At 47.5% G+C, this 72,089-nt stretch overlaps 1 long non-coding RNA gene across 1 annotated transcript; it reads right to left on the bottom strand.

Moving 5' to 3' along the window:
- Positions 1–56,752: 56,752 nt before the first annotated feature.
- Positions 56,753–60,330, bottom strand: LOC123069489 (uncharacterized). The gene is made up of 2 exons (XR_006432590.1): positions 59,706–60,330; positions 56,753–58,955 (listed from the first exon to the last, which is right to left on the bottom strand). It is a non-coding gene; the product is annotated as an uncharacterized lncRNA (long non-coding RNA).
- Positions 60,331–72,089: the final 11,759 nt, after the last annotated feature.

Raw genomic sequence — 72,089 nt, 5'->3', positions numbered from 1 at the left:
AACATAACACCGGTATGACGGAAACTAGGGCGGCAAGAGTGGAAAAAAACACCAGGCATAAGGCCGAGCCTTCCACCCTTTACCAAGTATATAGATGCATTAATACTATAAGAGATATTGTGATATCCCAACATAACCCTGTCCACCATGGAGCAATCTTCAACTTCACCTGCAACTAGCAACGCTATAAGAGGGGCTGAGCAAAACGGTAACATAGCAAAACAACGGTTTGCATAGGAAAGGTGTCAAAGGTTAGAGGTTCATGGCAATATGGGATGGCTTGAAGAGCAAAAGATAGGTAACGCAGCATAGCGATAGAACGAAGCAACTAGCATAGCAATGATAGTAGTGAGATCCAGGGTAGAGGTCATCTTGCCTGAAATCCCTCTAGGAAGAAGAACGAGTCCATGAAGAAGATGAGGCCACGAAGACGAACCACACGTAGACGAACGCATCCTCACGATCGCAACAAAACGGGAACTATCGAGAAGAAGCACACAACATGGTAAACACACCACACATAACAAGACATGATGCACAACAAGCATGATGCATGACAAAGCTACATGAAGCTACTCATGGCAAGAGATGATGCAAACAAGAACAACACATCAAGGCAAGTTTAAATGAGGCCGGGAACAACATATAACAATTCCGGTAAGTCCTCATATGCAAATTTCGAAATTGGTCCAGAACTGAATAAACCTTATATTCAAGTTGTTAAACAGCAAGTTAAGATGCACCACGATGAACTACACGAAATTCTAGTCAAGTTACATATAAAGTTCATTAGATTCGGAGCTACGGTCTAGAAGATATGAGCAAAACAAGTTAAACATGGCATTGATGCAAAATGCATGCAAACATCAAGCAAACACACCAAAACAAGGATGCAACATGATAATATGAAACTACATGCAAAAACAAGCAAGTTTCATATAGAGCACACTCAAAACGGAGCAACGGTTCAACACATACACCCTATACAAGGCATAACAACAATCTGTCCATAACAGCAACTAGGCATCTTGCAAGCATCAAAACAATAAGCTACAGCACCCCAACATAATAACAAAAGGCATGGGCATGAAGTACAGGTAAAGCATAACAAAACATGAACAGTGAGCTATCTCCAGAAACAACTAGAACATGCTCAAAAAGACATGGAAAGATTGCAAATAATAACAGTTTCAGACTTTAGCAGAAATAACATCAGGTTGCAATGTTTAGAGCAAGAAAACAACATGTTACAAGAACTTATCATGGCAAACAAAGGAATGGCATGAACCTACTAATAGCATAGATCAAAAGTCCCTTACTGACCATGAGCCAACAAGGATCAGAAGATATGATGGCACCCATGTAAACATGGCAAGTTATATTACAGATTATACATGGCAGGAACAACAATAAGTAGGCATGTTGGTGAGCTTGAACCACTCACTACAGAGCAATACATGGCATGGAAAGGCAACCAACAGTAAGAAGACATGTTTGTGAAGCTACAAATGGCAAGAGCAAGGTCATAGGGTGCATGGAACACTAGCAAAACACATGGGAACAAGTGAACTTAATGTTAACAGGCTGACAGCAACATTATGAAGCAACTTTAGAGCAAGATATGAACATGTTCCAGCAGGCTATAATTGCAACCAAGGGCATGAATGGATAGGGCAAGACATGTATAACAAAACATGTTTATAGAACATCTCCAGAATAATGCACGAAATGACTAGTAGAAGCGTGTTAACATAGCAACAAAATATAACAGAATCTCTCAGGAAAACAACAACAGCAAGTATCCTCCTTAACAAGCTTGATGCAATCAGCACACAACTCACAAAAATACATGGTTGGCACCACTGGAAAGATGGCATAGCATAGATCAAAACACATGAAGACATCAACCTCATAGGATGCACACATCAATCATGGAAAAAATGACAAATGAGCAAGTTATAACAGTTTCAGCACATTAACAGCAACATGCACTCTTCCAACAGCATTTCGGGCATCAATATGAGCTCAAATGAAAATGGTGCAATGTAATGAAATTAAGTACTCGTTGATACGAACAATTTGACATATTACACGCACGAAACGGAGCTACGGATGCAGAGATACAGCATGATGAACATGGCATGATTATGTCAGGGATTCGAGGACTTGGTGGATTTTACCCCGCGAAAAAACTGGACAAGGAGGTCCGGGATGTAGTGGATCGGGACAGGGATGCAGCGTTTGGATCGGGGGAGTGGTGGATCTCGTCCCACTCCCTAGATCCGGCGACGGGGTGGCGGTTCCGGCGAGCGGCGCGGCGGCCGGAGGCGACGACGGCGGAGGGAGGCGGCGACGAGGGGGCCGGCGGGCGGCCGGGCGGTGCCGGACGGGGTAGCCGGCGCGGCGCCGGTCGGGGCAGCCGGAGCGCAGGCGAGGTCAGGGTTGCCGGAGGCGACGGCGGGGCGAGGTTGCCGGCGCGGAGGGCGGCGGAGGCGCAACGGCGAGGCGGGGAGTCGCCGGAGTGGCACGGCGGCGGGGTCCAGCGGGGCGAAACCGGCGGCGAGGCGGCGAAGGGCGGCGACGGCCAGGCGCGGCGGCGGGAGGGCGCGGGCGAGCGGGCGCGCTGCGGGCCGGGCGGCCGCGGCGCACGGGCCCCGCGGGCCTGCAGCGGGCCGGCGGGGGGTCGGGCGCGAGAGAGGACACGTGGCGGCGGTGGATTGGCTGGAGGGCGGCGGCGGACACGTCCGGCGGCTGGACGGACATGTCCGGCGGCGGGAGGAGTTGGGCTAGGGTTTGGACTGCGCGAAAATTCGGGGAGGGGCACATATATATAGGTAGAGGGAGCTAGGAGAGTCCAAATGAGGAGCGGTTTTTGGCCACGCGACCGTGATCGAACGACCGAGAGCCTGGAGGGGAGTTTGCTGGGTTTTGGGCCACTTTGTAAGGGGTGTTGCGCTGCACACAAAAGAGGCCTTTACGGTTACCCGGTTAACCGTTGGAGTATCAAACGACCTCCGAATGGCACGAAACTTGACAGGCGGTCTACCGGTGCTATACCAAGGCCGCTTGGCAAACCTCGGGCCATTCCGAGAAAGTTTAACACCCGCTCACAACGAGAGACAAAAGGGGACGCCGGAGGACATAGGAGTGCCGGATTGCAAAACGGACAACGGGGAAAAAGCTCAGATGCATGAGACGAACACGTATGCAAAATGAAATGCACATGATGACATGATATGAAATGCATATGATGACATGGCAAAGTGCAACACGCAAGCAAATGACATGGCAACGACGGCGAATAACTGGCAGACACCTGGCGCAACGAATTCGGGGCGTTACAGTCGATCAAGTACTGAACCTAAAGTCAGGCAGCGGACCAGACTTGTCGGACAACGTCCAGCAATCCAAGCTTCCAAATTCGGAAACTTTTCGGCCCTTGAGCCTCAAGATGGGCAGGGTTCCAGACTCAATTCCACCCACCCACCCAAACATATGTGATCTATCTCACATCCGGCAAGAGCCCGCTGAAACAGTACATCATTACTGGGCCAGATTCCTCCTGGTTATGGACAGGATAAAGGACTGCCGTGAGGAAAATGCAATTTCAATTTTCTGCAACAATTGCACGGACAAGGGAATCTTGAACGCCGTAAGTCGTCGCGAAATTACACGCTTTGCCGACCTGGCATCCATAGTACAAAAATACTGTGCGATGGAGAGTGTCCGGAAAACCAAAACTAAGTTTTGGGACAATCCAGCTCCGAACACAACCCTAGTCCGAAACAAAAGGATGCACAATGCTCAGGCACCCAGGACAAGAACCAAAAAGCAAAAAACCCCCATAAAGGGCACGGAACCGTGCTGGAGGGATGGCTCAGCGGACCCTATAAAATCCATAGTACAGAGGGCGCCACTCCAACTCATAGCCTTCAAGCATGTTGGATAATGCGGCAGGTGGCCAAAAGTGGCGAGGAGCTTCTAGCCCCGGAGACCCACCCCATCAGTACCAGTACGGTATTAACAGTCTTCGAGACTTTCGCATCAAATAATATGCGGAAAAGAACAATCCGCAGCCTCGTCGAAGTCTACCAAATAGCAACAACAAATCCATGGAGCAACACGGCCATCACCTTCAACGCCAGCGACAAACCTAAATTCCGAACCAGCCCGAGCACCAGCCGCATTGGTCCTCAGTCCAATAGTGGACGGCTTTCGTCTTACCAAGGTACTCATGGATGGCGGCAGCGGATTAAACCTCATCTACGAGGAAACCCTTCAAAAAATGGAAATAGACTGGAGCCGCATTGAGCGAAGCAGCACAACCTTTAGAGGAATAATCCCTAGCCGGGAAGCACGCTGCACAGGAAAAATCACACTTGATGTGGTGTTCGGCTCGCCGGACAATTATAGGTCTGAGGAGGTCACGTTCCAAGTGGCCCCGTTCAGCAGCGGATATCACGCTTTGTTAGGACGAGAGGCATTCACAATTTTTCAAGCCATACCCCATTACGGGTACATGAAGCTTAAAATTTCCGGGACCAATGGAACCATCACCCTTGCCAGTGATCCAGACATAGCACTCCGCGCCGAAAACAAGACAGCCGCATTAGCCCTAGAGGCACTATCCGAAGCCCTAGCGGCGGAGGAACTCACTGCACTGCGCTCTACGGTGAACAAGGATGATGTGATACTCGATAAGAGATCCAAGTCCACCTCTTTTAAACCAGTGGACGAAATAGTCAAATTCCAGGTCCATCCAATGGACCCAACAAAGACAGCCTCCATCGGGGCACAGTTGAACCCCGATGTAGACGCCGCACTACGAGAATTCCTTCGGGAGAATTGGGACATCTTTGCCTGGCACCCTTCAGATATACCAGGAATCCCACGCAGATTGGCAGAACACAGCCTAAACATCCTAAATGGATTCAAGCCAGTCAAACAAGCTCTTCGGCGATTTTCCGAACCCAAAAGACAGGCAATTGGAGAGGAGCTAGCCAAACTATTGGAAGCTGGATTCATCAGAGACATCAAACATCCGGACTGGCTAGCAAACCTGGTAATGGTACCAAAGAAGGACAAATCCTGGCGCCTATGTGTCGATTTTAAAGACCTCAACAAGGCTTGCCCAAAGGATCCTTCCCCCTTCCCCGCATCGACCAAATAATCGATGCTACTGCAGGGCACGATTCATTGTGCTTCCTCGACGCATACTCCGGCTACCATCAAATCAAGATGGCGGAGGCGGACCAAGCCGAAACGGCATTCATTACTCCGTACGGACCATTCTGCTTCAACACGATGCCCTTCGGACTCAAAAACGCTGGCGCAACATATCAGTGCATGATTCAGACATGTCTGGCTACCCAGATCGGCAAAACAGTAGAGGCATACGTAGACGACGTGGTCGTTAAAACCAAACACATCGAAACTCTAGTAGACGATTTGAGGCTCACATTCGACAACCTCCGAGCATATGACATTAAGCTGAACCCGGAAAAGTGCGTTTTCGGCGTACCAGCCGGAAAGCTCCTAGGCTTTATTGTATCCGGTAGAGGAATTGAAGAAAACCCAGCCAAGATCCGAGCTCTGTCACAGCTGGATATTCCAAAAGACCTCAAACAAATACAAAAATTGACTGGATGCGTGGCGGCTCTAAGCCGCTTCATCTCCCGTTTGGGAGAAAAGGCATTGCCCCTCTATCGCCTCCTCAGGCGCACCGAACACTTCGAGTGGACGGACGCTGCCACTGCCGGACTCGAAGAAATAAAGGCCATATTGGCAACAAATCCGGTCCTGGCTGCGCCTAACCTAGGCGAACCAATGTTGTTATCTATCGCGGCAACACATCAAGTTGTAAGCGCGGTGCTCGTCGTCGAACGAGAAACAGAAGGGCATAAATTCCCTCTTCAAAAACCAGTGTACTACGTATCCACTGTCTTAACTCCCTGCATGTCCCGATACCCGCATTATCAAATGATAGCATACGCGGTGTTCATGGCATCCCGGAAGCTGCGACACTACTTTCAAGAGTGTTCGATAACAGTGGCCTCCGAAGTACCCCTCAACGACATCATAAACAACCGCGACGCAATGGGCAGGATTGCAAAATGGGCCATTGAGCTCTTACCATTTGACATAACCTACAAACCACGGCGAGCTATAAAGTCGCAAGTCTTGGCTGACTTCGTCGCGGAATGGACAGAAGCCGAACTCCCTAAAGAGTACGGCACATACTCCAATTGGATCATGCATTTCGACGGCTCTAAAATGTTGGCCGGCTTGGGGGCTGGCGTCGTTTTGACATCCCCAACCGGAGACACAGTCCAATACGTACTTCAAATAATGTACACAGACTCCAACAACGTAGCTGAATACGAGGCCCTTCTGCACGGTCTCCGGATAGCAATCTCCATGGGCATTCAACGCCTCGAGGTATGCGGGGATTCAAACCTCGCAATATCACAAGTAAACGGAGACTTCGATGCCAAAGATCCGAAAATGGAAGCCTACCATAATGCCGTCTTAAAAATGTTAGCTCGGTTCGAAGGACTCGAATTCCACCATGTAGCCCGGGATAATAACCAGGCGGCCGACGTGTTGGCACGCATCAGCGCAAAACGCGACGCCGTCCCTCCAAACATCTTCCTGGAGCGGCTCTTTAAGCCATCCATTGTATGGGAAGAGGAGTCCGGAAACAACAATCCGGAACCAACCGCACCACCCAACACCGCACATTCTAACACAACCGGTGGCTCAGCCAATGACATAACACCTTCCGCCCACGAAATAATGGCAGTCATTGCCCCGTGGACGGAACCATTCCTAGCCTACTTAATTAGGCAGGAACTTCCCGAAGACCAAAATGAGGCCCGCTGCATAGTTCAGCGATCTAAAGCCTACAAGGTCCATGAGGGGGAACTTTATAAGAAAAGCACAACCGGAGTCCTTCAAAGGTGTATCTCCGAAGAGGAAGGGCGAAATCTTCTGGCTGAAATTCACACCGGACTAGGCGGACACCACGCTGCAGCCCGGGCCCTTGTAGGTAAGGCCTTCCATACAGGATTTTATTGGCCGACGGCCCGGGCAGATGCTCAGGACTTAATCCAACGATGCGTCGGTTGTCAGCTCTTTGCTAATCAGAGCCACATGCCACCCACCGCCCTCAAAACTATACCCATCACCTGGCCGTTTACGGTCTGGGGGCTTGACATGGTTGGACCCCTTAAAGGGGGAACCCACAAGCAAAAATACCTATTGGTCATGGTGGACAAATTCACCAAATGGATAGAGGCCAAGCCAGTTAAAACGGCCGAATCCGGACCTGTGATAGACTTCATATCCGGGGTAGTACACCATTACGGTGTCCCCCACAGCATCATCATTGATAATGGCACAAACTTCACGGCCGACGAGGTTAAACTCTGGTGCAAAAATATGGGCATTAAGCTCGACTACGCTTCAGTCTATCACTCTCAAACCAACGGTCAAGTTGAACGAGCAAATGGTCTAATCATGAGCGGCATCAAACCCAGATTAGTGCGGTCCCTTACGGAATCTAACACGCACTGGGTAGAGGAGCTCGACTCCGTACTCTGGGAGCTACGGACCACGACAAACCATACTACCGGGTTCACACCATTCTTTATGGTATACGGCGCAGAGGCAGTTTTGCCCTGCGACATAATTCATGACTCACCTCGAGTGCGCATGTATGAAGAAAGAGAAGCCGAGTTGGATCGGCAGGACAGCTTGGACGCATTGGAGGAGGAACGCGGCGTGGCCAAGGCTCGTTCCGCATTCTATCAGCAGCAGGCTCGAAGATATCAAAGCAGAGAGGTACGAGCCAAGACGTACAATGTTGGCGAGCTAGTTCTACGCCTGCCGGACAAGAAAAAGGACAAACTCAAGCCCAAATGGGAAGGTCCCTTCATCATCAACGAAGTTCTGACCGGCGGAGCATACCGTCTGCAAAACGCATCGGACAACCGACTCGAGCCGAACCCATGGAACGCAGCCCGCCTCCGAAGATTCTACGCCTAGTGCCGGACTCAGAGTTCGTCTCCTTCCTCCGTCCACATTTTTACACTTCAGCTGTCTTTTATTTCTCTCTTTTCTCCCACCTTTTTTGTAAAGCCCTTGAGGGCTGATTTGCGCATTGTTCGCACACACTTGATGTGCTACCCGCACTCATTATACCTGGGGGCTTCTTTAACAGAAGCTTACTTATACGGGCTTTATGCCCAACACATGTGTCAAACTTCCGCATGTACCTTTTACTCACCATTATATGCATCGATATGACTTATGTTTTGGCCAAGCTGGGTTGCCTGGCTCCTGTGCTTACCCCTACGTTCCCGATTGTTCGGCTAGGAGGTAAAGGGAGCACCTCTGCAATTGATACTGCCGGGTCAGCCGGATGTGTACCTCAGACTGGGTGAAGCCGAAAGCTAGTGTTCTTAAGGGAATATTCGGTCGGTGACTTGAAAGATGATTTTTTACCTATTTATTTATCTGCCCCCAGATGTTTTCCTGCTCTTTTTGCAGTCCGGACATGCACTTTAGGGCATGCCTCCCAGGGAAAGGAACCCTTAATGGAACTATTCTCCCTGGAAGATGTTTCTTACTAACCATGTAATATAACATAACTAGTTGGGCACTTGTCTGATAAAGCACTAATGACCCCTACGCCTGGTCTCCATGCATGCCCCGGTTTTTTCATAACCGAGAAGGTATTCGGACACACTCCGCACTCTAGGGTCCCGAGGTTGAAGCGAAAAGGTCGGCAAAGACAAACGATCTACAATCCGGCTAGAAGGCATTTTACATGTCATTTTAAATACATCGTCAAGTCAACTGACTGTACTCCTCCTCAATCCCGTCTAACAGGTTGTCTAATTTACAGTCCCATTGGGAATACTTAGCGGCCAATTCTACCTGGCAGTACACTAAGCTCACAGGGATCTCCTTCCCATCGGGCCCCACAGGTCCGACCTCGGCCATGTGGTTTGGATCCGCCTTCTTGTACCGCGTCTTCACCATGGCCCAGGCCTCCCTGGCACCTTGACGGCAGGCCGATATCTTCCATAAACGGAAGCGCTGCCGTGCTCCCTGAAGCTTCTCCGCAAGCTCACCAAGGCCTTCGGGTAGGGAGACGGATGTCCATAAGGCCTGGACGACGCCACTCATCACCTGCCGAACACGTTCGAGCAGTTGCACCAACTCGGGAAGTTGGTCACCCGTTGAACCGGGCATTTCCTTTGCAGGGCGACCCGTGAGCACACCTACAGACATATTTCTGTCAATTGACTTCCTCGCCGAACTCTTCTTTTCAAAAGAGTTTGCTCAAGCACTTACTATAGATGCCGCGACGAAGCCGCTGATTCTCCTTCACGGAGCCAGACAGCTAGGCCTGAACACCTTTTAGCTCTTCTCCAAGCTTGGTGTGGGCATCTTGGAGCTTGTTCCTCTCTTGCTGCACCTTCATAAGCACCCTCTCGCCGGCCTTCAGCTGGCGCAGTAGCTGTTGCTTGTTCGGATCAAGTCCGGTAACATCTGCAATACTATTGTCAGACTTATACGCACGCCGCACGCTGCTTATCTTTTTGAAATATGCATTACCGGAGGGGGTCTCCGTGTCTCCTCCTGCGGCGGCTAGTGTGGCCTCAAGTTGGGACTTGCACCCTTGTAGCTCCTGAGACAATTGGGCATTCTTCTCCGTGAGATCCTGCATATCAAAAGATCCTTAAATCAGTTATTTTAACTACTTTAAGTCTCGGGGGCTACTGGCATATACAACTATTAAAATCCTTTACCTGTATGTCTTTTACATACTGCTCCGTGGCTCTGGTTAAACCATCTTGAGCGGCACGGAGGTGCGCGTCTCCCGTGTTAAAGGCATTCAACGCCTCTGGGGAGAAACATGCGTCACGAAGAACTGTCCGGCGGCGCCTATGATTCATGGCGCTCTCCACCTCAGATCTGGTGGCGGACAGCCTGTCGGCATCCTCCGTTGGAGGAGTATCCGGCTCACGCCTTGCGCTCGCCTCCCCCTCCGGACCAGGTGTTGGAGCCTGGCTGGCGGAGGCTTGGTTGGCAACCTCTACGGGCACAGCCCGGCGAGCGCTCTTTCTCCTGAAAAAGTCATGAGCATTAATACGCCTCCCAGGAATCTTTTTCCTAAACAACGGTCGCGAGCTATACCATTGCAGTGACGTTTTGATTCGCACCGCACCCCTCTTCCGCCTGCTGGGCCGAACTGACCCTTGTTGGTCAGCCGCCGCGGGTTCGTCTTCCCGCCTTGAAGGCACCTCCTGCAAGACACCGTTGTGTACGGTGGTCAGAAATACGCAAGGACGAAGTAATGGTGTCAGGACTCCGGTCATAATTACCTGGGAAGCCGGAGACAAGCCGGGGTAGTCATCCGTAATGGCGACTAGAGCATTGTCCATGCTGAGTTGGTGGAACACCCCGTCGATTAGCTCCACCTTTATGTCGGGATCCTCTTCGGAGGCTGGGTCAAGGGATCTTTCCAGGTCCTCGGGTTGTGGAGCCGGACTGTGTATGCCCTCCACATCCCGACGCAGTACCTGCGTCAAAATCATAAAGTAAGGCACTTAACTTTGAAAGCACGGGTCGGATGAATAAACGTCCACTTACCCAGCTCCGAGGGTTATTCATGGAGAACCCATTCAATGGGCTCGTCTGGAGGAAGTCCTCCTTCTCCCCCTTGTATAGGCCAGACAGGATCTTCACCAGATCTGCGGCCGATCCCGGCCCCTTGCGGCCATGACGGGTGGCGTCATTCTCCCCGTTGAAATCCCACATGGGGTGGCCCCTATATTGGAGCGGCTGCACCCCTCGCATGATGCACGTGGCCATGACTCCTGTCTTCCTCCTGTTGAGGACTCCGCGGGCGCCAACTTAGGCGTTTCTTCGGAGGAGCCTTGCTGAACTCCAGGAGGCCAATCCGAACTGGGTCCGGCGGTGGAGCATCTTCCACATAAAACCATTCCGAGGGCCAGTCTTCGGACGCCTTCTTTGGGGTTCCGGATAGATATCCGGTCCCGGCGATGCGCCATATTTCGGCTCCGCCCACTTGATATATTGATCCCTCGTGAGAATGGGGTACGAGGCAAAATAGTCTCTTCCACAGCGCAAAATGGGGCTCGATGCCCAGGAACAGCTCGCAAAGAGCTACGAAACCCATGATGTGCAGAATAGAGGCGGGCGTGAGGTGATGAAGCTGGAGTCCGTAGAACTCCAGAAGCCCCCGGAGAAATGGATGTATGGGAAATCCGAGCCCCCTTATTAGATAAGGGACGAAGCACACCCGCTCTCCTTTGGAGGGACTAGGGGTGGCCTCCGCTTGCTTTCCACCTTTGTAGGTGGCCAGCCCGGCTCGAACTGGGACCATAAAGGCCGGAGGAAGGTATCCCTCCGCTTGGAGCGTCACCAGCTCATTGTGCGGAACTGAACATCTCCTCCAATCTCCTAGCTGAGGGCTAGGAGCGCGAGAGGAGGAGCCGCGTCGACGGTCCATGATGGAATGGATTTTTGGTCAGAAGCGCTCCGATGAGTACTCGCAGAAGGAAGATGGTGTGATTTGGATCTGGATTCTTGCCTCTCTTATAGGCGGATTATTTGCGCGGCTAGGGGGTAAAATATAAAAATACCCTGGCCTTTCGCATTCGTGCGACACGTGGAAGAGGGCCATTATTGGGCATGGAAGCCAAGGAGCGCAACATTTATAAGGAAGCCAGACACTATTCGTCAAGCACATGGAATTTGGAGGAGAACCCGCCTTGCAACGCCGAAGACAATATACGCGCCGGACTCATCGTCATTGAAGCCTGCTTCGGGGGCTACTGAGGGAGTCCTGGACTAGGGGGTGTCCGGATAGCCGGACTATCATCATCGGCCGGACTCCAAGACTATGAAGATACAAGATTGAAGACTTTGTTCCGTGTCCGGATGGGACTTTCCTTGGCGTGGAAGGCAAGCTTGGCAATACGGATATGTAGATCTCCTACCGTTGTAACCGACTCTGTGTAACCCTAGCCCTCTCCAGTGTCTATATAAACCGGAGGGTTTTAGTCTGTAGGACAAACAACCATTACAACAATCATACCATAGGCTAGCTTCTAGGGTTTAGCCTCCTTGATCTCGTGGTAGATCCACTCTTGTACTACCCATATCATCAGTATTAATCAAGCAGGAGTAGGGTTTTACCTCCATCGAGAGGGCCCGAACCTGGGGTAAAAACATTGTGTCCCTTGTCTCCTGTTGCCATCCGCCTAGACGCATAGTTCGGGACCCCCTACCTGAGATCCGCCGGTTTTGACACTGACAGATGGCCTCCTCAGTCACTTTGGGGATTTTGAGGCGGGCGTTGTTGAAGCGCTGGATGTACTTTTGCAGGGTCTCTCCTTGCTATTGCTTGATGCGGCACAGGTCACTCATGGCCGGGGGCCGGTCGCGAGTGCCTTGGAAGTGGGCGATGAAGCGGGTGCGCATCTCGTCCCAGGAGGAGATAGTGCCAGAAGCCAGGTTAAGGAGCCAGGTGCGGGCACCATCCTTGAGCGCCATGGGGAACCTGTTCGCCATGACCTTTTCGTCCCTGTTGGCGGCTTCGATGCCTAGCTCCTAGAGTTGGAGGAACTCCGCGGGGTCTGCAGTGCCGTCGTAGCAAGGAGGCAGGTCCTGCTTGAACTTGTCGGGACATGCGACGCTACACAGCTCGTAGGTGAAGGCGCGGCATCCTGCAGTGGCCATCGGAGCTCTCTGCTGATGCGGGGCTTCCTCCTGGGAATTCCCGCGCACTGCCGCCTGGAGCAGCGCGGGGTCTTGACGTAGCGGCGTTGGCGGCAGGCGACGGGGAACGATGGGGGCGACCACCGGCGGGCGCCGCCTGGGCGACGCGGGTGGCGAAAGCAGCCCGACGCTCGGCGCGAGCGTCAGCCATGGACACGGCGGGAGGTCTCACGCGACTAGCGGAAGAGAGATTCCGGTGCACCGCTACCTGGCGCGCCAAATGTCGGATTTCGGGTTCCGGCAGACCCTTGAGGTTCGAACACTAGGGTGCGCACGAAGATCTTTCCCATACCAGCTCACGCGTCGAAGTCCCGCCAGGATCTAGGCTAGAAATAAGAACACACAAGGGACACGAGATTTATACTGGTTCAGGCCACCATTGTGGTGTAATACCCTACTCCAGTGTGTGGTGTGGTGGATTGCCTCAGGGGCTAATGATGAACAGTACAAAGGGAGAACAGCCTCGCGAGGGGCTGTTCTTGAGCTGGTGCGATGAACTGCTAGGGTGAGTTCAGTCGCCTCTCTCTCTCTGGTCGATCTCTAGATCCAATCTCTCGATGCGATCTCCAGATGCCTCTACCCTGTGGGTGGCTAGTCCTATTTATAGATGGAGGCCCTGGGAATTTTCCCAAATAATGAGCGGGAAGGGCGCCAACACTTGGCCATTTTGAAGGAGAACATCTAGTACACTTATACTGACTAAAGTTGGTCTTCGGCTGCCAAAGGTTTTCACGATGACGCCGTCTTGGGATCCATGATGACCTCCATCCTGCCGTTCTGCTGGTCTTGGTCTTGTTGCACCGAAATGGTAACCTTTGCCTGATGCCTCGGTCTGTGCTTGCCCCCTTTGCACCGAAAGGGAAACAAGGACATTGCACAGGCCGGCGCCCGCCTGGCGCCCGCCTGGTCTCGATCGTCATGGCTTGCATCACGGGCTCCTCGGGAGGTGCCTTGCCTTGATCTCTCCGCCTCCTCGCGAGCCTGCCTGAGGAGGCTACTCCTGAGGAAGCTTCCTGTCATCCGCCCCGCGAGGCTTGGCCCCTCGCGAGGATCTTGAGCTTGAGCTGATGAAGCTGGGCTGCGCTGGGCCCCCACTTGAGCCACGCCGTAGGCCACAGGCAGGCAAGTCTGGGGACCCCCGTTCCCAGAACGCCGACACACACTTATCATTGTGAGAATTGGCTTATTTTTGTCATGTAATATGGTCAACGGGTTTGACGTGAAAATAACAATGTCTAATGGTATTTTTGAGCAAACATCTAACTTAACAATGGCATTTTTGAGATATCTAATTGCATTTTTGTGCAGGTGAGGGAGTCCTGGACTAGGGGTGTCCGGACAGCCGGACTATCATCGTCCGCCGGACTCCAAGACTACGAAGATACAAGATTGAAGACTCCGTCCCGTGTCCGGATGGGACTTTCCTTGGCGTGGAAGGCAAGCTTGGCGATACGGATATGTAGATCTCCTACCATTGTAACTGACTCTGTGTAACCCTAGCCCTCTCCGGTGTCTATATAAACCGGAGGGTTTTAGTCCGTAGGGCATAACATCCATTACAACAATCATACCATAGGCTAGCTTCTAGGGTTTAGCCTCCTTGATCTCGTGGTAGATCCACTCTTGTAATACACATCATCAATATTAATTAAGCAGGACATAGGGTTTTACCTCCATCAAGAGGGCCTGAACCTGGGTAAAACATTGTGTCCCTTGTCTCCTGTTACCATCCACCTAGACGCACAGTTCGGGACCCCCTACCCGAGATCCGCCGGCTTTGACACCGACATTGGTGCTTTCATTGAGAGTTCCTCTGTGTCGTCACCGATAGGCTCGATGGCTTCTTCAATCAACAACAACGTCGTTCAGGGCGAGACTTTTCTCCCCAGACAGATCTTCGAATTCGGCGGCTTAGCACTGCAGGCCCATTCACTTGGCCATCTGGAGTAGATCGAAAGCTACGCCCCTGCCCGTCAGGTCAGATTTGGAAGCCTAAACTTCACGGTGGACATCCGTGGAGACTTGATCTTCGACGGACTCGAGCCACAGCCGAGCGTGCCGCACTGTCACAATGGGCATGATTTAGCTCTGCCGCCGGACAGTGCCTTGGTGGCCGCACACGAATCCGCTCCGGCCCTCAGTCCGGAGCCGATCGCGCAGATCGAGGACGAGTGGTTGGACACCGCCTCGGGAGCCGCAACATCCGCGGCGATGGAGCCGAACACTGACCTTGTCCCCTATAAAGCCCGTGACTCCGAGGTGTCAGACTCCCTGCCAGACTCCGAACCTCCTGCGCACTCGCCGATCGAATCCGATTGGGCGCCGATCATGGAGTTCACCGTTGCGTACATCTTTCGGCACTCGCCCTTTGGCGACATTCTAAATTCGCTAAAGTATCTCTCCCTATCCGGAGAGCCCTGGCCGGATTATGGCCAGGACGGTTGGGACGCGGACGACGAAGAAATTCAAGACCCACCCACCACCCACTTTGTAGCCACTGTCGACGATCTAACCGACATGCTAGACTATGACTCCGAAGACATCGACGGTATGGACGACGATGCCCGAGACGAACAAGAACCAGCACCTACAGGGCACTGGAAAACCACCTCGTCATACGACATATACATGGTGGACACCCCAAAAGATGGGGACGGCGAAGAAGCAGCGGAGGCAGATTCCTTAAAGAAACAGCCCAAGCGCCGACGTCAGCAGCGCCGCTCTAAATCCCGCCACAGCAAGAATGGAGATTCCGGCACAGGAGATAATAATACCCCGGATAGTGCCGAAGACAATCCCCTCCTGCAAGATTCAACGCAGGAGGATGCAGAAGCAAGCCCTCATGAGAGAGCGGCAGACGAAGAGGTCGAGGATGATAATTACATACCTCCCTCCGAAGACGAGGCAAGCCTCAACGACGACGAATTCGTCGTGCCCGAGGATCCCGTCGAACAAGAGCGTTTCAAACGCAGGCTAATGGCCACAGCAAATAGCCTAAAGAAAAAGCAGCAGCAGCTTCAAGCTGATCAAGACCTGCTGGCCGACAGATGGACCAAGGTCCTCGCGGCCGAAGAGTATGAATTCGAACGCCCCTCCAAAAGCTACCCAAAACGCAAGTTGCTCCCCCGATTAGAGGAGGAAGCATACATACCTTCATCACCAGCGCACAATACGGCCGACCGACCACCCCGTGGTCGCGACAGAGAGGCATCCAGGCCTTCCATCAAGACAGTACCTCGGCATCGCTCGAAAAGTACGAAGCCATGAGGGAACGCGCCAGACTTGTGGGACATATTGGAGGATAAGGCAAGACAATCCAGATCTATTTATGGATCACGTGGGCGCCCCACGACCCACGACGAATACCGTCGAGCCGGATACAATAACTCCGGCCAGGCCGAACACAGCAGACAACGCTCCCTGGAGCTACGTCGTGATATTGCTTAATACAGAGGCGCCGCACACCCGCTATGCTTCACTGACGAAGTAATGGATCATCAAATCCCTGAAGGGTTTAAACCCGTAAACATTGAATCCTATGATGGCACGATAGACCCCGCGGTTTGGATCGAAGATTATCTCCTTCACATCCATATGGCCCGCGGTGACGATCTCCACGCCATCAAATATCTCCCGCTCAAGCTTAAAGGACCAGCACGGCATTGGCTTAACAGCCTGCCCGCAGAGTCGATTGGGTGTTGGGAGGACCTGGAAGCCGCATTCCTCGACAACTTCCAGGGCACATACGTGCGACCACTAGACGCCGATGACCTAAGCCACATAATCCAGCAGCCAGACGAATCGGCCAGGCAATTTTGGACACGGTTCTTAACAAAGAAAAATCAAATCGTCGACTGTCCAGATGCAGAGGCCCTCGCAGCATTCAAACATAACATCCGCGACGAATGGCTAGCCCGGCACCTAGGACAGGAAAAGCCGAAATCCATGGCAGACCTCACATCATTAATGACCCGCTTCTGTGCGGGAGAGGATAGCTGGCTAGCTCGCAGCAACAACCTCAGCAAAAATGCTGGTAGTCCGGACACTAAGGACCACAATGGCAGGTCGCGTCGAAGCAAAAACAAACGCCGCATTAACGGCGACGACAAGGAGGATACGACAGTTAACGCCGGATTCCGAGGCTCTAAACCCGGTCAGCGGAAGAAGCCATTCAAAAGAACCACTCCGGGTCCGTCCAGTTTGGACCGAATACTCGACTGCTCATGCCAGATACATGGCACCCCCGAAAAGCCAGCTAACCACACCAACAGAGATTGTTGGGTATTCAAGCAGGCAGGCAAGTTAATTGCCGAAAACAATGACAAGGGGCTGCATAGCGATGACGAGGAAGAGACCCGGCCGCCGAACAGTAGAGGACAGAAGGGTTTCCCCCCACAAGTGCGGACGATAAACATGATATACGCAACCCATATACCCAAGAGGGAGCGGAAGCGTGCACTAAGGGACGTATATGCGTTGGAGCCAGTCGCCCCTAAGTTCAATCCATGGTCCTCTTGCCCGATCACTTTCGATCGAAGAGACCATCCGACCAGTATTCGCCATGGCGGATTTGCCGCATTGGTTTTAGACCCAATCGTCGATGGATTTCACCTCACGAGAGTCCTGATGGACGGCGGCAGTAGCCTGAACCTGCTTTATCAGGATACAGTGCGCAAGATGGGCATAGACCCCTCAAGGATTAAACCTACAAAGACGACCTTCAAAGGCGTCATACCAGGCGTTGAGGCCAATTGTACTGGCTCAGTCACACTGGAAGTGGTCTTCGGATCCCCGGACAATTTCCGAAGCGAAGAGTTAATCTTCGACATAGTCCCGTTCCGCAGCGGCTATCATGCTCTACTCGGACGAACCACGTTCGCAAAGTTCAACGCGGTGCCGCATTACGCATACCTCAAGCTCAAGATGCCAGGCCCTCGTGGAGTCATCATGGTCAACGGAAATACGGCACGCTCCCTCTGAACGGAGGAACACACAGCGGCTCTCGCGGCAGAAGTACAGAGCAGCCTTCTAAGGCAATTTTCGAGTCCGGCCATTAAACGGACAGATACGGCCAAACGCGCCCGAAGCAACATCAACCAAGACCACCTGGCATGATCCGAGCACGCGTAGCAATGCGGCCCCAACCCCAGCCCTTGCATAATTGGAAGACCAACCCTCCGCGTACATCATTACGCTCTGGAGATACCATGGGCCTAGGGGGAGGGGCACGACCACAACAGACCCAGAGTGCGGCTCGACCACACCAGGGGCTCACAAGTGTGTCGCTCCTTTTTATTATTTTTCTTCTTTGTATACACAGGACTCCGTTCACCAGAGGCCCTGTCCGGCGGTGAACCCGCCGAACTCACGATGCAACTGCCAGGGAGGAAAGAAGGCTACGACGAACACTCAGGTGGTCTCCATTACGAGCATTAAATTTGATTATATACACCAATCTGCAGCCCACCCCTGGAGGGGGACATGTTTAATTAGTCCAATCCCTTGCTTACCGCACTATTTGTATCATTCCGCACTCATAGAAGAATCCATTGAATAAACAATGCAGCACTTTTTGCCTGTTATTGCATTAATTTACATATATGTTCACTAATGACATCTTGCACCCGTATATTTTGGTACGGTCGAATACACCAGGGGCTTATGTTCCCCGCATTATGGTATGATAAGTCCGAACACTTTCACAAGTGCGGCACCCCGAACTTATAGCATTATATGAATCGGCTCCGAATCATATCTTGGGTCAATAGTTGGGTTTGCCCGGCTCCCACATTTTGGTACCTTATGTTCCATTCTGTCGGCTAAGGTGGCACTGGGAGAACCACTGCGATTGCGCCCCTGTTGAGCTGGGCGAGCGCCTCAGTGGAGAAAGCTAAAACTGACTGTCATGATAAAGCGAGAGACTGGTCGCTGTTCGAGAGGTCTTTTCGAGTCCTTAAAGACTTATGCCACGTCAAGCAAAGAACCGGATAATGTCCGGCCAAGGCGTGGATAGCGCCCCAAACTCGGTCTTCCGAATACTAGGGGCTTCGCCGAAATTTAAAATTATAGAATTCTATGGCTAAGTGAGAGTGTTCAAGCATTATAAGTCCGGTTGCCTTGTTCGTTGTGTTGAGCGCCTCCCTAGATGGACCCAAAAATGGGAACAAGAGTGCTCAAATTTATCCCGAACACCCCAGCACTCGTGGCTTGGGGGCTGAAGCCGACGACTTGCCATCTCTCAGATTTTATAAACGGCCGCACAGAAGGTAATATTTTAAATCAAACAAGCGTTGCTTAGCGCATATGAACAAAGTTTTCAGCGCACAAGATAATACATAGCGAGTTTACTCAATGATTACATCTTTGGGGCACTCATCCGCGATCTTGCGGGCACCCTTCAGGATAGTCTTATAGTACATCTCGGGCGTACGATACTCCTTGCCCGTTGGTGGCGCGTCAGTGATGAGCCTTTCCGCATCCAGCTTGCCCCAGTGCACCTTTGCGCGGGCAAGGGCCCGACGAGCACCTTCAATACAAGCGGAGTGCTTGATGACCTCCACCCAGGGGCACGCATCCACCAGCCGTCGCACGAGGCCGAAGTAGCTCCCAGGCATGGCCCCTCCAGGCCACAGCCAGACTATGAGGCCCTTCATGGCCTCCTCTGCCACCTTGTGGAGCTCGACCAGCTGCTTCAGCTGGTCGCTAGGGGGCACCGGATGGCCGGCCTCAGCGTACTGAGACCAGAAGACCTTCTCCGTTGAGCTCCCCTCCTGACCACGGTAGAATGCGGCGGCATCGGATACACTGCGAGGCAGATCTGCAAACGCCCCTGGAGAGCTCCGAATTCGGGTAAGTGTCAGGTAGTTTACATTAACATGCTTGCTTTGCATGAAAAATGCCTTACCCGCCGCTATTTTCTTCATATCTTCAACTTCCTGAAGGGCCTTACGGGCCTCGGCCTTGGCGGACTTGGCACTTTCGAGAGCCGAGGCGAGCTTGGACTCTCGAGTCTTTGAGTCGCGCTCCAAACTCTCATGCTTGTCCATGAGAGCCTGGAGCTCTTGCCGCACCTCCGCCACCAGCGCCTCCTGCTTCTCTCGCTCTGCCCGTTCCGCGGCCGCATTGCGTTCGGCCGCGGACACAGCTTCCTTCAGGGTTGCCACCTCATTCGTGGCCCCTGCAGTACCCACGATATCCTTGTTATTTTTATTGCAACCTAAATCCTTTTCTGTAAGGTAAATTTTTCAAAGCGGTGTTACTCACCTTCTTTGTCCTCGAGCTGCTTCTTGGCATGGCCGAGCTCTTGCTCGGACCGCTCGAGATCCTGCTTCAATGCACCAACCTCCGTAGTCAGCGCGGCAGAGGTCAGCAGCGCAGCCTGCAAATCCATATTGACATAATTTTTAGCAACCCTGCGTATATCTTCTTTAGATCCTCAGTCCGGCTTTTCTTTCCGAACACCGAACCGAGCATCAGGGGCTACTGTCTATGCGGTATTACATTACATAATTTTAACTTCTTACCTCAAAGCCTGTTAGAAGGCTGCTGCAGGCTTCGGTCAGCCCGCTCTTGGCGAGCTAAACCTTCTGAATCACCGCACTCATGATAGTGTGGTGTTCTTCCTCGATGGAAGCGCCTTTGAGCGCCTCCAACAAGTTGTCCGGTGCCTCCGGTTGGACGGGGGCCGCCGGTGTCACGGTCTTGCCCTTCTTGCGAAGGGGCCGCCTGCCGGACTCTGGAACCACTGTAGGTTCCGGCATAGAGTCCGGTGCAAAGTCCGGGAGGCTGCCTTGCGGCACCTCCGGAGCTTCCTCCTGATGGGTCCTCTCCTGGGATCCCACCTCAGCGTCCTCAGCGGCGCGAGGGGTGGAGGCAGTCGGAATGGAATCCACATCCGACGCAGCCAACGACCCGCTCGACGAAGCGGGGAGATCATCATCGGCCGGACTGCGGGCAGTATGCGGCATTAGAAGGACACTATGTGACATGAAAAGAAATTATAAACCATTCAGGAATCCGGATACTTACGATCTCGCCGGGGGCCTGGCCCTTGAGGGCCACTCTTCTTCGCCAACGTTGGTGTTGGCGGAGCTGTCCGGGGGAATAGTTCTTCCCCTCTTGGACCCTTCGGCCTCCCCTGTTGGGGAGGCCTTCCTCTTTCTGTCTCCCTCCTCTCGGAGAGAGTCTTCTTCCTCCTCCTCGTCTTCGGGAGAGGAATCCGCCTCGGAGTCGTCGGACACCTGAAAACGGGAACTCTTTCGAGTACCCGTGGCCACCTTCTTGGCCTTCTTCTCCGGCACCACATGCAGTGCCGGAACTAGCAGCCCCGCTAGACGGGTGTCCACTGGGTCTTCTGGCATGGGAGCCGGGCAAATGAGCTGCTCGGCCTTCTTCATCCATTCCTGTCAAAGGAAAGGGGAGATTGAAACCCGCTTAGGGACGAACTATTAACAACAAGTGTCCCGTAAAGGGGTAGAATCACTTACCTCATCAGCTGGACGCTGTGAGTGAAACCCGCGATCTTCTGTCGCGGATGCGGGGGCTTCGGCGCCCTTAAACAGCACCCTCTAGGCGCCTTCGTACGTCATGTCGAAGAGCCCGCTCAGCGCCTGGTGCTGTGCCGGATCAAACTCCCACAGGTTGAATGCCCGTTCTTGGCACGGGAGAATCTGGCGAACGAGCATGACTTGGACCACATTAACAAGCCTGAGCTTCTTGTTCACCAGCTTCTGGATACAGGCTTGGAGTCCCGTCAGCTCCTTCAAAATACCCCATAGCAAGCCCTTCTCTTTCCAGGAGGTGAGCTGCACAGGGATACCAGATCTGAACTCGGGGGCCACCGCCCACTTAGGGTCGCGCGGCTCGGTGATGTAGAACCACCCCGACTGCCACCCCTTGACGGATTCCACGAAGGCCCCTTCGAACCAGAGGACGTTGGGCATCTTGCCCAACATGGCGCCTCCGCACTCCGCCTGCGTGCCCTTTACTACCTTCGGCTTGACATTGAAGGTCTTGAGCCACAAGCCGAAGTGGGGCTGGATGCAGAGGAAGGCCTCGCACACGACGATGAACACCGCGATGTTGAGGATGAAGTTCGGCGCCAGATCATGGAAATCCAGGCCGTAGTAGAACATGAGCCCCCGAACAAAGGGGTGAAGAGGAAAGCCCAATCCGCGGAGGAAGTGGGGGAGAAATACGACCCTCTCATGGGGCCTGGGGGTGGGGATGAGCTGCCCCTTGTCAGGCATCCGGTGCGCGATGTCCTCGGAAAGGTATCCGGCGCTGCGCAGTTTGGCGATGTGCTCCTCCTTAACGGTGGAGGCCAACCATTTACCTCCCGCTTCGGACATGGTCAGAGATGGTCGAGATGAGATGCGCGAACTTGGGCGCTGGAGCTCGAGTGCGCGGAGATGGATAAGCAAAGGAGGAAGAAGGCGTAGGTAAAAAGGTGGATCCTTATCCCCTTATATATAGGCGGACGAAGACTATACGTCCCCACCGGCCTGGAAAACTCGCTTATCTCCCAAGCGCCACCTTCAATGGCGTGGTTGGGTTACCCACGTCCGTATTGATGAGAATCCCGGAATAAGGGGAACACGATCTCTGCTTCAACAAGACGTGCCAAGGAAACCACTTTGCTAAACGCGCTGAGGTGGTATAATAAAAAATGATTCAAGTAAAGGCTTGGTACTGGCGTGACGTCACGCTATAAGATACGTCAGCAGATTGAACCTGTGTACATGATATTCTCTCTACGGTGGAATGCGGAATTTATTTTGTAGAGCTGGACACTATCCAGGCGTTCACAATCTTCTATGGATTATTCAAAGGAGGAACCCGCCTTGCAATGCCGAACATTATGCGCGCCGGACTCATCATCATTGAAGCTAGGTTCAGGGCCTACTGAGGGAGTCCTGGACTAGGGGGTGTCCGGACAGCCGGACTATCATCGTTCGCCGGACTCCAAGACTATGAAGATACAAGATTGAAGACTCCGTCCCGTGTCCGGATGGGACTTTCCTTGGCGTGGAAGGCAAGCTTGGCGATAAGGATATGTAGATCTCCTACCATTGTAACCGACTCTGTGTAACCCTAGCCCTCTCCGGTGTCTATATAAACCAGAGGGTTTTAGTCCGTAGGGCATAACATCCATTACAACAATCATACCATAGGCTAGCTTCTAGGGTTTAGCCTCCTTGATCTCGTGGTAGATCCACTCTTGTAATACACGTCATCAATATTAATCAAGTAGGACGTAGGGTTTTACCTCCATCAAGAGGGCCCGAACCTGGGTAAAACATCGTGTCCCTTGTCTCCTGTTACCATCCGCCTAGACGCATAGTTCGGGACCCCCTACCCGAGATCCGCCGGTTCTGACACCGACAGCAGGCATCTCACGGATCGATGGCATTTTTGAGTAGTTGTAACTTCTAATGGCAAAACTGAGTAGTGATACACAACTAGTGGCATAGATAATAAGAACCCAAGAATTAAATAGGTATGCTAATTTCTTTAATAGAATTTAGCACCCCATTTAAGCACATACTAGCTTTTTTAATAGTACTATATGCATAATTTGGCGACGAGCGCTCTCTATATGTACCACCTTTTTTCTTTAATTTCATCTTGTTAGTTTCACTCCATGGCGCAATCCATCGATACTACTACTGTACAAGAGTATACATTTTTTAAAAGGCTAGAGGGCGGGGCAGTCTAGCGTGGTCAGTTTCACGAGAGGCGAGGGCCTTTGTGATTTGACAGCTCATTACTGCTGGAAGGCGGGGCCTCGTGATTTGACTGCACGTATAAATGTGCCGACGGCCTGAGGAGGAGCAAAGAACCATGCGGTATACTCAAGTTTTCCACTGGAGTAGTACTACAATGGAGGAGCACGAAACACGGCAGCCCAGTGCCATATGGCGATAAAAAATGATCTAATTTGCTAGTCATCTCATTGTTAGCATTGTTCTATTCATGCCTCGCAGAGAACATGACACGTGTGGCGAAACACCCGAAGCAAAAGAAGAAACACATGAGCAAAAGAAGAAGGAAGATTATCACCCCAAATGATCTAATTCACCACGGAGTTGTAACTGCTTCTTCATCGTATCCACGACCTCCATCTCCTTGCATGTCTCCTCCACCATCTTCTTCATTTGTCCATGACGTGGGATTTCTCAACGCGAGCCTTCATCATCTGTTCCACGGCCGCATTACATACCTTGACAGTAGTCGGGTGCTCGATGCGGAGCTTCGCCAACTCCTCCTTCTGTTCCATGACGAGGGCCTGAAGCATCTTCATCAAGGAACTACTATTCTCATGCAGCTTCTTCCAGCCAGCGTTCTTCTCCTTCAGCAGGTCGAGCTTGTGGTAGAGCTTTGCCTTATCCTCCTGAAGTTGCAGGATTTTGCCGGTCACCTTCTTCTCCGAGGCAATGCTCTTCTTCAGCAGCATCACGAAGCCGGCAGTCAACTCCCCCTGCTTATTGAGCTTGGTGAGCATGTCGTCGAGGCTCTCCTTCAGCAGCTCCACCAAGCCGTGGATGAACTCCTTCTGCTTATTGAGGTGCTTATTGAGCTGATCGGGCATGCCATCGAGGTATAACGACTCTAGCACCGCCAGCTCGGCATGTTTGCCTCGACGGCTAGGGCGCTCTTGGGAGCCATCGCCTGCCCATGAGAGATCTTTCGAGGTCTCTGTGTGGCGGCGAGCCCTCTCTTTTTTCCTGCAGCCTTGGTTGCCGCTCCCTTGTTACGAGTAGTTCTCAACCTAGATCTCTACACACTGGCCATGGCAAAGACAGACGAAGAAGAAGAAGGACTTATGGGGAGGAAAGGTAGAGTAATTATCGGTTAGGTAGTTCCCCTTTTTATAACCTAAGTACTAGCACTAGTACTAAAACTTGCATAGTGGGAACACGTTCAGGTTTGGTACGTACTAGTAGTTGTGAGCAGGCTTGCACTTAACTGTAGCACTAGTACTTTCGAATGTGATGGGAACAAGATAAAGATTAATTGATGGTTTTGGTTTCGAGGCCCGAAACAGCTCCCGATGAGTTTAGTGGAACATAAATTTCAAGAAGACTACACTGCTCAAATGCGTAAATGTTATGTTACTTACAAATATGGTCAAAAATTGGCACAAAATACAAAGGAGACCAATGGAAGTACTACTAGCAACCCATGATTTAACCCCTCTCATGCGCGCAGTGAAGTAGTAATGTCTTTCTTCCGCCCTCACGTCCACTCAATTTGCATGCGCTGTATTAGTCGACCATCAATGAAGTGAAGGACTTTACATGCGTCAAATTATCACATGGGGTGGATCTTGGTACAAAATTGCGTCCACCCATGTACCCGTGTGTGCGTGCAAGGGAATCAGTGTGTGCGTGGCGTGCGTGCACATCTTCGCTTCATGCATGTATCGCCAGTGTGGCTCAGAGAGGACGAGTACATTCTTCTAGAACCAGCAGCATGTTACTGTGATCAATCCACACAAGGAGGTCGCGACAACGCCTCCACATCTGCCACGTGGCTTCATGAACTGTAAGAGAGACACTGTGTAGCGTGCCACTGGAGTTCTAATTTACGTGTTTTACACATACTTGAAGTACTAGTAAGGTACACATGCATTGCACGCATCAGATTTGGCAACCAAATTATGAATAAATACCACAATATAGCATGTAATCTCTGAGTCATATATGCCTGATGTAGACCTTCGATTAATTCTTATAGTTCATCTCATTCAAAATCAATTAGTTTTTATAAAAAAGCTAGGGCCTCTTTGATTCGTAGGATTTCCAAAACGAGGGAATAGGAAAAACATGGGATTAGAGTGGAATGTCGTCTTGAATCCTACAGGATTGTATGAGTGTTTGATTGTGCATAGAAAAAACGCAGGATTCTTTCAAAGATGTTTGAGTGGATGGGATGTTTCCTATGAAATCTAGTGCAAATGAATCCTATGGAAAAATTCCTATGGTTTACAATCCTACGAATCAAGCAACCAAGATAGGAAAAATTCCTAAGGATTAGAATCCTAAAAAATTCCATTGAGAATCCTTTGAATCAAAGAAGCCCTTAATCTATTTTATGATTCATGGAATTGTGCGTTGTAAAGCATAAAGTAAAAAACAAATAATGGAAATACAACTAAAAAAGGTTTGGGCAGTTATGATACAGAAGATTCTAGAACAAAGGAGAACCACTATTGTTTTGAGGTTTGTGCATTATGCTTAAGTTCAACCATGGAGTCTGCTAGATTGTACATGTGGCATAATCTGATGGGGGGGCTAGAAGATGGTGCGAGGGGCCAAGTGGAGGGAGACTTTGAAGGGGTGCACAAGTGCGAGATCGATATTTAAAGAGAGGGGGCGAGAACGTGCGCTGTTGCGCACAGTGGAGGAGCCATGAAAAATAAATGAGCTAGGGGGCCAAGCATTGCTAATCCTTTACAAGGAGGGCCAATTCATCAACTTAAACCATTTTACCAGCAATTGTCTAATGATCACATTCATATTAGCCTCGATATATAGTGATGTTAGGGGGGGAGGGCCCTTGCTGCCCCTGTCTTCGCCACTATGCGCGCGTCTGAGAGATGAAGCGGAAGGCATGGATGATGAGAGGGGGACGTTGGATATATAATTAATGTGGGTGTATTAGCCATATATGTAATCCTATATAGAAAGGTATAGATTGATCGATGTTGACATGGGAAAGAGGGTGAGACCTCACTAGATATATAGATTGATCGGTTTGTGTGGAAAACGGTGAAAGACCTAGCTATACACACACACACACACACATAGAGGAACATCGATCGTTGTGCATGCACGTGAGAGATAAAGAACGCCCGATATGATGGAGAGGGGGAGGGGTGTGTGTGTGTGCTTGCATGGGAGACCGACCTGAAGAAAAAGATTGCAAGTGTGCGATGGATAATGCTAACTGGTAGTGTGTGTGCATGCATGCACGAGAGAAAGTTAGTGGTACGATTATAAAGAGAAGACGACTATGTGGGTGTAAAAGACTAGGTGAGGTCATAATCAATGTAAAGTTGAATTCAAATATTTGAATAAGAGATCATGATGTTTGAAACCCATGCATGCATGAATATAACGGAGATGTGCGCGGTGTGGTTTGGAAACGAGCATGTTGTAATGTATACACATTGAACAAGGTCAGACTGATTTGAATTTGAGATACCGATGGTAGACATCGTTTGGCCACTTTGCATCCGTGCATGGACACACTATTCTAATTGGAGATGATGGGTGGCTTTCGCATCACATATCTATATCTATACCCCTATATATTTATTTTATATTTTTTATATAGTGTGCGGATAACTTTAACTTTGAAAGATGGTCGTTGGATGAGGCCAATCCGATGGTGCAGAGATGGCAAATTTGAGCACTACTGGCCATTGGATATCATCTAGATTCCGCCAGATTTTGCCACATGTACAATCTAGAAGACTCCATGGTTGAACTTAAGCATAATGCACAAACCTCAAAACACAAGCACTTCTTCTTTGTTCTAGAATCTTCCGTATCAGAATTGCCCAAATGTTTTTCTACATAATTTGCCATTATTTGTTTTTACTTTATGCCTTAAAATAGATTAGCTTTCTTATAAAAACTAGATGATTTTGAATGAAATGAACTATAAGAATTAAACAAACATCTACTTCATGCATATATGACTCAAAGCTTACATGCTATAATGTGGTATTTATTCATAATTTGGTTGCCAAATCTCATGCGTGCAATGCACGTGTACCTTACTAGTCTAAATGGTGTTTGTGTGTGTGTTGTGCATGTTAAACACATTGTACGTAGTATATCGTACATGGTTTAGATTCCAAACATCTATCTAGAGCATACATGTACTATGATTTGAATTCAACACAAAATGGATACACACATTTGAATTTGAGATTGTATGTACATGTAGTTCATATTTATATAGGAATTTACTTCTCCTATATTCATGTCATGTCTCGTTGTGCTCCGACAACTCCCTCCATCTCAACCCGCGCCTTGCTATTCCAAAATGACAACGCGCGCAAAAACTCCCACCTCCTGTGAAATCCCGACACGCGAAATGCCCGTGATACCCCTAAAACGAAAGAATCGCCTCAAATCGCTGGGGGTACTTTCTTAACTTACAACAAATTTCGAACAAGCACGTCCCTAAGCCATGGTTCCCCACTCCCATCCCATCCGCCCACCCATATTCGTACACCAAGGCCGCGAAAACCCGCGAAGCCCCACACCCTCCTCCGTCCGCCACACAGCCGGAGCCTCTTCCCCGACGACGTCGTCCACAGCAACACCTCGACGTCCCTCATCCACCTTACCGGATGAGGATCCGTCATCGATCTCATCGTCCCGCCGGTTTAGCCACCCCGTCCTCCATCTCCAAGGAGCTGCCCTGACGTTCACCTCGTCTTTCGCACCACTCCATTCCCACACCGTTGTCTTCACCTGCACCACCGGAAGAGCATCATCATCACCGTTTCCTCGGATGAAGTTGCGGCCTAATCGGCGCCACCAAAGAGGTTGTGCACTAATCGCCGCATTTTCTTCTTGATTCGATCTCACAGTGCTGCCGTCGCTCGGTCTTGAGCTGACACGGTGTGGCTCCAACCACGGCGGTGTCGCCGACCATTTCCTCCACGGTGTTGCTCCCTCGGCGGCGACGTCCACATAAGTAGGAGCTACTGCTTCTTTAGCTCTCGCTCGTGCTGCTGCTCTGCTCTTGCTCTCAGTCCCCTGCCTGGTCTGCTCTTGCTATTATTCTTGCTCTTTCTCTTGCTTGCACTGCTACTCTCACTCTTGCTCTTGCTTGTGATGTTGCTTCGATTTAGCTAGACATCAGTCGACTAAATAGACTTTTGGGTCAGTTGATTTTGAGGGGGTTGGGGGGCTCGCCGGAGTTAAGGAAGAACCAACCGCAGCAGGGATGGGGCTCGCTGGAAAGGTACCCCACTATCTATCTTAGGGTTCAAGGTGGGGGCGGTGGTCGCCGGCGGTGGTGTGGCGGTGGCGTGGGGATCGCTGGAGAAAAAGCTCGACATAGGGGGCCTAGAGGGATGGCCGGGGCGGTGGCGGACCGGCAGTGGGGAGTGTTTTCGGGGCGGGCGGGGCGGCGCACCGCCGGCCGCGGGTGGCAGGGGGCGGCTATTTGGCCGGTGGTGGCTGGCGGCTCAGGGGGTGGAGGTTGAAGATGAACTACAGGCCCTTGATTTCATATCCAACGGCTGCAAAATCGACTGACTAGAGATGAAAAAGTCAGTCGAGTGACGTGTAGCCTCACCTCTAGTGCGTTCAGTTTCGACAGAAAATTCAGTTTCGACAGCAAAAATCAGTTTTGACACTTAAGTTTAGTTTCAATGGTTAAATTCAGTTTTGATAGTTAAGTTCAGAGATGAGCGGCTGATGTATTTTACATCTAGCACTTTGTGGTTATGTGTTTTACTTCATCTATTGGAGATGCTATTAGAATTCCACTCAGGTTAACATTGTCTCTCTTGTCCTTCTTCAGCCTCGGTGTCGTACAACTCACCGGAGCTGCTCCAACGACGAAACCCTTCATCACAGCGGAGCAGTACCTCGGGCTCCATCTCCAAACGCCTGAGATCTTATTCCCCTCCTTCGACAGCCAAGTGATATGTCTCCAATGTATCTATAATTTTTGATTGTTCCATGCTATAATATTACCCATTTTGGATGTTTATGGGCTTTACTTTACACTTTTATATCATTTTTGGGACTAACCTACTAACCGGAGGCCCAACCCGAATTGCTGTTTTTTTTCCTATTTCAGTGTATCGAAGAAAAGGAATATCAAACGGAGTACAAATGGAAGGAAACCTTCGGGAACAATCTTTTTGGAACAAATGTGATCCAGGGGACTTGGAGTGGACATCAAGCAACAGAGGAGGCGGCCACGAGGGTGCCTGGCGCGCCCCCTAGGGGTGGGCGCGCCCTCCACCCTCGTGGGCCCCTCAAGCGTCCACCGACCTACTTCTTCCTCCTATATATACCTATGTACCCCGAAAACATCTAGGAGCACCACGAAAAACTATTTCCACCACCGCAACCTTCTGTATCCGCGAGATCCCATCTTGGAGCCTTCACCGGCGCTCCTTCGGAGTGGGAATCAACCACGGAGGGCCCCTACATCATCTCCAAGGCCCTTCCGATGAGTTGTGAGTAGTTTACCACAGACCTTCGGTTCCATAGTTATTAGCTAGATGGCTTCTTCTCTCTCTTTGAATCTCAATACCAAGTTCTCCTTGATCTTCTTAGAGATCTATTCGATGAAACTCTTTTTGCGGTGTGTTTGTCGAGATCCGATGAATTGTGGGTTTATGATCAAGTTTATCTATGAGAAATATTTGAATCTCCTCTGAATTCTTTTATGTGTGATTAGTTATCTTTGCAAGTCTCTTTGAATTATCAGTTTGGTTTGGCCTACTAGATTGATCTTTCTTGCAATGGGAGAAGTGCTTACCTTTGGGTTCAATCTTGCGGTGTCCTTTCCCAGTGACAGCAGGGGCAGCAAGGCACGTATTGTATTGTTGCCATCGAGGATAAAAAGATGGGGTTTATATCATATTGCATGAGTTTATCCCTCTACATCATGTCATCTTTCTTAATGCGTTACTCTGTTCTTCATGAACTTAATACTTTAGATGCCGGCAGGAGTCGGTCGATGTGTCGAGTAATAGTAGTAGATGCAAAACCGTTTCGATCTACTTGTCACGGACGTGATGCCTATATACATGATCATGCCTAGATAATCTCATAACTATGCGCTTTTCTATCAACTGCTCGACAATAATTTGTTCACCCACCGTAGTACTTATGCTATCTTGAGAGAAGCCACTAGTGAAACTTATGGCCCCCGGGTCTATCTTTTATCTTTTAAGTTTCCCATCTACTTTTATTTGCATATTTACTTTTCCATCTATATCATAAAAATACCAAAAATATTTACCTTATCATATTATCTCTATCAGATCTCACTTTCGCAAGTGGCCGTGAAGAAATTGACAACCCCTTTATTGCGTCAGTTGCGAGGTTCTTGTTTGTTTGTGTAGGTGTGTGGGAGTTTTGAGGAGCCTCCTACTGGATTGATACCTTGGTTCTCAAAAACTAAGGGAAATACTTACGCTACTTTGCTGCATCACCCTTTCCTCTTCAAGGAAAACCAACACAAGCTCAAGACGTAGCACCAAGTAGCTGGAGCATCCTCACCGGCCAACCCAATCACGCTGAGATCGACATGGCTTCGCCAAAGAGGTTGTACACTTGTTGCATCTCTGTTTTACTCTACATGTTATATATATATTGTCCACTGAGCACACGTAGTAACGTGAAATACGATTGTTTTATCCTACTATATGACAAGCAGTGAGGTACCAGGCAACTTAGCTCTTCGTAATGGACTCTCTTGAACGCCATCATTATTTATCTCTGCGTGTTTGAGATGTGCATTTGTGAAAGTGCAACTATCCCTGCGTGGTTTTGGTAATTACTAACAACATATAGCTCATTGAGCTAATGCTATTTCAAGATAAATATTTCAGGAAAGCTCAATGATTGGCATGGCATGGATGAGAAAAGTGGATCCCTCAAAATGCTGAGGACAAAAGAATTGGCTCAAGCTCAAAGCACAAGAATCTACATTTTCTATTTTAGTTATCCAAGATCACATTGAGTCTATAGGAAAAGCCAATACTATCAAGGAGGGATGAGGTGTTGCTTAATGAGGCTCTTGCTCAAAATGCTTAGTGGTATGCTCCAAAGCCCTCAACTACTTTCTCATATCCACATATGACCCAAACCAAAAGTCAAACTCGGCCCCACCGATTCTTTCTATCCGGTGCCACCGAGTTCAGATGTCATAGCCACTGCCACAAACCCTAGTCAAATCGATCTCACCGATAGGGATCTCGGTCTCACTGAGAAGGGATTGTAATCTCTTTGTTTCCCTTTGTAACGTTTCGGTCCAACCGAGATGAGCGATCGGTCCCACCGAGATTGCAATGCAAACTCTCTGTTTCCCCTTTGTAACGTTTCGGTCTCACCGAGATGAGCGAATCGGTTCCACCGAGTTTGCCTGACCAACTCTCTGGTTAGCTTATTACCAAAATCAGTCCCACCGAGTTTGTGTAATCGGTCTCACCGAGATTACATTATGCCGTAACCCTAACCATATCGGTCCCACCGAGTTGACATGTCGGTCCCACCAAAAATCCTAACGGTCACATTATTTGCTGAATCATTTCGACTTAGTTGCACGATTTAGTCCCACCGAGATTGGTAAGTTGTGTGTAACGGTTAGATTTTGTGTGGAGGCTATATATACCCCTCCACCCACTCTTCATTCGTGGAGAGAGCCATCAGAACATGCCTACACTTCCAACATACATTTTTTGAGTCAGAACCACCTACACTTGTGTTGAGGTCAAGATATTCCATTCCTACCATATGAATCTTGATCTCTATCCTTCCCCAAGTTGCTTTCCACTCAAATCTTCTTTGCACCAAATCCAAATCCTGTGAGAGAGAGTTGAGTGTTGGGGAGACTATCATTTGAAGCACAATAGCAAGGAGTTCATCATCAACACACCATTTGTTACTTCTTGGAGAGTGGTGTCTCCTAGATTTGCTAGGTGTCACTTGGGAGCCTCCGACAAGATTGTGGAGTTGAACCAAGGAGTTTGTAAGGGCAAGGAGATCGCCTACTTCGTGAAGATCTACCCTAGTGAGGCAAGTCCTTCGTGGGCGACGGCCATGGTCGGATAGACAAGGTTGCTTCTTCGTGGACCCTTCGTGGTTGGAGCCGTCCGTGGACTCGCGCAGCCGTTACCCTTCGTGGGTTGAAGTCTCCATCAACGTGGATGTACGATAGAACCACCTATCAGAACCACGATAAAAACATCCGTGTCTCCAATTGCGTTTGCCTTCTCAAACTCCTCCCCTTTACCTTCATATGCAATTGTTTTACATTCCGCTGCTATACTCTTAGAATTGCATGTGTAGGTTAATTGCTTGACTTGTGTTAAGTTGCTAAAATCTGCCAAGAACTAAAATTGGGAAAAGGCTAGATTTTTATTTGGTCAAGTAGTCTAATAACCCCCCTCTAGACATACTTTCGATCCTACAAGTGGTATCAGAGCTTTGGTCTCCATTTTCTTTGATTTCCATAGCTTTTGGTAGTCATAGCCTTGGTTCACAACGTAGGAGAGTATGGCGTCTAGCGAGGGAAATTACCACCATAGAGGTCCTTACTTTGATGGTACTAATATTGCTAGTTGGAAGCATAAGATGAAAATGCATATTCTTGGACAGAACCCCGCCGTTTGGGATATTGTGTGTATTGGCTTGCAAGGTGAATTCTTTGATGGGAGAGAACCAAACCGTGAAGCTACCGCGGAAGAGTTGAAGATGCTGCAATACAATGCTCAAGCTTGTGATATCCTCTTCAACGGATTGTGCCCCGAAGAATTCAACAAAATCAGCCGTCTTGAGAATGCAAAGGAAATTTGGGATACTTTGATTGACATGCACGAAGGTACCGACTCCGTCAAGGAATCCAAATTGGATGTGCTTCAAAGTCAACTTGACAAGTTCAAAATGAAGGATGGTGAAGGTGTCGCCGAGATGTACTCTAGGCTTGCTCTCAACACAAATGAGATTGCCGGCTTAGGAAGTGAAGAGATGACCGACAAATTCATCATCAAGAAGATCCTAAGAGCCTTGGATGGAAAACATGATACCGTGTGCACGTTGATCCAAATGATACCCAATTACAAAAATCTCAAGCCAACAGAAGTCATTGGAAGAATTGTTGCTCATGAGATGTCACTCAAGGATAAGAAGCAGCTCCACAACAAGTCAAGTGGTGCTTACAAAGCCTCATGTGAAGCTCCCACATCATCAAGTGAGAAACAAACCTTCAATGAAGAATTGAGCCTAATGGTGAAGAACTTAAACAAGTTCTACAAGAATAGAAGCAAGTAAAGAAGCTCCAAGTCAAGGTCCTACAATGACAAAAGATTTCTAGTCATGAGCGTAATTGCTACAATTGTGGAAGACCCGGACACTATTCCAATGAGTGTACGGCTCCCTACAAAAGAAGAGAAGATTCTCCAAAAAGAAGAAGTAGAAGGAAAGAATCACCATCAAGAGAAAGAAGGAGTAGAGATGATCGTTATGAACGAAGAACATCCCGGAGAAGCAAGGATTCGGAAAGGAAGGACAAGTCATCAAGGAGCTACACAAAACGAAGACATCAAGCTCATGTTGGTGAATGGGTATCCGGCTCCGACTCTGACAATAACTTCGAGAGAAGCTATCACTCCGACTCTGAATATACCCAAGATGAAGGTGTTGCCGGTCTAGCACTTGAGTCAATCAACTCCTACGACATATTTAATTCACCAAATGAAGGACTTGTAAGATGCTTCATGGCTAAAGTCCCAAAGGTAACACACCTCGAGTATGTTGATTTCAATAGTGATGAAGATGACTTGTTAGGTGATGATGATTTATTTGTTGACAACTCTAGTGATGAATACTATGATGAAACGTCAAATAATCATGCTAATCAAGATAAAACGAATGACAATGAGAAGGAGAAGATTGAGCTCCTAACTAAAGAACTAAACACTCTTAAGTTAGCTCATGAAACTATCTTAGGAGATCATCAAGAACTTTTAAGGACTCATGAGAAGTTACGCTTTGAAAATCTCAACCTTGATCAAGAACATGAGTTTTTAAAAGCAATCAATGATGATCTTCGCAAGAAAAGTTCTTCTTACATTACCAAGCGTTTACTCTTATCTACTTACATGCCTCAAGTCAAGTCTAGTAACAAGAACAAGAAAGATTCTTCCTCTGGTAGTAACAATAATCATGCTAAATCCAATGTTGTTGCTTCTAGTAGCTCTCTTGATTCCACTAATGATTCTCTTAGCCAAGTTACACTTGAGCAAGAAAACAGCTTATTGAAGGGAATTATAGAGAAAGGTGTTTACAAGAGCCTTGCCGGAAGTAAGCAATTCGAGGAAATTGTACGCAAGCAAGCAAGGCACTGGAAGAACCAAGGTGTTGGTTTTGAACGAGAGTTCAATGCCAATGGAGTTGAGTGGGAACAATATCAATACCCCAAGATGAAGTTTGTTCCTCAACAAGAGAAGTATGATCCTACTTCTTTCAAAGGAACACAAGCTCAAGATGATCTTCCACCACAAGACCACAAGCAAAAAGGCAAGGACAAGCTTCAAGAGGAGATTGATGCATTTGAAGAAGCTCCTAAGGCCTTGTTCAAGTGGGTTCCCAAGACTACATCAAGTACTACTTCATCGAGTACAACTACAACTCCAAGGATTCCCATCTAGATGATGTGGATCCCGAAGAAGAAGAACTAGAGAGTTCTTGAGGGTGACTCCGCCAACATACTTCACTCTTATCATTTTGGCGAGGACAAGTGCAATCAACTTCCACATCTTGCACTAGTTCAAGGAGTCACAAACCCTCTTGTTGGTAAGACAAGGGACAAGGTAACCTAATGCTTTCATGGACATCATCTTGTGTGTGCATCACTCTATGTCTATGGATATCCTTGTTTGTTCCTTGTGGGACTAACCCGTGTAGGTATTGAAAGTGCAACTCACTCCAAAGGATTGCTCCAAATGATCTACATCAACATTGAGCATCCACATCTTCAACACGTACATGAAGTCATCATCGACAAAACCCAAGGTTAGTTCATCCCTCTTACGGGGGATCTCACATCTAGGGGAGCTTTACTCCAAGAATTGAGCTAAAGCAACTCTAATGGTGTGAACACAACAGTGCTTTATGTAAAAGTGGTAACCCCACTTGTGCTTAAACGATGAGTATGACCTATGATCAAATGTTCTCATTTGACTCCTAAGCCAATATACTCATATATAGATACCTAGTCATCGCCAATTGTTTGATAGATGCTAGAATTGTGTGTGCATGCTTTGTCACTTATTTCATTTGCCATTTTATTCTGTGAGCATGTTGGTTGCATAATTTACTCATTCGAGGACATCCACTTGTAGTTTTGATTGTTTCGTTTCTTTTCTTTTTCCAAGTGGATGGACAAGAATGCCTAAGAACCTTCTCTAGCTATCTATGCTTTTCTTGTCTCAAACTCTATTCATGCTATATCACAAAGTTTGATCAAGTCAGATTCGAACCACTCTATGTGCGGAGCACTCGGAGTCCCTGATTCGTCATAGACTTAAACTTCCAAAACCTCTTTATGCGTTTCGGTCTGACCGATTCACCCATTTCGGTCATACTGAGATCACTAAGTTGATCTAGGTTTTCAATCTCGGTGCAACTGATTTGAACTTTTCGGTCACACCGAGTTGCAGTAACTGCTTGCAGTTATGCATCTCGGTGCCACCGAGTTGTTCCACTCGGTCACACCGACAGGGTCAGGCTATATATACCCCCGGGCCAAACTTTGGAATTTTTTTCGAAACTCTTCGCCCGCGCACAGCCTGCTCTACCTCTTCGGGTCTCCGGATCATCCTCCTTGTCGCCAGCGACCTCCCGCTGCTGGTCTCTGCCGCTGTCAACGGGATTCTGCTCCGCCGTTGCCGCCGTAGCAAGTCCATCGCTGCATTAGGGTATGGATTTGATTTTTGTGCTATTCTTAACTCCGATTCCTAGCACATTGCATTGCCATGAATCTTGCCACGTTTGAAATCTTCCTATCCAACAAAACTACTCTGTAGATTAGTCTTGGATTGAAAATTTAGGGTTAGGTTTCCGCCGAATTCATCTCGGACCAACCGAGTTGTAGAAATCGGTCTCACCGATTTGGTTCAGGCCATTGCACATGTGATTCTCGGTCTGATCGAGAATTGCAAATCGGTGTGACCGAGATCGATTCTTTGTGAAACCCTAGCAGTCTCGGTGCCACTGAACTGTGACTCGGTTTGACCAAGTTCACTAGTTAGGTTCCAAAAGTTGCTTCGGTATCATCGAGTTTACAAATCGGTAGCTCCGAAATGCTTTCTGTGGAAAACTAAAACTAAGTTTTTGACTCAATTTTTTGCAAAAACCTATGTGTTTTGTGATGCTCATCTACTCTACCTCATCTACATCTATTCCTGGGTTTGCTGTCAGTGTTTGCATCATGTCAGATCAGAGTGACAGTCAGAACAAGTCTGAGGAGCAAGTTAATATGAGTGAGGGCACTAGTCCCTCCAGTACCTCAGATGATGGTAGCAGGAGCACACCCAGCAATTTGCCAAAGGCAGCCACCAAGACAAGGAAGAAGAGAACCTCAGATTCTGAAGATGAGGACTATGTGGCTGTTGAGGATGAGGCTATCTCAAAGAAGAAGGTGCTGAAGAAGGAATATGGCATAGCTGCATCCACAAAGCCAGGAATGAAAACCAAGGCTCCTGCAAAAAGAGTTCCAATGTCTAAGGCCAGAGCCTCTACTCAAGTAACTTTGGGAACAGAACCCAAAGAACCAGTTGTGGCTGAGAAGAAAAGGAAACAAAGGGTCAAGAAGACCATGGCCAGAGTAGTTGGGAAGCCCTCAATGATGGAAGAAGAGGAAGAGGTTGCTGCACCAGCACCTAAAGCTTAGAAGCTGATGGGAGATGCTATAAGATCAGGGGCTGCTCCATCTAAGCCCAAAGATGCTCCCAAGGCTGCTGCTCCTAAGCCCAAGTCTGCACCTAAGAGGAACACCAGAAGTATTCCAGCTGAAGAGAAGAACAAGGCCCCAGTGCCTGAGGCTGCTGATGATGAAGAAGATGACACACTTGTCTTGAGAAAGTTGAAGCCCAAGATCCCTGATCATAATGATGCTCATCCAGTTGCAGAGGATATGAAGCTCAGGAAGGATGCAGGACTGAGACTCTGGAGACAGACTGATCCCTATGCTGTTAGAAGAAGAACTGAAGTGGACTACAGGTTCCACACTAAGGAACAACTAGATTTCTATGAGACAGTTCTTCTTGACAAGAAGCCCACAGTTTGTGACATGAGATGGGTTGACTAGGAGTAATCAGGAAGAATGAAGAGCACTATCCAGGAGTGTATGACAGCTTCAATGCTTGTGGAGTAGATGACTTTGTTGGCCAGAAGCTCACCAAGTGGAATGATGAGCTCATCATGTAGTTTTACTCCACAGCTCATTTCTACCCAGATGGGAAGATAGTCTGGATGTCTGAAGGTACTAGGTACCAATCCACAGTTGAAGAATGGGCTGAGTTGATAAATGCTCCAAAAGAGAATGAGGATGACTTGGATGTCTATGCCAAGAACAAGAAAGACCACAACTCTATGGCTCACATGTACAGAGAGATCCCAGATGCTGCACTAGAGACACATAAGTTTGGATCTGTACACTACATGTTGTCAAGATTGCCTACTATCAACTGGATCTTAAGGCACACTTTGCTGCCCAAGTCAGGTGATCACAAGATGATTATAGGCCATGCAATCAACTTGCTGCATATATTTGATGTGCCTCAGAAATTCAAAGTCATGAGTCTGATTGTGGAAACAATCAAAAGGACTGCTGCTGATCAGAACAGATCTTGTGGATATGCCCCACACATTCAGGAGCTCATAAACTCCAAGATGGGCACAGGCACATATCTTTTGGACAAGGAGCACCTGCCCATCTACCCTGATTTTGAGGACAACACCATTGTGATGGATGAAAATGAACCATCATCTGTGCAAGCACAAGAGAAGAAAGAGAAAGCAAGGGCTGAGAAAGCTGCAAAAGCTGCCAACGGCTGAAGAGGCATCTCAGATTTTCTTGAAGAGCAAGCAAGAACAGCTTGGCTACTTGATTGCCTCCACCTTGAGGATTGAGAAGGGCTTGGCCACCCTGACTCAAAACCAGGAGATCTTGGAGAGAATCATAGAGCAGAAGTTTTATGCTCTTGATGTTAAAGTTACTGAGATCCAAACTGCAGTTGAGCAACTTCAGGAGGATGTGGAGGAGAAGAAGGGCAAGTCTACCACAGATGCTTTTGACAGAGATCTGCTGCAGTGCTTGTTCTAGACACCAGAGCTACATCATCTGCACCAGCTACAACTTCAATGCCACCAGCTCCAGCTGCCACTCCACCAGCTCCAGCTACATCAACAGAAGCTTCCGTCCTTGGAGCCATCTCTACACCACCACATGAAGACCAAGCCTGAGAGTCGTTTAGAACTATGCATTTTTTTGTGAACTTTTTGGTAACTTGTTGCCAAAGGGGGAGAAAAATGCATAGATCATAGGCTTCGAGAGAGAGTGTTGCTTTTCATCTCTCTTGTCTTTTTGGTGGTTGAACTTTGTTATTCATGTGTTTGCTTGTTTGCTTGATACATTATGCCTTTTGTGAGATACTTGGATGATCATGTGTTTGATCATATGCTATGCTACATTAATGCTTGTTGCATGACATTATCTCTTATATCCTCATATGATCATTCACTTTGCTTGCACTACAAAAAAAAGACACACCCGTGACATTTTGGGCCAAACGAAATTTTTTTCTGTCATACTTATGACACTTCTATGACAATAATTGTGACAAAACCCGGTATCATCATAGATCTGGTGGGCTCCTACTTCTATGACAAAAAATCATGATAGAAAATGGGCTTTTCGTCCTGGGCGGGCCGGAGATGCAGCTGCATGACATTCTTTGGGCCGTCCATGATGGAAAAAACCGTCGTAGAAGCGAGGGCGAGGAAAATTTGGGGGAGTTCCCGGTTACGATGGGAGGTCGGGGGCCCAGCAATGCGCGTTTCTCTTGTACACGTATGTGCGTGTGTGCGAGGCGTTGGCTCTAACTGAACCCGAGCGAGGCGTTGGGCTCTAACTGGACCCGAGTGATTGCACTGCAGGCTACGCATTACTGAACCCGAGCGATCGATCGATGGCTGTTAACTGAACCCGATCGAGCGATTCCTTCGCTACTGCTGCTAACTGAAGCCGATCAATTGGATGAACAGTGAGCGTTGCGGGAGGGGGGGTTGGATGAATAATGAGTGGTGGGGGTGGATGAACAGCACCCCGTGGCATTGCCTCTAGATGAACAGGACGACCCCGTGATGGCTGGATGAAAAGTAGACGGTGAAGGGGTGCCCGTGGAGGGGTGGTTGAATAATAGCCGGTGGAGTAGCGCGTGGTGGAGGTTGGATGAACAGGAGTCCATGGAGGCTGGAGGAGGTCGACGGTAGCCCGTGGAAGCTGGAGGAGGTCGACGGTGGAGATGAACAATATCCCGTGGAGTCCCGTTTTGCGGTACGCCACACCCCTCCCGATGAATAGGACCCCCGTTTCGAACGTAGCGCTCCAACACAAGTCCGTTTCGTCCATTTTGCGGTACGCCACACCCCTCCCGATCAACAAGAACCCCGTTTCGACCGTAGGAGGTCCGTTTCCTCCGTTTTGCGGTATGCCAGACCCCTCCCGATGAACAGGATCCCGTTTCGAATGTGGCCAGTCGAACACAAGGCCGTTTCCTCCGTTCTGCGGTACGCCAGGCCTCGTTGCCATCGCCTATTCCGTCCAAGATGGTTGGCTCCCATGCATTCCGTTGCCTCCCGATGAACATGACACATTCTGTTGCCTCCCCATAACACGACGGATTCCGTTGCCTCCCCATGAACACGACGACGACGCAGTTTCTCCGTTCTGATCCAGCCATGTACATGAGCCCTGGCCGTACTTATGCGCGAGTAGGCATTCGAGGCCCTGCCCATATGTACGTACGTGGCCGTATTTTTTTTCTTGCACCCTGGCCGCTGTACGTACGTGTACATGCTACGTGCGCGCCTCTACTACGACACGTGCGCACCTCTACATCAACCATTATATATGTACGTACACGTTCGCGACCAGAATGACAATGCTACGTACGCTTCGACCAGGTGGGTCCCGACTGTCAGGCACTTCCTTGCGTGCGAAGATGTAGCTGGTGGGTCCCAGTAGTCAGGGAGGCGAATCGTTTTTTTTGCCCGGACGCACTTCCTTGCATGCGAAGATGTAGCTGGTGGGTCCCAGCAGTCAGGGGAGGAATCATTTTTTCGTGAAATATGGTGGCCCGTCCGGTGGGTCCCTGCTGTTAGGTGGAGGAATAATTATTTTGCGCGTAATAAGGAGGCACTTTCTTGCGGCTGCCGTGGACCCAGCTGTCAGCCTCTCCATGTACAGTACTCTTCCGATGGAAGTCGGTCATTGACCATATTGACCACGCCGCGCCGAGAGCACCACGATGGTGGACGGCAGCGAGGCCTAGGAAGGGGACGACGTGGAGCCAGGGAAGATGCAGCAGTGGATGCCCACGCGAAGAGGAGTACGAGGGTTCACTGGTTCAGCTGCGGTGTGAGGCTGCCGTCGCCGCAGAATAACAGGGGGTGTGGGTGAGTAGAGGGATGGCCTGGCCAGCGGTGGGAGTAGTAGGGGGTGGTGAGGCCTCAGCGGCATCACAGCCGGCCATGGGAGGCAGGAGCATGCGACACGACCAGTGCTGCTTTGGGCGGCTAGAGCGCGAAGACTAGATGTTGAAGAAGCACTACGGCCGTTGGATGGACATCGTACGGTCACTGCAGCTGGAATTGTTCATATTGACTAAGTTGACAAAGCCCTCCGTCCCCATCAACTTAGTAGGCCCACAAGTCAGCCTCCCACCAAGGTGAGTCCCAGCTAGCAGAGGGAGTATTCATTTTTTGTGCGTAATAAGGAGGCATTTCCGGTGGGTCCGAGCTGACAGTGGGGGAAACATTTTTTTCGCGAAATACAGAGGCCCTTCCTTTGGGTTCCAGCTATCAGGTGGAGGAATCATTATTTTGCACGTAATAAGGAGGCGCTTCCCTGTGTGGGCCCTTACTGTCAGCCTCTTCTGATGGCTGTTGTTTGTTGACCATGTTGACCTCGCCGCGCCGAGAGCACAAACGCGATGGACGAGGGCGAGGCCTAGGAAGAGAACCACCCGGAGCCGGCGAAGCCACCGCAGCGGATGCCCACACTAAGGGGAGTACGAGCGCTGACTTGGTCGGCTGCGGGTGAGGCTGATATCGCCGCAAAATAACAGGATGTGTGGGTGGTTAGAGGGATGGCCTGGCGGCAGCACGGCCAGCCACGGGAGGAGGGAGCAGGCAGTCCCGCCGGCGCTGGTTTGGGCGGCTGGATCAGGAAGATCAGAGATTGAAGAAGCACGACAGCCGTTGGATGGACATCCAACAGTCACTGATGTGTGTTGAATAAGTTGACAAAGCCTTGCGTACGCGTCAAAAAAAATCAGGACAGCGTCATCGTAAACCTAGTAGGCCCAGCAGTCAACCTCCAAATCTGTAGAAAACATCATACAACCCATTAGCCATTATTTTCAATAATTTACAACCCATTTGCTTATTCTTAAGGATATTTGAAGCCCATATTCTTTTTATTATCATTACAGACCATATATTCTGGGCACTGCTAAAAAATTCAACGAAATTTTTCATATTTCGATGGGGTCCGATCTCTTTTAATCACGAAATTTCGAGTCACGTTAAAAATAATTTTCAAAAAATTATATAAAAATAAAAGTCAAAAAACAATTCTCCGCAAAAAAATAATGAAATTTAGAATCTTAACTAGCAAGATGCCCGTTCGTTGCATGGAACATGAAGATGCATTTGTATGAGTAGTTTATCTTGTGGGAGATAAGATGATATTTTAATGTAATTGCCAGTTGGCTTTGGTTTTTATAAGACTAGAGAGTAGAGAAATCCTAAAAAAAATGATGTTTTAATGCAATTGCCGGTTGGCTTTGGTTTAAAAATTTACAGCCCATTTCTTACAACTTATAGCCCGTTTTCTGGGGAAGCCCATTTCTTACTACTTACATCCCTCCTCGTCTTGAAAGATTTGTAGCCTAGCAGGACTGAGAAAAGCAAGTAGGCCTCGGTTTTGGTATTCTCCAAAAAAAAGAACTGGGCTAGCCAATTTCAAAAAGAAAAAAATATATCAACTGAGCTCGTCATGTGCTTAATAAAAGCATAAGCGTGGGCTAGACGGGCCACAGTTCCCACACAGTGCACAGCTGAGCTCCGTCTCTGAAACTAAAAAACAACTGGGGGAGCTGCTGTGTCCCTGGTGTTATCCGCTCGTTGTGTAATTTTTTCATTTATTGACTACATTGACAATGGCGTGGGACCTAATTGTCAAACAATTAGGAGGAAGTATTTTTTGGCTTGTAATAACGAGGCACCTGCTTGCGAAATGCAATGACCCTGGTGGGTCCCTACTGTCAGCCTCTCCACGTACAGTCATCTCCTGATTCCTCTTGGTTGTTGACCATGTTGACAACACCAGATGGCAGCGGGCACAGCAAGCGAACCAAGGCGGAGAACGATGGTAAGGCCTCGGATGGGAACGAACAACAGCCATGGAAGATGCGGCAGTGTAGTGGCAGGTGGAGGGGAGTACGAGGGCAACAACATGCAAGTCAAGCACACAAATGGTACAAAAAGCCCAAGGATTAATTGTTCATCAAATTTTTAGACAAAACCCAGATTGAACATGACAGTAACATCTAACCCAACCACTCTTTTTTGCAGTCACAAACAAATGGATCGGTCTGATCCATAAATTCAACACCCTGTGCAAAAAAATTTATTTTAGGATGTCTACAACTTGTTGTAAATAGAAGCCGAGCATGTTTAGAAGCCCATTTGTCCACCTGAAACTTCTTTTTTTTTGCTGTTCAACGTGTTCGTCCGTGAGAATCTCTTGCTGTAAAAATTAAGCCTCATGGACAATAGTAACCTCGCATTCAACAGGAAGAATGTGACAAAGCTTTTGTTTGCCTGGTTGGATGCATATCGTCACATTGTTATTGTCCTCAAACGAATGTCATGAGAACTGAGAAAATCCTTGTGCTTATTACGCCACCGATTGGTTATATGTTTTTCTCCATGTGGTTCTGCCTAAGTAGACATGAAGATTGAAAACAGTTAAGATCTGAAAAAAGAGTATGTCGAAAGAACGACAGCTGAACAGTTAATTCTAGTACAATATATACGGGCTTTCAATGTGCATGAAATCATCACCTCTATGTATAAATTCTCCAGAGATCGAAAGCATCGCAGCAAGCCAATAATTATGTCCAGATGAAAACTATACATTCTGATATATATGATCTTGACAGAATCCGGCAGCATTGATAGGCTATCAATGGATGAACTCTTCATTGAGAATATAACATAATATTAGTACTCAAAGTGTACTCCAAGATGATATAAAACTTATGCGCACAAATGAAAAATTCAGCATATGATTACAAATGTGTAGATGATAATATACGGTACCTGAAAAAGTGAGGAGCCAAACACCAACTCCTTATGATTATTAAACGGGTCACGAATTACACCCAAGGTCTCCAGTTTGGGAGCAGAGACGACAGTTATTTCTGAAGGTGTATAATAATTATGAAGGAGCAACCTTTCATGTGAAGGGGCATCTTCCATGATGAGCTGTTGTCCTTCAAAAAAATTCCAATGCTTTTAAGGTGAGGCGACTTTATTTGGAGATAACTGATACCGATTTCTATTCCCAAACAATCAGCAAGCACTCCAGGGCAGGGCAACCGGAGTGGATGATGCTGTGCAGTGAGGCCTCCGACAGATAAACCACCACAAGCAAAAGTTTTTTTAGCAATGGGAGTCGAAGCATTTGTACCAGATCGTCTGGTAGATGGCACCCGGCGAAGGTGGCGGTGTGGGAGAGGAGGAAAACCACGAGATGGACAATGGTGGTGTGGGCACGAATTCTTGTTGTGTTCATGGTATGAAACTTTTGTGGTAATGGTACAACTCAAACTGCTGGAGTTTTCTGAATTCAGGGGATGTCAGCCAAGCGTCCACCTTGCCGGCTATGGACAACAGGTAGCGTGTCAGGATGCAGAGGCATTGAACAAGGCCCTGCTGGTGAGAAGAGATGATGACTCTGAGGATATCAAATTTAGGAAGGACAGATATCTGACGACAGTCAAGATTGAGGGGCGCGGTGCGCCATAGAGGGCGCCACCGAGTTGAGAGGACTTGTGTGCGGCAGCAATCCTTGGTGGGATCTCCTCAAGGATTACATCCGGGAGATTGCTGATGCGGTCCGGGTGGGGGGGCTCGCCGCTTCTCCCCGCGCTACCGGGTGCAGGATCTACATCCGGCGTCGCCGCTGACGGGAGCCTCATCTTCTTGGCGCTGGGGCCAGCCGACTCCATTTTCCTTGTGGGCGTTGCGCCGAGCTAACGGGTTTGAGAAGAGTAGCCAGAGACGAGCCTAGTGGCAGTGCGAGTGGGGAAGAAGGAGGGTTGGGGATTTCTGTAGGAGTGGAAGAAGAGGAGCAGGCATTTTCTGTACGAGTGAGGAAGAAGGTGAGCGGGGTTTTCTGGACGAGTGAGGAAGATTGGGGAGCGGGGGGAATTGGGGGGGGGGGAGACGGAAGCGGGAGAGCGATTTGTTCGTTGTTATAAGGCCCGCTGCAGTAACTACTCGCTTTTTCCCAAGAACCGCTCTCTTCTTTTGCGTTGCTGCATTGGAGCTGGCGCATGGACTTGGTTGACTGTCCATGCATGCAAGATGCATGTGCCCGCCGGCCACTGCATGCGCCTGGTTTGTTACTAGGCCTATTTAATAGGATGGTTATGGATTAAATTAAGGAGATTTATTTTCTCTGTGTGCATCCACCAAATTAGAGGATGTAGTACTGGATGCATACATTCACACTAAACTAACATTTAGAAGAACAAAAGTTCAACATGTCTATGCATCTCAATGATTCACCATACTATAACCAATACAAAGTTGTGACAAGGTGTGGAAATAAAGAAAACCGGTCGATGCTTCTCTGAGCAAAGGGCCTCCCTGCGCACGCATTAATTTCCTGGGCATGCTTGTTTCTTCTCAATGTTGCAAGCACTTTGAGCATGTTGGCAACTCCACAGCTAACTAGCTGCCTCATCTTGTAATTGATGATGACACATTTGAGCAAACACATGAGGCAATAGATATGACTCAACATGAGTCCATATTATGCAGTTCCCCTAAAATCATATTCATTGTCCTGAATCTGAAAAGATAGGAAAACAGTAGTTATACTTAAATGGTGTTGCAAAATAGTAGCACATATCAATAGCTCGGCATGACAAAACACAATCATCTGGACGAAGGGAATACTGACCTGCCTGAGGAAGATTATATATAATTTCATAAGTCCTTGGTTGATTTCCACCTTCGGCTACACTGCTTGTTTGCTCCTCCACACATAACAGGATCATTCCACACTGCATTCAGCAAGTCAACGTACGAATAAGCTAATTTCATCTTGCGGTGGTCATTGTACCTAGTTATGAATGTAGGAATCCTGGAGCACCATGAGGTTAGCTGACAGCAGGTAGATGCAGCCATATAAATTTTATGCGGTGCTACCAAAATTGAGGTTTGTATCCCTTCCCGTTATGAGAATTCTTCTTGAAGTTGGTAGAATGTGATGGCTTGTTCTTTGCATCAAACTTGCCTTTCCCCTGAGATTTGTTCTTGTTGTTTTGGGGCTGGTTGGGCTGGAAGTTCTTCTCGTGTACCATGTGGGCACTAGAAGCTCCCTCAGCGACCCGAGCACGTGTGTATTTTGCTCTCACCTTCTCCTCAAAATCAAGAGTGCTAATGAGATCCAAAACATAAAACTCATGTCTCTTGTTTTTCAGAGGAGTAGCAAAATCATTCCACGAAGGTGGAAGCTTGGCAATGATGGTCCCAGCAACAAATTTGTCCGGCAACACACACTTAAAGTACTCAAGTTCCTTAGAGAGTGATTGTATCTCATGAGTCTGCTGAACAACAGAGCGCTCATCAGTCATCTTGTAGTCACAGAATTGCTCCATGACGTACAACTCGTTGCCAGCGCCCGAGGGCCAAACGTGGCCTCGAGCGCAGCCCACATGTCTTTGCCGCTGTCAAACGACATATATGAATCCACAATGGAATCGTCAAGAACACTCAGCAGGGTAGCTTTGAAGAGAGTATCCATGTACTGAAAAGCTTCCTGCTGTGTAGGATTAAGACCGCCCTCAGGCTTACCCTTAGTGGCGTCATAGCAGTACATGATCTGAAACCAATATACTGCTCTTGTGCGCCACCTTTTATATTGCACCCCCTTAAAAGTAGGCGGCTTCAAAAGCGCAGCAAAACCACTCAGAGTAAATTGCCTGTAATCAGGTTTTTGGATTGGATTGTTGAATATATGAGCAATTTAGTATGAGATTTAATCCGAATTAGCAGTAAATAGATCATGACAACAATTGCAAATATCAAAGTAATGATGCAGACTAAACCAGGAGGACAGAATCACATACTGTACAGCGGGAGCAGAAACGACGTGGTTGATGTTTTCACTCATGTCATTGATGAAGAGGTTACCGAGGTCGGGAAGAAGGCTGTCGTTGAGGAAGTCATCGCTGGCAGCAGTCACAGGAGTGTGCTCCCCAAAAACCTGATCGCCCCTCTCACGTACAGGATCACGAAAGGTGGGGTTCAGAGGACTGATGTCCCTTCTTGCGGTGCACGCCAGAAGGAGGGCTGGAGAAGAATTGCGTGGCGGCGCTAAGATCTGGAATGGTGCGAGACTATATGATACAGCGGCGGCTAGGGTAGAGCATGTCAGGTCGGTCGTGCGAGTATAATAGTAGGCCTTTGGCCCCCAAACCCCACGTCCAAGTTAATAATAGCCCCACCAGGGTTTGTCTCAAAAAAATGGAGTAATTAAGGCGTACGTTAGTCCCTTTAGTATAAATACTATATCACCAATAATGGCCCCACCTTTTGTCTCACAAAGTACAGTATGTTGGAGTACAACCGGCCACACGTTTACAATCCGCTTCTCTTCTCTCTCCTCTCTCCTCTTCTCTCTCCTTCAGCTAAGCACAAATACTATATTTAAATCCTTATAGCCTGCTTAGGTCATCTAATTGTAGTACTTGCTCTAAAGTTACTCTCCACTGTGTAGTCTGAAATGTCGGGCGTGCAGCGGGCGGTGCCCTCGGTCGGCGCGCCACTTCAACAGCGGAAGCAGTGAGAGGTCGCGTCGCCCTGACTTGCCATCAATGTGGAGCGGCAGGCTCAGCTGGCGTCGGGTGGGAAGCGCGCGCGGGAGGGGGAGGGGTTTTTGTTGGGCCAAGAAGGTGAGAAGCCAACTTGGGATCGGTTCGAAGTTTTTTTGAGTGGGTTAGATGCATCTAGCCCAAACTAACCCTCCCTATTTGGATATTTTTGGGTTAGTTGAGTCCAAACTAACTCTAACTCTCGGATCCAAACAGGGCCATCATGTGCTCCCATACTCTGCATATGACACTAGTCTATGTTACTACTCCCTCCTTTCCGGTTTATAGAGATGTTTAGAGTAACATAGTAATATGTTACAATATAAGTTACTCCCTACTATGACCAGCCTTGGCCTCTCCCAGTGCTCCACCATGTATAGCTGCAAAGCCTGCCACGTAGGCATAAAATATGATGTGGCACCAATAAACTAAGCACCTATGCATTGAAGACTTGAGTTACTAAGCCATTTAATGCATTTAGCACCTCATCCAAGAGCATGGTTGATAGTATAGCCAGCTACTGGCTATAAGCCAGTGGCATGTCATCTACAGCCCATCTTATAGTCAACATCTACAATAGTAGATCAAAAGAGTGTACTACTTTTTTATTATGTGGCCCACCTTTCATTCTCACAAAGTGCCTAGGAGCACGTGCTAGAGCTGGCTCTTCACGAAGAGCCCGCTTACCTTCTCTCTCCTCTTCTCTTTCCTCCAACTAAGCAGAAATATACTAGTTTATTCCTTATAGCCCGCTGACTCAACTCTATTGTACTTGCTCTAAGCACATCTAAGCACTTACTAGAACCCCCTTGACCCTGGACCTTGATGGTGTACGTCACCTTGTGTCTCATAATTTTCCTCGTCATCATCTGAGTCCTAGAAGATCTCACCCACATCATCATTAGCATGCAGCCACCTTGATAGACAACGTGCACAAAAGGAGTAGAGGCGACTGGGGACGCACCACCACCACGTCGTGGGCAATCCGTACGTGCTCGTGTGTGTGCAGCATGCGTGTTTTTCCATCGGTGCTAGCTCTAAGGCCAAGGCTGCGGTCGTCTTTGTCTCCGACTAGTAGTTGAGCAACAACGGCAAAGAGGTTCTGCAAGAGATGCGTATGCACCGTTGCGTGCGAGCTTCGCCGTAGCATGACGAACTGGACGTCGCCGCGGATGGCACACGCCTCCATGCAGCTGAGTATGTGCGCATGCATGTGTTATTCACATGCATTCTGCGGCCGAGCGTGTGTGCATGCACGTGTTGTGTACGTGCGTTGTGTGCTCCATGCTGTGCATGTATGTGCATGAGTTGGATCGGATGGAGTTAGTGCGTTGGCTTGTGTACATGCGTGGCTGCATGCGTCATGTACATGTGTGGCTTGTTGCATGGATATCAATAATTCAATATAAACTACTCCCTCCGTTCCTAAATATAAGTCTTTCTAGCCATTTCAAATAGACTACAACATACGGATGTATGTAGACATATTTTAGAGTGTGGATTCACTCATTTTGTTTTGTATGTAGTCCCTTATTGAAATCTCTAAAAAGTCTAATATTTGGGAATGGAGGGAGTATAAAACATCTTCAACTTAGCATCCTGATGTACCGTTTTTAGTGGTTAGCGAAAAGGTCATGTTCTTTTATTCGTTTATAGGTGGGCAGGCGGCAAAAAATAGGGGAAAACGCGCAAGGTTCGTGCACTTCGATGGCACCTACGCAATATTTTTTATCCTCGATGGCATGTGAATAGTGCACGTACTCAACGACGGAGCACGGGATGGTAGCAATGACATAGTCAGCCCTTTTTTGGAGAGAGTACGTACTAAATAACTTTGATGTGTCCCGTCAACTCGCAGAACGACGAGAAGCTTGATTACGCCTTCTCCCTCGCCAACGCGTGCGCAGTGGCTCGCATCACGAGGAGAAACTTTTGCTTACAAGCGGTGGACGTGCAACAGTTCATTTGGTGTCAGATTGCCAGAAGCACTACTGTAGAACCATCGACTTCCGGAAGAGGCGAAGAGCCAAGCGCAAGGTCACCTACTAACCTTAGGCTAGGCATAGTGGGAGTAACATAAGTAGGGGTACCTCCTTTTTTTATTCTAGAAACAACCACACGCGAATATCGAGGTGCTGGTTACGTAGAACAAATTTCCTAGAGTCCGTGCTCAATCCTCCTCTATCTCTCTTCTCAGCCAGCCAGCGGACGCGTGGAGCCCATCGTCTGTTTGCTCACATGTGGTCCCACATGTTAGTAAAAACGCAAGAGGACCCACTAAACCTGCACATCTTTCACCTCGACATGCTGGTGATGAAAAACAAATCCAATAAAGATCTTCGGTGGCCGCTTTTGGAGTTACTCAAGAGTAGTAAGATTCTATTTACAGTTTAACCCAAGATGCACATCACGTGGCCTCAACTACCACTCTATTTTCTTGCATGACACGACCTGGATGCTGGATGTCCCACGTGTCAGCAAAAGGAGGAAGAACCCGACCAAATATTCGGCTATGCTCTCGGATTAGACTAGTTGTGCTAAAAAAATTATTGTGTACTCCCTCCGTTCCAAAATACTTGACTTCCATTTGTCCAAAAATGGATGTACCTATATACTAAAACATGTCTAGATACATCTATATTTTGACAAATAGAAGGCATGTATTGTGGAATGGAGGGAGTAGAATGGATGCAAGTTTTGGTATTGGGAAGAAGAGTACATCGATATATTGATAGAGCGCAATTCAGTAGATGTTCTAGCACTTTTAGCTAGCATAGAGGCTAGAGATGAGACTAGTGCACTTGTTGATACTCCTACTAGAATAGAGGCTAGACATGAGACTAGATGCGAGGAAGCAATGTCTACTTCTTTACAATTGAAGAAGAAAGAAGCACACAAGAACGAGCCTCTGCAGATCAACAATGAATGCATCGAGAAGGCACTAATCTAACTTACAGGAGCAGTTATGGAAGTTGGATATCTTCTAGAGTAGTAAAATGTATTCTTGTGGTTCTTGTTTTCTTTGGTCTTTCTTTTCTAGTCAAAATTATCGTTGGAGTCCGTGCAAAACAGAGGTCCGTTTGGGGTCGTGCGTTGGAGTTGGCCTTACAAGTGGGACCGCAGTTGAGGAAACGGACTATCGGCAAACCCCCACCTCGCCCACCGCGTGATGGCTGAAGTTAGAGAAACGACGAGGTTGAAGAGATTGCTCTAGCATGGACTCCAAGAAATAATATGGTGTCAGATGGATGTCGTGGTGGTGGCGTGTGCCGTACTCCTGGACGTGAATGCTTATTCTAGCCCATGCCACCTACTACTCCTACTACTTATATAGTACTAGTATCGAGGATTCGAGGTGCCGGTTACATACAGCGAACGGATGATGCTTCGGTGCCTTAAGGCACCTACCTTTGTGTCTATGACATATGGGCCCAACAGGTGGCTGGCCCACACGTCAGTGACCCAAAGGCAGGTGCCTTTAAGGCACCGAAGCTATGTCCACAACAAACACATTAACATATGGTATAGTAAAAACACCCGCCAGACGCGCGAAGCATGTGAAGCTAGTACAAATAGTGTACTACTATTGTTGATTGGCCTCATCTGATAACCTGTTGCAATGCACGTACAATTATGTATTCAGAAAATATTTTTCTGCCTCGTCGCACCACTCACTCAGAGAAGCGACTCGAAAGCCATTCATAAATTTAGTAAGTTTATCACAGGCATATCATTTTATTACATACAACAGGTCATCAACCCACATCGACAACGAGGATACATTATAAATACTAAAATTTTCATCACACAACAAATAACAAGCAATGAAATGAACTTAAACTCAACCAATCCTCGGTGTTGGAACGCTTGTTTTGAACCATAAGTGATTCTCTGGGACGGGCCATCTATTGTCGATCTCGAAACCAACGCAGGACTGATCATCCAGGCTGAAGCGGCCTACTATATCAGCACCAGGGTAGAGAACCACCCAAATGTCTGAGGTATAGACACAGTTGCTTCTCATAAATGGTACTAGTAACATTGTGTCAATAGCAGTTGGATCGCCTTTCACCATCATCAGATAGTTTTGTCCAAGGAAGAGCGAGTTTTCTCCAAGACTATCAATTCTGTACCAGGGAGAAGGTGTTGGTGCTAGCACACTAGTATCCATCCCAAATACCATGCAACGGGTGTTGGAATAGGTCCGGAGAGTGCGACCATGGGAGACAACACGTGCTCCCTTAGTAGTAACAAACTCGGTGCGCTGTATACAGACAAGAAGAGGTGATCCATCGGAATTTGTTGCCAGGCGCCACTGAGTATATATGTTCTGCTTGTCCTCATGCTCGTGATCATCACCATCGTCATCTCCCCCTTGGTTATATAAATTTTCAAGTATAGGTGGTGGAATGTTCATAGGACCTTGGAAACACAAGAAGAAAGTTAATTAGTAAAGGGAAACTTGCTAACCCGCATGCATGTGGATGAAACAATTATAATTACGGTGGAAGACAAACGTACCGAAACTACGAGGATCCCATGCAAAAAATAGTGCCATGAGCGGTGGAAGCAAACACAAGACCCTCGTATTGAATTGCATCACAGTACACATCCGTGTATAGAAACTGATTTTTGAGCAATATCCATCGAGTCGAAGCACAAAGGACGGCAACAAGCTTGTCAAACATAGCAACAACTTCATAGTTCTTGTAATTCCAAGAGCGGTTGGGAACTCGACAAATTGCTATCTTCCATAGAAGACAGTAACCATGATCGTATTTGAACGTGCGTAGAATACCGGTGTGCTCAACCTCTGGGCAGTCTGCTGAGATTTTTCGAAGTGGAACTCGGTGACGAGTGTACACATTCACAAGTTCCCACTCGCAGTTTTACCCAATATAAACAACCCAATCTCCATTTACGCCTGCCCAATCCTTGCCCTCAAGCGATGGCATCTTAACATCATACGTATCATTATCAAGCGGCATCAACTTGCACAAGGCGAGGCCTCCGTCGTCCCCGCGCCAGTAGTCATCAGGGTCACGGCGAAGAAGATAGGAGAGATCAAACCGCTCCTTGACCCTTGGGTTCCTTGTAATGATGTTATTAGTTGAGTCGAGAATGGTCTTGAACGAACCTGCCATGCTAGCCGAGGTGATGGCGTCGCACCGATCAATGAGTTCCTCCACCACGTCATCTTTCAGATCGGGGCAAGAATAACGGGGTCGTTTTCGGCCTGTTCCCTCCATGGAGAAGACGATCGAACAATGGCAGAAGGAAGGGTGAAGGGCTTAAGGAAAATGGAGGAGCGAGAGGAAGAGCGTGCGACAGCAGTTCCAAATCGAGAGGGAAAGGCGAAGAGTCGGTGGACGGTTGCCAGTTTGCCACGGTTCACGAAGAGGCGCCCCGGCCTACACGTTCGTTCGGAAATACTAGTAGAAAAGGACTCGTCGTCGTCTCACTGATATGTTGGAACGGGACCACATGTCAATGAAACATGGTGTGTAATTTCTCGTGCAAAATGCGATCTGGCCGCGTTGGCCCGAGGTGCCGCATTATTATTTTTTTGAAAGTTTGCCGCATTAGTTATCGACCTTTATTTTTTTTAACATGCAATCTGAATGGATAGCTCCTGTGGTCATCACACGTGAGCGGATATAGTGATGGTTGATTCGCCCGAGCAACTTATTACTGTGGGAATATGGGAGTACCAGCGGATTCAAGGAACAGAGAAATGATGGTTGCTTCGTCCGAGCAACTTACTGTGGCGAAGGTGGGGCTCTGTGATTTGACTGCTCACTAGTCATTACTACTGCGGCGCAACGACCGGGGTGAATCTTTCCCTGAAGTTGTGTTGTGCACTCAATATTTCTGCATGGCAGGTAGAGCCGGATGAAGGGTGTCCAACATGTCGGCGAAACGAAGTTGAATTATTTCTGGCATTGCTATCAATCCTTCAGGATTTGTTTATATGTACACATAATTTTAATGAAATTGTATTGTGATGCTATGAAGGTTTCAACTTTGGTTCCCGCGGGAAAAAAAAGGTTTCAACTTAGGATTCATGTGTCTTGCCTCGAGATTATCTCGTTGCAACATTCCATCAAATACAAATGAAACTACCATGGCTAATGCATCTCAATGGTTCGCAGATCAGCGTCAATATTCACATCACAACTGAAGTCAAAGTTGTGAGAAGGTGTACAAATAAAGAAAAAATATAATTGATCGATGTTGTTCGTAGGCATGGCTCCATTTCCTTGGCACAGTGTTCATTCCTTGGCAGCTAGTTTCACCCAGCTCTGTAGCCAAAAAAGAGGTGTATGAAGGACACCACAATCTGATCATTTTGTGCATCTCCACTAAAATCGAGCGGACCATCCCTGTTTGCAAAGATATCAAGTCAGTGTGATTACAATAATAGTGGAACTAGATGATGAAACATAACACACATAAATAGAAGCCGATCACCTCTATGATCTCTCTTTAGGACTAACTTCTTGTTGGAGAAGATTAGGCACAGAGTTGGATGAGGAGGATAGCAAAACCAATCTCCCTTTCCGCAGTCCCACATAAATGTAAAAACGTTGCCCGTGTGACATTTTGGTGGAACTGCACAAAACACTCTTTAGAAAAAAGTGATTTGTGCAGTTCACCAAAAGGTCGCAATAGCAACAAGGTGAAAATGGATAGCCCTGTTTGCAAAAGGAGGTCGAAAGGAAACAATTACTGCCCAATAACACGAGTTGAAGACACAAACGCCGACAAAAAAGAAGCATGTTCCATGTAATAAGGGAAAGATAGCACATGGTGGTTTATCAAAAATGGTTTGAGGACAATATTGCAAGATGGAAAGTACACCGACCGAGATATGATTTAAGCAAGCAACTAAAGAAGATCCACATGCAGCAACATGGGAAGATGGGCAGTGGAGCAAGGCCGGAGGAAGCTGTACTTGAGGGTCGTCGGGATGTTACTAGGAGGGCGCCAGCGGCCGAGATCTACCCATACTGCGGCAGCGAGCAAGTGGCGAAGGCCCTACCGCGCCGGAGCTTGATCAGAGAGAACGGCAGGTACCGCAGATCGGGACGTGCTGCCTCAACACCGTCGAACGGAGAGACGATGCACATCCTCCCTTTCCGCCGGCGGATAGGATGCGGCCGGATCACTGACCAACACTGAGAGAGAGAGAGAGAGAGAGGCCACGACCGCCTTGTGTGAGATGGTGTGACGAGAGACAAACCCATTTTTCCATTTTCCCCACGACAATCGTTTTATATTCTGTATGTGCCATTGAGGAATATATAACTTTATTTAATGCTAACGCATCAAGTCGAACTTTGTTCCGTCTAGGCGCGGTACCCGACCCTCCTTCGAGTAAACAACCGCTAAACGCGTCAAATTATCACGTGGGCTGCCTTTTCATACAGAAACGAAATCCACCGTGTACCCGCGCGGGTGTGGCCGGGAATGAGACGTGAGTACGTGTGTCCTGCGTGCACTTCTTCTTTAGGTGCAGGTACGTATGTGGGTGGGTGTGAGAGAGATGGTTTGTGCGAAACAGAGGCAATGTGTTGATGATATCTCAAACAGAAAAGCGTGACATATGCAATGTGTGTGAAACAGAGTCATGGACGAGAGATATCGATAGAATTGAAAACAGGGATGAAGTGTGTGGCTGCGCGATCTATAAAGAGTGCCATCGAATTTGTGTTTGCCCACGTCAAAGATACAGGGCGGCTGGCCTACTGGAATTTGAGAGGGCAGAGGTGCAGTTTTTCTCCGTGGCATGGATACCTACCTACAACTTTCGACTATCGGTGTGTGTGGGGGGGGGAGGGGGCAGAGACTGATCGACTAGTATATGTGTGGGAAGGAGAGAGACCTAGCTATGTATTGAGGGAGATCGATCGACATCCATGGATATGTGTAGCAGAGGAATAAGTTTGGGAAAAGACAAAGGTAGATCGTCGAAGGGTTGGTGGTGGAGTGGCGTCTCACAAATGGTGGGAGAGGCCTGTTAGACAAACGGAGGGTATGAGTGCAATATCAATAAGAGAGGGCGGGGGATGTCTGTCTGTCTATGCACGTGCGTGTGAGAGACGGGTAGGGAGGTATTCAAGGATGATGAGGGGAGAAGATATGGTTGTGGTAAGCATACGTAACTACATAGGAAGATCAACCGTCGTGTGCCCGAGAAAGGGAGAGACATAACTATCGAGGTTAGTGTATCGGTGCTTGGTGAAAACAAATTATAGTCGACCTGGCTATATGTAGGGAGATCAGTTCATATACACGCCTGCATGTGTTAGAAGCAATAAGGTCCGGAGAGACAGACAGGGGGAGAGGGTGTGGCTAGGAGGTGGCACTACACCATGACAAAAATTATGGGGTCGCCTTATCTGCCGGGAAAACCAGCTAGTGGAGGCAAAAAGTCTGCCGGTAATGCCTTTTGCCGGCAAATACGAACTGCCCTTGAAAGTCCTGTCGGGAAATATAATTCCCAGCAGTTACAAGAAAGCCCGGCAGTCCCTCTGACCTACATTGCTGGACCTTTTGCCGGCAGTTAGAACTATTCCCGGCAAATACATTTTTCCTGGCAGACTGACAATACAGGGCAGATAGAAGAATTCCTGGCAATGAATGTGCCCTTAATTAAGTACACTGCCAACGCACAAATTACCTTGGAATTCAACCTATCATTTCTCTCCACCCAATTTTATACCATAATCTAGACTTCAATGTGTACACGGAAAATCACACATTTCGAGTAATTCAAGTTGCATCATAATATATATCTCAACAATACATCATGTCTGCATGCATACATACATATGTATACATTTGTAGGTTCACGAGTCTAGTACTGCATCACAGCATACATACAGGTTCGCAAGTCCAGTACTACATCACAGCCAAAAGGACAACAATCCATCATGTATACATACATACATTTGTAGGTTCATGTCTCCAGTATAACATCACCAAATATAACATTTAGTTTCAGTTAGAAACTGGTTCCATCCTAGATTGCTACTTCATCAGATAGATATTAAAATCCAAAAATCCAAAAACCGAGTTAGATTCTACCAATAGGTCCTTTTAGCTCACAAAACATATATCTATAAACTTGTGGGGTGCAAAAGCAGACCTGAAAAAAGAAGCAAACCAATTACCACATATCAGAAGTATTTAATAAAAGCACAACCTGCTCACTAGACTCCATAGCTTCAACCAGATAGTAGATTACGGAACAAATACCAGATTATAAACAAACAATGCTCTTAGCACTTTACAATGTGGCTTTTACATTTAACATCCATTTAATTGTTTGAGTGAATCAGATATTAAGGCCTAGTCAACTCAAATGTAATTTCTTAATATTTATTTACTGGAATGAGAACACACACACCCATTACTAAAAGATTGTCCACTTAGATGCACTAATGTAAAGAAATGAGCATTAAGCAATCAAGATGGAGAAAAGTGACACAGATTACCTTCTGTGCATTTGAGAAAATGGAAAATGTGGCGAGGAAGTGGATTCTATGCAGGCAAAGAAATGCAAGATCACTCTGGACTACAGAAGATCTCAAACCATGCCACAGAACTACTCAAATGATTCATCTATTGTCTATGCACTGATTTTCCAAATAAAGAATCTTTGCATTGTTGACGGTCCAACCCATAGTTCACGCAAATGCTATGATACAAATGCTCAACCTATATGATAATAGAAATTTAAGAACAACAGAGTTGAAGCGATTAGCTAAGCTCTCGCTGAAGATTTTGTCGTATGGATGGAACTCTCAAGTTCAGTTTGACTTGTGATATATATACTAGTGAAATTTCAACATCCCAAGAGACAAAAGGCAGGTTCAGTTCACAGTACAGTAAGCAAGCTTAACTTGTATCACATGGCATTCATTCTCATATCTTCAAAGGGTAGTAGTTTACATATAAACTTAACAGAAAAGGTCAAAAGTTTGAAACACTTGCTCATATATCATATCTCCCAGAAGGTCAAAAAAGCATCCAACATGTAATAAAATTACCAATTAGTCATGGCATATTTATATATGGAAATATTTTCGTCCAGCATATGATTCATATAAACTACTTATTCTCCAAATATCAAAATATATATATTGAAAATGCCCAGTGACGGCAACAAGACTAGTACATGAACAACAATACTAGTAGAGTTTTAAAGACACACCCTTTAAGGCCTTATTCTTCAAAGCAATACACCGGGAAAAAAGAACCTTAACTCTGCAGTAATTTAAGAAACAATATTTAAGAACATAGCTTACAGGTGTTGGAGAAAGCAACACATCCTCATTTAAGTTTCCAAACTATTCTTAAAGACAGAAACAGGAATGAGTAGAAACTAGTCACTCTGAAATATACCAAGGAGCATACCAGAACACATAAGCTTTCTGAACCAAAAGGATTTGCCAGGAGCATGAGCAAAACACAAGCGCTAACTACCCGTGGTGTTCCATACTGACAAGCAGCATTAAGTTGCAGTATGTTACACGTCAAGGCATGAAGTTCCAGCCTTTTGCATCTTCTATATGGAACTATAAATGAACGAGTGCCAGCATCGTTGTTACTTTCAGTTTGGCATTGTTCGACCATTTTTTAGAGAGAGCAAGTACTATAGTATGTATTGATTAGAGAGGCAATAGATGTATGTCTTAATCCTAACGATGTGCCAAGATACTACATAGTATCTACTCATTAAAGAGACAATAAAAATTAAGAACAAAGATGATAGTTTTACTCAAGTAACAAACTCACCATTTTCCTTTGGTAGCGAGCCAAGGAAGCACTCTCTTCACGGTGATCCCCGATCACATCCGCTTCCGCTCCCTACAAGCACAAGAAGTTTATTCCATTCCATTTTGCACCACATCTCAACCATCACTCACAATGCATCTGGACAGCTTTGGACCCATCAAGGTTTTCTCTAAAAAGATCATAGTGCCAAGTATAAGTCTGTTAGGAGAAAAGGTGAATTTATGGCACATAGTATTCTGGTCAATTTGTTCACCCACATGTAAATTTTATGAGAAAAGGCTAGCTACGCAATGAAAGAAGCAAGACGCCTCAGTATCTCACAAACACACCAGGGCACAAAACGTGTTATTAAGTATAACTAAAGAACTGCATTTGATAGCAAAATCTTTATGCTAGCAGACTCAAATTCAATTGACACGATGCCATCTAGCCACATCGGCATTTGCCAGTAGCAGCTTCTAGTCAGAGCAAATTACTTGAGCGATGCATTACTGCACAACCAAGAAAAGTAGACCCACAAAAGCACATGTTCTGTCACTTCTATTGGCTCCCTGTGTATGCAGAATTGCAAACAAAATATCTGAAGAACAACTAGAATGATTATTTGTTTTAATGCAATGACGCCAGAATCAAAAGGGCCTTTTGCACTGCAAAAATTGTAAACAGGACATTTAATTTGATTGATTAAGATATGGCTGCAGTGGGGATTTTATTTTAAAGGGAATGAGAGACTAAAACAGAGCATAGTTTGTATATAGTTATAATGCAGAAAAACTCTCACAATAAACTTCATCCGGACCGTACATACAGTTACTATTGGCAAGAAGCAGAACAGAGGAACGAAAAGAAGAGGGAGCAACGTACAGAGTACAGTCAGATGCCATGGTGTAGTATTTTTCAAGTGCTCAAGTATGCTTACCAAATCTCCATACTCCAATGATATTTGGCTCCCAGATGCCATGCTCGCCAACGGCAGGCAACCAATCAACACAACACATCAACAGCAGCACAAGGAGCAGCAGCTCAACAATCCTGGCGGTGTCCTACGACGATGAGGCATGCAGGTGGGCGGTGGATGCCGGTTGCGAGGCTGGGGTGGCCGGATCCGAGGCTGGGGTGGCCGGATCTGACTCAAGTAGGAGGAGGAGGGCACGCCACAGCGGCTCGTCGGAGACGATTGGTCGTCGTTGGCTGTGGAAGGAAAGGGGCGTCGCCGGCTGGGGAGAGGCCGGAGCTCATGGAGGCAGGCACAGTGGGAGGGAGGAGAGATGGGGAGCGACGGGTAGAGAAGGTAGGGCGGCGACCAGGCGCTCTCCCTCCAGATCCAGATCGGGGGAGAGGAGGAGCGACGAGAGAGAGAGGGGGCGGCGCGGTACTGGACGAAGGGGATGGGGGCGACGGCACCGGGCGGCGATGGTGCGGGTGGGGGATCCAAGGCGACGGCACCGGGCGGCGATGATGCGGGGCGATGGGGATCGATGTTGACTTGGTGAGTGCGGCGCTGAGGGAAGAGGTGGGGACTGGATGTGGGTAAAGAAATTAGGGCTGCGTGCGGCGGCCGTGCGCTTCCAGTGACTTCTATGTTTTCGCTTCTCCGCGGCTGCCTCGCGCGCTTTTTGGTCCGAATTTTTTAATCCCCGCCAACATGCATACCGGCAGTGCATCCGCCCTTGTTTACTTTTTAGGGCAGATGGACCGACCCTAAAGACGCCGGCAGATAGACTGCCCTTGTAAGTTCATTATCGCCGGCACATAGCACACCCTATAATTTTTTTCCCGGCAGCTAAAGCTTTGCCGGCAGTACAAGTGACCCAAATTCTTAACTTTTCCCGGCAGTTGATTGCCCTTAAAGTTTTTCGTGGTGTAGTGTGGTGTGAGAGGCCTACCATGTCGAGGGGGGAGGAGTGTGTGAGTATGTGATTAATGAAAAGAGGGGCGGGGGTGTGCACACGCGTGGAATCGTATTGGACATAGGGGGGCATGGATGGTGAGAAGAGAAGAGGGGAAGTGTATATGTGTTTGTTGTAGGCACACTTGGCTAGAGAGGTATATCGACCGGTGTGTGCCGGAAAGAAGGAGCCGGGGCCTACACACACCGCTGGTGGACGACCTAAAGAGAAATAATAAACGTGTGCGATGGAGGGGACGCTAAGGGTGGGTGAGAGGGGGGCGGGCGTGTGCATGCACGATAGAAAGTTAGCGCTAGCTAGCTACAAATAGAAGAGGATCGTGAAGGTGTAAAAGACAAACAAAGATCATAATTCATTATAAAAAAGTGGATACAGATACTTGAAGAAGATATCATAATGTAGAACAATGATTATAATTTGGTTTAACGTGTGGCTTTTACAACTCAGGTCTAAATACTTGTCATAATGTAGGGGGCGGGGCACTATACTTTGTGTGATAAACACGGTGTACGTATGGAACATGGTTTAGATTATGAATACATAGTTAGTACATCAAATGTACTATTATTTGAAATCAACATCAAGTGTATTCAAAAAATAGAATTCGAGTTCATGTAGTACACATAGTTCATATCTATCTCTAGAGTAATCATGTGGTGTGTTATTAAGGTAATACACGAATTGTGGTTGAAGTTGGCAACAATCATGATTGTAGATTCTTATTGAAATAGAGAAACGAATTCAAATTTAGTTCAAATTGTAGCGGTAGTTTAGAAATTTGGAATGCACTAAAATGTTGGTATGAGTAGGTTACATGCATTATACAGCAAGCGGAAAAAATTAATCGGACATAACATGGATTCATACTCCCTCCTTCCATCTATATAGGGCATAATGAGATTTTTAAGACTGCCTTTGGATATTGACAAGATTAATAGTACATGACATGCACAGTGTGAAAATTATATCATTGAAAGAACCTTTCATAGACGAATTTAAGGTGTGCTTTGTGTAAGTTGCATGTCATATATTATTGCTCTCATATTTGGTCAAAGTTAGCATCAAAAAACGCATTAGGCCCTATATAGATGGAAGGAGGGAGTAGCTTTGAATAGCATTTATATAGTAAAATGGGGCAAAACTCTCTCTTTGTGTGGCGTGAATAGTTTTATTTTTTCGTTTTATTTTTGGTTGAGGGAAGTGCGAATTGATTTGGTACGTACAAGTACAATATTACTACACGTTTGGCTTGTCCCTAAAATTCAACCCGCGTCTTGTTATATCCCGAAAATTTAGATATCGTGCTCCCAAAACTGGCGCCTTCATAACTCGCGCCTTGCTATCCCGAAATTACAACGCGCGCGAAAACTCCCTCCAGCTGCCAAATCCCGACACGCGAAATCCCCCTTCCAACCCTGAGCCGAAAGGGCCGCTAGTTCAAATTGGTGGGGGGTACTTTTGTAACACACCCTACATTTTGGACAAGTGCGTCCCTAAGTCATGCTTCACCCCCTCCCATCGCCCCATTTTCGCCATTCGAATCCCAGGCCGCCATAACCTCTCTGCTCCAGCCGCGAAAACCCACCCTCCTCCGTCCGCCACCTCACTGCTGCCCAGTTGGAGCCTCTTCCCCGATGACGTCGTCCACCGCAACAGCTCGACATCCCTCGTTCACCTCCCCGGATGAGGATCCGTTGTCCATCTCGTCGTCCCGCCGGTTCAGCCGCCCTATCCTCCACCTCCAAGGAGCTGCTCCAACGATCGCCTCGTCTATCGCGGCTGCTCCATCCCCACAGCGCCGCCTTAACCTGCTCCACCGGAACCGCAGCATCATCACCGACTCCTGGACGAAGCCGACGCCTACTCGGCGCCACCAAAGAGGTTGTACACTCATCACATCACACCTTCTCCTTAACTCGACTCCCGGCCGACGGTGCTCCATCACGCACCCCCACGGAGCGGCTACCTTGAAGCCGACGCTGCAGGCAACATCTCCATGGCGGCTCTCCCCCAGTGCGAGGCCCCTTCGGCGGCGGCGTCCATACCAGCCAGATCTGCTACTCCGGCTCTCGCTCGCTCGCTCGTGCTGCTGCTGCTGCTCTGGCTCTCGCTCGATCGCTCGCTCGCCCAACTGCTGCTGCTGCTGCTCTCCCCCTCGCTCGTGCTGCTGCTCTGCTCCAATTTAGCCACACTTCAGTCGACTAAATCGACTTTTGGGTCAGTCGATTTTCAGGGGGGGGCTCGCCGGAGTTAAGGAAGAACCACCCACAGCGGGGACGGGGGCTCGCCGGAGAGGTACCCCACTATCTATATTAGGGTTCAGGGTGGGGGTAGGGGGCCTAGAGGGCTGGCTGGGTGGTGGTGGGGAGTTGTTTGGGGCGGCGAGGTGGCGCTGGGGCCGGCGGTTCGACCGGTAGTGGCTGGCGGCTCAGGGGGGTGCAGGTTGAAGATGAACTGCAGGCCCTCCCTAAACTACATGTCAAGTGCCTCTCTGCTACCATTGCGTTCAGTTTCGATAGTAGCATTAAGATTCCACAATAAATTTCAGTTTCGACAGTTAAGTTCAGAGTCAACAGTTTTTACCTCATCTGTTGTAGTCAGGTGGTTTTTGGCGATGTAAATTTTACATCTATTTTACATCATCTATTGGAGATGCTATTAGAATCCCACTTGAGATTGATGATGTTTGTCTTGTGCTGCTTCAGCCTTGACGTCTTACGGCTCACCGGAGCTGCTCCAACAATACAACAATCCATCACAATAGAGTGGTGCCTGGACGCCGTCTACAGATTCCTCAGATCTTCCTCCACACCTCCGACAGCCACCTCTGCCTCAATTGCTTCAGCGACCAACCCAATGATGCTGAGGTCGACACGGCTACGGCAAAGAGGTTGTACACTTGTTGCATCACTTATTACTATACATTCACGTTGATCCATTAGGGCTATTTTGGTTCAACGGAAAAACACAGCAATAGGGAATTTTCCAATGGCACTCTACTATTCAATTATTCATGCATTTTGTTGAAAGGAATGAAGTAAAACATCCACCTGGACCTACTTTTCAAAATCTTATACATGAAAACAATACCAATTGCATTAGTGGCGGAATAACATTCTAACTATACACGCTTTCATATGGTTCCACTTTATTTTGGCCATGTTTCTTTGCATTCCTCTGCTCTTCCAATTCCTGTAAACCAAACACCCAATTTGACAGAAATCCGGTGTTTACAAATGCTCTGTTTACCATGTGCATTCCTATCCTATTCTGGTGTTTTTCCTATCCCTGCGTTTTTAGAATCATGCAAGCCAAATGAGCCCTTACAGAATTACTTCAATTATAGGTAGCTGTCGAAGGGAACTTTGTGTGGTTTGTCCTGCTCCTGCCGCGACGTCGTCCACCTCACCTGAGCTGCTCCATCGACAGAAGCATCCACCAAACCAGACATCACGACTCCTGACCGTCTTTCGCCGCCTCAGATCTCCTTCCCTGCCACCGGCACCCACCGCAATGGCATCACCATCATCGACTCGGCATATGAACCTGAGGAGTACACAGGTCCACAAGAGAGGCCGCACTCTTTTGTTTCCGCTTATGTTATGCATTGCTTAAACTTACCTGCTACTTTATCGTCCTGTTCAGCTCTTGGACTCCCAAGTCAGGTCCAAATTAATGTTCAAATTTGAGTTCTAAATTAGTTGTGGGGCACATATCGAGGCAACAATGAATAGTATGTCTATCTAATATCTGGTTCACCTAGGGTATGCCTATGTTGTTCATCTTGGGTGGGAAACAAATAGTAAAGCAATCATCATCTGTCTTTTTATTAAATTAAAGCAATCATCAGCCTGCTATCATTATTTTTGGATCCATCCACTGGTTGTTACCATCACTCTAAATTTCTGCATGCTCTCCTTACATAATCTCACCATATTTTTTTCGTATGCATGTCAGATATTGTACACAGTCATGTTGAACATGTAGAGAAAAAGAGAAGAGTTTTGCGCGGTAATACAATGTCATGCAGACATCGCTCCATGGTGGTTTCAATGGCAAACCCTCCCCACCCCTCTCCACATTATAATCCAGAGGAAGATATCTGTTTTGAGGCGGATTCAGACGCCGCTGACCACTCCTATTTACCCCCCAAGGTGTTTTCTCTACCTTGGCATGATGATGTTAGTCATATCATGCATATGTTGCCTTGTAGTGCCTACTTTTGACATCATATATGTCATCTGCTTAGTTTAGACATGTTCTGTAATGCCACCTGTTTAGTTTTTATATCATATATGGGAATTATGCAGTCTCATGTCTTTTAGCTAGCCATAATATATGTGAAATGTGCAATGCCATCCTGTTTAACCAGGCATCATATATTTGAATTATATCTTGCCCATCTTTTTCTTCATTACATTTCCATTTGTCGACAATGTTTGTACAGTAAACTAATCTTCCTGTGAATCAGCCATTTGGGTGGGAGATGGAAAAATCTGGAGTGAAAACAAGGCCTTCAGAGTAGACAGTGCTACCTGTCGAAGCAGATCTGTTGTTGGGTCCCAATAGCTCCTCAGAGATGGATTCAGAGACACATGTCCAGTCCTATTCCCCCACTGAGGTGTATGCTCTAACTTGGCACGGTTATACTGCTCATATCATGCATATGGTGTCTTGCATTGCATAGTTTAGACATCATATACACAATATTTAACACCATGTTCTTAGTTCAGACATCATATCGAATGCCCTCTGTTTAGCATATAAATCACATACGTGAATTAAATGATGCGATCCTGATTACTTAGATAACATGTAGGTGAATTATGTCATGCGATCATGTTTAGTTATTCATCATATCTTTGAATTATGTTATGCTATGCTATCCAGTTTAGATAGACATCATATATGTGAAATTATGTCATGCTATCCGTTTTAGTTAAACAATATACATGTCAACTATTTCATGCCCTCTTTTTTCCACACTATCAATTGCATCAGTCTCTCATACAATGTCTGTACATTCAACTATGATTCCTGTTTATCAGCTATTTAAATTGGAGCAGGTGATGCCAGTATCTAGCAGACTAAAAACACGGTCTTCAAATAAAACAGTGCTACCTCTTGGTGGAGATAGCACCCCGGTTGTACATGCACAAGAACCAGCCCTACCACACATAACCCAAACTCTCGCAGATTGTACCCCTATTGCGATGAACAAAGAACCAGCTTCACCCAATCTAACCCCAACCCCAGCCGATAGTAACCTAGTTCCTGTTGACACAGCACCATCTCCACCACAGAGCTCCCAAACAAGAGCATTTAGTAAGGCAGCTCCAGTGCCCAAAGGGCCAGTACGATCACGGCGAACCCCAACTCCACCAGTTAGTACGCCTATTCCTGTGAAGGAAGCACAACTAGGTAGTCGTAGTTTAGCATCTATCGCATTTGATGTTGTTAAATCGTATGTGCGTATCTTCCCATCTTGGAAATATTATACTGAAGATGAAGGAAAATGCCAGTTGCAGGTGTTTGTCCAGGAGTTATGTGTAAGTAATGTTATTCATGGTAATTACTTTGCTTCGTCCCATACATCCTACCTCCATGATGGTTATAATACAACAAATTTTCCCATTTTTCTCTATAGAGAAGGACCGATTTGGAAACTCAGGATGAGGTAACATGTGCTAATACCTCTGCTATCTTCAAGAATGCTTGGTGGCAGTATCAGAATTACCTGAAGAAAACGTACTTCACCGGCAAAGAAACTCATCAAATTCCCTTACGTTCTCCTGAGACACATTTACTGGACGATGACTGGGAACGCCTTGTTCTGTACTGGACCCGAACCAAGAATGTGGTAAGGTCTATGAGCTCATTTTCTATTTTAAGTATTATATTCTTGCGTCTTACTGTACTCTATTCATGTAGAACAAGTGCCTAAACCTGAAGAACAACTGTTCTAATTTAAGATTCCATTGCTATCATAGTTCAAAAAAGCGCTAGGTGTTAATTGTGCGTTTTGCCACCGCCTTGCGCTTTACTGACCAAAGCGCATGCTTATGCGCAGTTATGCACAGATTAAGCGTAGTTATGCGCAATGCATTTTGCCAACGCCTAGAGCCTAGGCGCGCTTAAGCGCTCGCTTAGGCGTGCCTTTTTTAACTATGATTGCTTTGCTCTTGTATCACTGTATTTACTCATACAAACTTATTTTTAAATTGCAGGATCCAATCGAAACTCCAATGGCACGACAAGTATGTTCACGCATGTTTCTGTAACAGCTTTGCTCTTATCAATAGCTCTGTTGATTTCAATTTCAATTGTGTATACAGTTGACTTTCATATCATGCACATTACTAGCATCACAACATAGCCAATAGTGTTGGTGTACATGTAGACCCGTGGTACCCATCTGAAATCTTGTTGTGTCGTGTAGTTTCCCACGCTTTGTATTCTTTCACTGCTGCTTTGTCTTGAACTGATATGATTTGAACCATGTCTCCATTTTGATTTGGCAAGACAATGTAGTGACCATAGGACATAGATATATGCTTGTTTGATGCTTTTATTATGTACTAGTACTTGGCAATAGAAGACTTGGTAGTATAATCTTGTCCACCTTACTAATGAACTGGTTCACCGAAATGAGCTTCATATACTAGTACGTGCTAAACTTGTTATGTGTCTGCTTGTTTCTTCTTTTAGAATGCTGACAGAATATTGGGGAAGGGTGCCTTATTAAGCAATAGTAAAAGAAGTAATGCAGATAAGGTTCAAGATGGTGACACATCCTTGTTGGTCTCCAACAAAGCTTATAAAACAGCTAAGGAAGACTACTTGAAGACAGCGAGACAACCCCAAACTCCTGTCTTGGTTTAGTGTTCGAGTTACTGGCCACTACCGCTTGCACAAGCTATTCAAACTCACTGTCTAAATCAGTTTGGTTTCTTGAGTCTCAACTACAAGCTAAAAGACATCGATCAGCTGTGCTACGACAAGAAGCGAAAGGACTGCGGAACTCCCTGGAGCATTCAGATGCATACTTTCTGGTGCAACAGCAAGCGTTGGAGGATTTTAGCGCCAAACAGGACAAAGCTAATAAGCTTGCTAAGCTTATTGCCAGCATGGTGGATACCCAGGATAACGTTTCTTGAGCTCTTCTGAAGTTGTTTCAGTTATGCTCTTGTTTTGCTGCCACGTTTATTTGCACTGGTGGCCAATTTTGACGGCCAGTGTATGTAATATGCTACTTTGTTCCCTATATTTGCACTGGTGGCAAACTTTGATGCCCAGTGGATGTAATGTGTAATAGCGGTAATAGGCTAGCGTTAATTTCTTGCTTATTTATTTCCTTATTGTCTTGTTCAGTTGTTTGCTTGTAGTCACTGCATGTCTTTTTCTGTGTTTTTCTAATGGCCACAATAGCCTATTTTTGGTAACTAGGCCAAAATAATCATGGCAACACACGGACTGTTGTAACCATGGGCCTCCTGCAGGCCATATGATCCATGGGCCTTCTTCCATCCATAGGATCCATTGGCCTTCTATACGGGTCGTAGGATCCATTGGCCTTCTATACAGGCCTTAGGATTCATGGGCCGTCTATGGGCCGTAGGGTCCATGGGCCTTCTACGGGCCGTACGGTCCATGGGCCTTCTATGGGCCATACGATCCATGGTCCTCATACGGGTCGTAGGATCCATGGGCCTTCTACGGGGCATATCATCATTTCGCCAATCATGGGTCATACTATTCATGGACCATAACGGGCCGTTAATAGGCCATATTTGATAACTCTAAGAAAACAACCCAACAGGGTTTTTTGACATGAAAACGGCCCAACGTATTAACGGTCCACAAACGGGCCAACTATAACGACGGGCTGAATTTGGCCCACAAGCAGAAAATGACAGTAACGGGCCGTATGTAACCGAATGCTGCAAATGAGCCCAAGAATCAATGGGCCCTAAGAAGGCTGAAAGATAACTTGGGCTGGAAATGGCCCAATGGAATAATGGGTCGTTAATGGGTATAAAGTGATACACTGTTCATTACGGGCCAATTTCACCATGGGTCGTTAATGGGCCAAGAGTTACAAAGGGCCTCATATGGGCCGAAAGAAGTCATGGGCCACACATGGGCCGGAAGTTAAAACAGGCTAGAATCATATTGGACGGCCCATATGACGCTACTGGGCCTAATTCGGAGAGGTCATAACGGGCCATGGGTTAGCGGGCTGTAAATGGGCTATATGCGAACATGCCGTTAACAGGCTTTCCGTGGGCCGGGCCGCCACCTTTGGACCAAGTCAAATGGGCCGGCCTTTTCACAGGAATGGGCCTCTATTGGGCCGTGCCACGTGTCGCCGTATCATAGGCGCCTTCAGTCCAATGAGTGGATGACATCTGTCCCAACGGTGAGCCGACACGTGTTTTCTCCAGCCAATGATGATTTTACATGTGAAAAATCCCCATTGGTCGGGGCTATTAACGGGTTATCTGATCCAAAACCGGACCCGATAGCGTTCCGTTACGGTGGATGCCATGTGTCGGTCAGCCTTGACGAAAGCATTTCTGTGACGCGCGATTTATCGTCATGGAAGTGGACACTTCCGTGATGATAATTTTGGTAATGTCATGGAACACTTCTACGACAGCACAGGTATGACTATCTTGATTCCGTCATAAAATCGTCATGGATGTACATGCATGACAAAAAATGCGACCTACTGTGACAAACACGTATCATCACGGACGTGTATTTTTTTGTAGTGTTGGTGATGAGTGCATGTATTTAATTATTATCATTTTGAGCGCTCCACCAAGATGTATGTGACATGGAAGAGTGACTCATGATCCTAACTCATTATGCATATGCAGTCCAAAGAAAATTCTAAATAATGCACAAATTTAGGGGGAGCTCTTACTTATCACATACTTCTCAAAGCGACAATGTTTTTCAATCTTATTGTCATTTGTCGAAGCTTTGATCTATATGTTGTCATCAATTACCATAAAGGGGGAGATTGAAAGTGCAATTACCCCTAGGTGGTTTTGGCAATTCCTAACAACATATAGCTCATTGAGCTAATGCTATTTCAAGATAAATATTTCAGTTAAGCTCAATGATTGGCATGGCATGGATGAGAAAAGTGGATCCCTCAAAATTCTAAGGACAGAAGGATTGGCTCAAGCTCAAAGGACAAGACTCTACATTTTATATTTTAGCGATCCAAGATCACATTGAGTCTATAGGAAAAACCAATACTATCAAGGAGGGATGAGGTGTTGCTTAATGAGGCTCTTGCTCAAAATGCTTAGTGATATGCTCTAAAGCCATCAACTACTTTCTCATATCCACATATGACCCAAACCAAAAGTCAAACTCGACCCCACCGATTCTTTCTATCCGGCGCCACCGAGTACAGATGTCATAGCCACTGCCACAAACCCTAGTCAAATCGGTCTCACCGATAGGGATCTCGGTCTCACCGAGATTGGATTGTAATCTCTCTATTCCCCTTCGTAACATTTCGGTCCAACCGAGATGAGCGATCGGTCCCACCGAGATTGCAATGCAAACTCTCTGTTTCCCTTTTGTAACGGTTCTTTCTCACCGAGATGAGCGAATCGGTCCCACCGAGTTTGCCTGACCAACTCTCTGGAAAGCTTATTACCAAAATTGGTTCCACCGAGTTTGTGTAATTGGTCTCACCGAGATTACGTTATGCCCTAACCCTAACCATATCGGTCCCACCAAGTTGACATGTCGGTCCCACGGAAAATCCTAACGGTCACATTATTTACTGAATCGGTCCGACCGAGTTTCATGATTCGGTCCCACCGAGATTGGTAAGTTGTGTGTAACGGTTAGATTTTGTGTGGAGGCTATGTATACCCCTCCACCCACTCTTCATTCATGGAGAGAGCCATCGGAACATGCCTACACTTCCAACATACATTTTCTGAGAGAGAACCACCAACACTTGTGTTGAGGTCAAGATATTCCATTCCTACCATATGAATCTTGATCTCTAACCTTCCCCAAGTTGCTTTCCACTCAAATCTTCTTTGCACCAAATCCAAATCCTGTGAGAGAGAGTTGAGTGTTGGGGAGACTATCATTTGAAGCACAAGAGCAAGGAGTTCATCATCAACACACCATTTGTTACTTCTTAGAGAGTGGTGTCTCCTAGATTGGCTAGGTGTCACTTGGGAGCCTCCTACAAGATTGTGGAGTTGAACCAAGAAGTTTGTAAGGGCAAGGAGATCGCCTACTTCGTGAAGATCTACCCTAGTGAGGCAAGTCCTTCGTGGGCGACGGCCATGGTGGGATAGACAAGGTTGCTTCTTCGTGGACCCTACGTGGGTGGAGCCCTCCATGGACTTGTGCAGCCGTTACCCTTCGTGGGTTGAAGTCTCCATCAACGTGGATGTACGATAGCACCACCTATCAGAACCACAACAAAAACATCCATGTCTCCAATTGCGTTTGCCTTCTCAAACTCCTCCCCTTTACCTTCATATGCAATTGTTTTACATTCCGCTGCTATACTCTTAGAATTGCATGTGTAGGTTGATTGCTTGACTTGTGTTAAGTTGCTAAAATCTGCCAAGAACTAAAATTGGGAAAAGGCTAGATTTTTATTTGGTCATGTAGTCTAATCACCCCCCCCTCTAGACATAATTTCGATCTACAATTTGTCGATGAGCCTGGGAGTTGAGCTAGTAGGGCAGTGGCCTAGGTCCAAAGTAATAGAAGTAGCACAAAGCCATTTTTTTAGTTTAGGCTTTTCCTTCCTCAAGCCTGCCTACTAGAATCGCCAGTGCTTGAAAGGAAAAGTGAAGGAAAAAGATATGAATTGGAAAGTTTCCTATGGTATGACTATTCATGAATTTGGTTCAAAGGAATGGAGCAAAGGAAAATTGTAGGATTTGTTCCTTTAGTTTCTCCTTGAAAGAAAAACCGTAGGAATTTTAATTTCCACTTGTCCTCCTTTTCAAATTCCTATTCTTGAAGCACAAGACTAAGAGATAGTAGCATAATAGCTTTATAACCATACATTTTCTTGTGGTTTGACTTAATCTCGCCATGCTTCTTTGCATCCTGTGATCTTCCAATTCTTGTGAATCAAACACCCAGATTGGCAGAAATCCTGTGTTTTGAAATTCTCTATTTTGCACATGAATTCCTATCCTATTCCTATCTATTTCCTATCCATGCATTGTTAGAATCCTCAAATTCAAACAAGCCATTACACAATTACTGATGTTACAGATATGTGTCAAAGAAAACCCTGTATTGTTTGTCCTGCTCCTGCAGCGATGTGTTCCACCCCAGCTTAGCTGCTCCAACGACGGAAGGGTTCACCACAGCAGGGATCTGCTCTC

The sequence above is a fragment of the Triticum aestivum genome, chromosome 3B, assembly GCF_018294505.1.
Source record: "Triticum aestivum cultivar Chinese Spring chromosome 3B, IWGSC CS RefSeq v2.1, whole genome shotgun sequence".
NCBI lineage: Eukaryota > Viridiplantae > Streptophyta > Magnoliopsida > Poales > Poaceae > Triticum > Triticum aestivum.
The sequence above is the reverse complement of the archived record's forward strand: the minus strand, read 5'-3'. Positions and strand labels throughout refer to the sequence as shown.